This window comes from Gadus morhua, chromosome 15, assembly GCF_902167405.1.
Source record: "Gadus morhua chromosome 15, gadMor3.0, whole genome shotgun sequence".
Taxonomy (NCBI): Eukaryota; Metazoa; Chordata; class Actinopteri; order Gadiformes; family Gadidae; genus Gadus; species Gadus morhua.
The window spans coordinates 7348945-7421033 of NC_044062.1; the positions used below are offsets into that span (position 1 = coordinate 7348945).

Genomic DNA, 72089 nt, shown 5'->3' on the forward strand with positions numbered 1-72089 from the left:
TTTCCTTTATTTATTTATTTATTTATTTATTTATTTGGTGTCTTCCAGTCCATGGCCTTTGACCCTTGTGTAAATTGCTCATTACCTCAGCCTTTGCCAAAGGCCTCCTGCTGTGAAAGACATGGGTCTCTCTTTGGCCTCAGCCACACAGACCAGCCCCCTAGCCGCCCACACACAGCGAGGCCCGCTGCAGTGCACAGCCAGAGTTCCCATGGTTTATAGATTTCAATGGCATGAAAGCATCGCCAATGAGATCATGTAGGGGACATGGATGTTCAACTGCAATTGGATCAGAACTGAACATTTATATCACATTTATTGGCCTTTTCTCATCTATCGTGTTGATTCTTGTTGGTTGCGTCTGCGTTTGTTAATTTATTTTTCATTAAGAATAACTTCATAAACCAAAACTTCATGTCGGTAGGTCCATTTTGATTAGAAGGTAAACCTTATAAGGCAAAAACAGTGTTTATTAAGTCAAAGAAGATAAGCTGATTTATTTTGTGAAGGACGCGTTTCGCTGTTGCTTCGTCAGGTTCACTCTTCAAATCCACATGACACCGACAGGTGATTTAGATGATTTACAGGGTCACATGACCTCACCAATTAGTGCAAGACACCACCAAATCAACACTCAAAGCTCACATATAATGCTGTCCAGGGCTCACACATCACAAATAGCAATGTACACATGTAATACATCCAAGGTTCACATATCAATAACAATGTTCAAATGAAAGCACATATATTTTTAAGCTTTCACAGGGTTACATTTGCACATTGTTATTTATGATGTGTGAGCCTGATATTTAAGCGTAGCCTATCCCTGTGAAAGCTTAAAAGTATATATGCTTTAATATGAACATTGTTATTGATATGTGAACCTTAGATGCATTATATGTGTACATTGCTATTTGTGATGTGCAGCATTATAAGTATATATACTGTGAGTATTGATTTGGTGGTGTCTTGCTCTAATTGGGCAGGTCATGTGACCCTGTAAATCATCTAAATCACCTGTCGGTGTCATGTGGATTTGAAGAGTGAACCTGAGGAAGCAACAGCGAAACGCATCGTTCACAAAATAAATCAGCTTATCAGCGTATACCAGTGTGCGGCGATATTACACTTCTTTGACTTTATATACCATTGTTGACAGCATGTCGCCAGCACCTGAGGATCCCATGGCTGTGCACAGGGACGTCGTTCTTTTGAGTACACTATTATTTTAGATATTCGCTTTAGAAATTTCCAAAATCTCTCGATTCAAAAGACAAACCACCTTTTATGCAGTCTTATCTACAATTGGTCTGTAAACTTGGAATAACATCAAGGTGTTTATTGATGTGAATCCATCTCTCTGTCCCTGGAAACCACTACGAGGGCAGCAAGCATAACCTTTCTTTCAACCGGACAAATTGCTGTCATGATTGGAGTCGCGTTCACCTCTGAAAAACCAAGAGAGAATGTGAACAAAAAAAAATCTTTCTTTTTTCTTGGGGTTTTATTTGTTGGTTCATTAATGCTTTTATTCAATTATTATTCTGAAGTGTAGTTGCCGTTGATTTTATTATAGTGCAGTATTTATATCCAAGTATTTATCCTGTTCACTGTCGGCAGAATTTAACTTTTTTTTTGTGTGTGTTATCTAAAAGTCAGGATAATGTCTCTTTAACATCCAAAATATGGATAATCAATTTTCTTTAGAAAATAATGCATCTTTATCGATGACTGTAGTTGGAAACGTGTGTTCACTAAGACTGCCTTTCTAAAATAACCTCATTTCTTTCTTTGTCTCAACACTGACTTTCCCTTGAGCTGCTGGCATTACAATTTCCACAGGATTAATAAATGATTATCTGATGCTAATACATTTTTCTATTAAGTGACCTTTCAGTGCTCACATCGCCAAGAGTTTAGAATTAAACAAAATACTTCCCTTGATTAGGTGTTAAAGGTGTTAAGAAAGACCACTTTATTCTATAACAGAATCTATTCTAATACTGGAAGTCAGTTTCCCTGCTCCTTCACCAGGTGTTCTTCAGTCACATAGCAACAACAGTCACGGCAACAGTGCAGATCAACACCGGTGGTCCTGGGTGTCGGGCTGATGCTAGCGGTGCTAGTTGGAGCCATGGCCTTGGACCTTTCTGTTATCGGTGTAGAAAGAGTTTTACACCAATAACAATATGTTTTTGTGTCACTCTGTTTATATATATTCACCTCATCCATTCTTTACACACGCAGGCATGGGCCCTGAAGTCTATGTCCAGTCGATGGAGACATCACACGCTGAATAGTGGTTTAACATTTAGCCTTTAGCTGCGGCTGAACCTAACAGCCCAGAGAGATAAAGTGATTGTGCACTTTAATGTAAAACAAATGGGAGTAAATGCTCTTCTACCGGATATGTGTTTCTTTTCATTACCGACATAAGGTCTGGATTTAAGAGATGATTGTTTAGCTATAGGACAAATCAGTGAGCAGTCACTGCACAGTTATAGCAAAAAACAGAATGTGCTGGAAATGGGAGTGCAGGGAGTGTGAATGGGGACATTTTTCTGGCAGGTAATTTGTGTTCAAATTTAAATGGCCTCTTTTGTCATGGTACCAATGAGTAATGACAGAGGGCCACGCGTTTTATTGACCGGTTGACATTTTAAACCATAAGAGGATTCCTTGCCTTATCTCCCCCCCCACCCCCCCCACCCCCCCACCCCCACCACCACCACCAAACAAATGCTGCCATGTCAGTCCAGCCACAACCCCGCCCACATCGCTTCCTCACTGAGAATAATTGACGCTCTGCCAGTCAGTGTAGCGCAGAGACTAGAATACTACCACCAGGGCCATATCCAGGGTTGGAAAGGTATTGAGGGGTGGACGGAGGGGTTAGGGGTTGGGGTAGTGGCTTCAGTTGTTGGGGTTCAGTCTTGATGAGGGGGGGGGGGGGGGGGGGGGGGCATGACTGCCACCCGAATGCCGCAGAGGTCTACTGTAGTGTTGATCATCAGGGAGACCTCCAAACACTAAAGGACATTTTCACCTTGTTGGATCGTTACTACACTCACATTATTTAAGAGAAGAAGTGACAATAGCAAGAAATCATAGAAAAAAAGTCGGTTCATTAGTCATTTTTGACCCACAGTGTCATACGCACAGACGCCTCCTTCTGAAATTGATCTTTTCACGTCATTTTCAAAGGGCGTGACTCTTTTGAGTTCTTAAATAGATTTCCCGAGACCTTGATGTCTGCCTTGTGTATGGAAGCCACCTTATTCCCACATGATGTGGAAATAAAAACATTATCCATGCTTCTGCGGTCTCACTGCTCTAACCTGACCCTGAACCCTCTGAGGGACACACACACACGGCCACCATTCATATGCTGTGTCTGTCGCTATTTCCCATTTCACAGCAGCCTGCTCAGAAAACAGGGGTCAGATGAATAAATAGACCGTGTACAAGGCAAATCTGTTACAGAATCCAAGATGCATTTAGAGAAGGACTAAAAAAAAAAACGAATTAAACAGACAAGACCAAAAGGTACGGAGCACAGGACAGCACAAGGTTTAAAAGGACGGTCACAATAACCAGCATTACTGCTGAACAAACAAGGCCCATGAAATGCTCACTGCAGGAAGCCGTCCAGACCACTGTGCGGAGATATATGTGTGGGCAGATATTACGGAGGTGAAACATGTGTTGATGCTATCTTACATCAGCGCTGCGGTGTCAAAAAGCCCCGTCTCGGCCACCAGGATATTTATGATAATCCCGCTCGCTTCAGTTGTTCTTCATCAGACGCTTCGCAGCCAAGCCTGAGCGACTCCGTCTCCGGAGCTTGCACAGCAAAGGTTGACAGGCGCCATGAAATACCCTGTGGCCCCGGCCGTATACAATACGACCCCTCCGTCTAAATATTGTCCCGGTGTGCAGTAGCTCTTCGTGGAATTGTGATGTGGCCTCCACTCTGCAAAAGTTATGGGGGATTCAACGCTTTGGGGGCTGGGTGCCGCAGAAAGATGGCGCTTTAAAACGCTTGACTCAAATATATCACGGTATTTTATTTAGTAGTTTTAGTGATGTGTTAGTGTGTGTTTGTGTGTGTGTGTGTGTGTGTGTGTGTGTGTGTCAGCATTTTTCTGCTACTTGATTGAACTAGCCTAGATCAGTCCTTCAAACCCCAAATTAAGAATTTATTTCCCAGACTTATGAAATGTTTGGTGGACTGATGATTGAGTAATGTAATTTGACTCACCAGTTGGTGAATATTAAGAATTGGGGATATAAATATGACAGATGGTGTCCGGGAAATGGATAAGTATGGTGGTAATATTAATAGACATATGCTGTTTAAGGTGGTGTTCAAAATGAATACGCAAAACTGCTTGTTTATAAAAATATATATAATTTTATAACATGCATTTTTACCCAAGTGATACATTGTGTATATGATTATACCACGCTCAAAGCTAAATAGGACATAGAGTATTAGACACTGAACACCACATATTTAAATAAGTAGAAAGATAAATTGAAAACAAATATCTGAGGAATTCCTGACAGTATAATCTCCATAATACTAGAAACAGAATAGCAATGAGTGGGCTGCATGCACCTTGTAAATCTGTACAGGACAGGCTTCAAACTTTCAGCCTGCCTGTAATGCATTGTGTGGATTATGCAGGGGGGATTTGGACCTTCAATCCTGGATGTATTAAACATCAACATCAGACAATTACTCATAGTGCCATTTCAAAGGACCATGTATTACAAGCCCTCTCTTGTTTGCCTCGGGGTATTTTATTTTCTGCTCGAATAATTGCGGGATTTATATTTCCGACTGGTCTAATGGGCCCCATTGTCATTATAAGCAGGTTACATTTGCATTATCATAAACATCTCATGAACTCATGTGGCAGTCTCTTGTCGATCTAGTATGGATCCCGAGGTCGCTTCGAATGCATTGTGTAAAAAGGGCAGCATGTTTGGGGAAGCTGAATTGATGGCAATGGAGAGACAGAACAGAACATCTTGCCCGAAGAAAAGTCATTGTGGCTAGGAATTTTTTTAATTATTTAATTCAGCAACGTTTACGTTTTATTTATTTATTTATTTTAACTTAAATGTATTATTTCTTATATCTATCTATCTTGTACAAAAATTATTGGCATTCAGTCTGGAAACAAAGGAAGAATTTCATTGTACAACTGAGAACATCTCTTTTGTGCATATGAGAATAAACACTTTGAATCTTTGAATCTTGAACAGCTCTCGTTGAACTGCCTCACCTTCAGACAGGAGAATGAGATGGGAATTTTTTTCTATTTTGCAAGACCCATGTACAGTATATACTAGCTGCACCCTGTATTTAGTGCAGCAAAGTACAGTTACGCTTTTGAAAGGGGTTTGAAAGATAGTCTCTCAAAGGCCAACTTGGCATTCAAATAATATGTCCATTCAATCCACTAAGTCGGGCTGTTGGGCAAAAATAACAACATTTCTGTATGGTCATTGTGACTGCTTTGTATTCCTTGTTCCGCCGCTGAGGAGCTTTCAAAATACTTGTGAAAGTTGGCAAGCATTCAGAGGAAATATGTACTGCATTGAATCAAGCTCCTACTTAGTTCTCTTCCTAATCTCTTATCTTTATTTTTAGTGGACTAGGAGCACAGGTGTTGTTTCGGTCCTTAGAGGGAAGTCCGTACAGGCGAAATCCACATATAGAATTGCAATCTACAGGCTCCTCTGTCTTCTAACATTACCAGACTGAGCCTATCATTTAGCCCTCATCGTTATACAGACTATTTTTTATATTGTTGAGGGGAGAAAAACGGCCAGCTTCTAAAGCTATAAATGGAGCATATCGAATCATAGTTTGCCTGTCTTTGTTGCTAAGGTAACAGCTCTTAACTGTTTTAATGAGAATGGACTTCTTAAAGAATTGAGAGGGCAACAAGCAGATACCATGTAAATATCCAAGTTGTATTTGGTAAAACAGTAAACGCAAACTATCTATTATTTATAAATCTTTATATCTAAAAATATAGCAAAGCAGGCGTTTTACCTTAATGTGTACCAAACCCGAACCCATACGAAGTGATCTTTTAGATAGTGACACGTATGCTGTTTCCCGCTTTGGAATCTGCATTTATAGTCTTTCTCTCTTTAATCGCTCCCATCATAAAGTACATTGTTTGTGCTTAGAGCAGACTTCTGCCTCACCCTTATGCAACACAGGCATAAGGATCCAAGATAATCTGTAAACCAAAAGCTGTTGAAGAAAGCTTGGCTCTATATTTCAGCAGAGTTCGAGCCAAAAGTGAACCACTCTGAACTGGAACAACCCTTATGTGCACGTAATGTGTCGTCAGGGAAGTAAAAGATAAGTGACATTTTGATCAGTTTATACTGTGTCTTGTGTTTTTGCTCCCCCTTGGATAAAAACACACAGCATAGAGACTTTCTTAACATGGATTTATAACCAACCATTACCTTTCGCTTGTCCCTGACATCACAGACATTTTACATTACATGTAATTACACTCGTACACTCGTACTATTAAAATAAGATCAAATTATCTCACACTAGTTCGTCTAATGGGATCATCCTCACTGTCAATGTTATTAGTACAGCATTTTAGAGACCCAGCAACTACAAGGATCCTACTTATCCAGAACGCCGACCAGGGATGCAAATAGCAGAATTCGCTGCCCAGATTTGTCTCCTGCCAGGACTGACCAATTAAACCCTTTGAGTAAAAAAAATGCATTTTCTCACAAAGTATATTGCATTACATTTATTTAGCTGATGCTTTGTCCAAAGCGACCTACAGTGAGTGCATTCAACATTGAAGATTTGTTCCAAGAAGTGGCAGAATTATGCAAACGCATAAAAAAATCAGAAAGTAAGTCAAGCGACTGCTTTTAAGTGCTACAATGTAGAGTTAAGAGATGGCGAACAATTTATAATTAATATATATAATGTATCGTTAATATATCATATATTAAAAATTTTGCAAAGTCAACGCAAACAGCTGGACAACAGCATGTACATGTTCTTTTTCAATATTTTATGATTTCTTTGGTATCGGTGAGCCTCTTACAAAATCGAATAAATTGACCACTGAGCTGTCATCCTATTGGTATTATATATGTATATATTTATATATATATATACACAGTAAATGATTTTGTCAGCAAAAGAGGTATCAATGAGGCGTCTGGCCTGCAGTGTGTTGGCAGCAGGTGTGAGTGTGGATCTGGATGGAGATTGTGTCGCAGGGCCCCGGTCCTGGTTGTTAAATGATTCATTGTCACCCAGATGCCAAGCGGCCCTAGCCCTTCAATGGTGATGGGAGGGAATGATATTGCCATTGATTTGCCACAGGTTTGTCACCGCCGGTGGAGAGGAGATGACCAAACAGAGTCTCGTTCTCCTCCAGAATGAATGGCTGCTAAGGCGCTGGCACGTGCGTCACAGTCGTTGTTTGGATGGTGCTCTGCTTCAAACTGTTAACACGCTGATTGTACAACGAGTGAAATTGCAACAAACGGATCAATTTACCTTTTACATGCAAACATTAAATAAAAAGGCTTGATTTAATTCGCATTATATTCATTTGGTTTTTTGTTTTTCAATGATAGAACGTTTAAGGGCATCATAACAAAGTATCCCTGTTGTTCATCAAATTGAGTTATCACGTTGATCATTCCAAGCCGTATCGTAATGATTATGTTGTAATACCCAATAAATATAATAGGTATATTTATCTCTCTATTCATCTATATGGAACTCGCTGCAAGAGGACTAGAAACGGAAGGGTTTTATTTCTCATGGACAGTTCAGTTTCAATTGTACTTAAAACTGGAAGGACCTACGTTTTAAGTGTTTAAAAACATAAACCGTTGACGTGGGTGCCAGACTTAACCATGGTGGGTTTGTCTGATAACCAATCTGCTCGTAAAAACCCTTTAGTTATTGGTTCTCTGTGATGGAACGCATGCAGGGGATGTTTTCCAACTCCTAATGATGACATATGAAAGCAGATTTGAACCTACCAAACCAAGGTATTCTTTCCTAAATCTTTGGTACCCTACCGATGACTTGCAGGATTTGGTACGGAGAAGGTTGTGAGCAGCGTCCCACTTTGCTGCTCACAAACAATTTCCTTTTAGCTGTTACTTTTGACATTAAGTGCAACGATATTTTGGGCAATTGATTTCACTTCAAAGCATACCCTTTTCGTTATTAACTTGCTTCAGCACGATTCTGATAAAACTGAGTCTACTAGATGTCTTTGTTACCCTGAATCCCACTTGCTACTTTGTGGATTTTATCTGGTTAGTTAGAACAGTTCACAACACTTTCCCCTCCCTTATCTTTAGACATGCATTTTGGTGGCTGGGTGTCTGAGTAGTCCTCCCGAGTCCCCTCCTTACACACAATGTTCAATTTATTTCCTCACTGTTCCCTTCCCACTACATCTTCATTCACAGAGCACGCTGTGAGCATGGCATGGGGGCTTGTGGATACGCAGGGATACACAACAAACTGAACATATTTTTCAATGTTCTACAATGTTCCATTGTAGTTTCAGTGTCACGACCGAAAACAAGGATATCATCACAGAAAGTGCCAGTATTGGTACACAGAGTTTGGCATAAAGTCAACAAAGTTTGGAGACGGGCCATGCCAATGCAAAAATAGCTCACTCACTTATATAATGTCTGATTTGCTGCGACACAATTGTCCAAAAAAGGAGAAGATAAATATAATCAAGGACATATTTTAACGATCCAATGCTGTCAATTTCGATGGGGAAAGATTCCTTCAAATGCTTTGGTATTGTGTACTGATTGATATGTTGCACAATAACCATGCCACTTAAACTATTCCTCAGGGTCTGTCTGGATGAAAGAGGCCTACAGGAGTTTAACGGCAAGAGAAGATGATCTCATAATATGGATTCAATCAGATTCTGCAAGAAAAGGAAACGGATTCCCAGGTACATATTTGTTTTTGGATTAGTTTTACATCACAATGAAATGTTGCGTCAAGTAATGCTTTGTGTTTAAAGTGATATTTGATAGATTATGTTTAGATAGCTGAAATTAAATGCCTGAGGGTTTTGGGGTTGTTTAAATATGTATAGCCTTTGTGATTAACATTTTATTGCAGGCTTTAGGGCTGAATCTCTGAACCTGTAGTAAATTCGGGAACTGTTCATTTTGTTTTACAGAGTTGCCAGTGAGGATGTCTGTTTCTGCTGGGAGCCTACAGGGGATGAACACAGTAATACATCATGAAGGCTCAAGTGAGTTTGTGGGAGCTTGTCCTGTTTGCTCATGGTGGTTACCCAGATGAAACCTATCCTTAAAGCTCCTACTTTAAGGCTGAGACACACAGATCACGCGTCTTTTCATCCTGGTCTTTGAACAGCCAGGGCAGTAGAAGGCATGGAAAGTCAAGTCAAACGTAGTTCTAAAGCACATTTAGAAACCACTCACATTGACCAAAGTGCTGGACAGCTCAGAGCTGCAGGCGTGTGAAATCAAATTGAGATTAAAAACAAAAACATCCAAGTAAGCATCAGCACATACCCAGGGCATAGCCCAACACATCATAGGCCCAGGCACCAATCAAACCTCAACAAACCGGCAGGCGGAGGAAGGGGTGAGAGGTCCATGATAAAAGAGCTGGCCTGTCCATTCAGGGCTTTAAAAATAAAAAGTGGAATCGATTTCGAACCACACTGGGAAAAAGCTGAAAGGATCTGTAGAAGGTTTTTGATTGGTTTACTGGTGTTTTGGCCACTTTAGGAATGAATGCCACAAAGAGAGAGAGAGAGAGAGAGAGAGAGAGAGAGAGAGAGAGCGCGAGCGAGAGCGAAATGTGGGGTCGTGTACGCAAAGGAACATGATTGAATTTCCTCTGGATCGCACAAAATTATGTTTCGAGTGTTCACTTATTCTTACTCCTCAATGTCACCAAGATGTCAGGTATTTTAGAATTGGCCTCCATCCTTCCTGAACCCACATTCTCAGGTGTTGAAAGAGACTGGAGGGCTCTAAACTATCCTCTAAAGCATCTCTTGCTCTGAGTCTGTCTGAACACTAACAATGGCTTCGGTCACATAAGATGTACTCTGTTTAACTCGACTATTACTTGCGGAACGTTTAATGTAGTCCTTTATTTTTTCAATCTAAGTACGTATGATTATATATGCAATCATCATTGATCAAATGGCTTATGGCTAAAAATGAAGGTAATTATATGCTTTTAAACCTGGAGCTCGATGCTAGTACATCTCAAAACAATAATAAACCTCAATGGTGGCAGTTATGCAAAACTTAATTTATCTTATGCATTTATCTTTACTTAAGAGAGATTTTCAGTCATTGTGGCTGACGGTTGCATCTGGAAAGGAAATGACTCCGTCAGGTATAAGATTTGATCCTCTCCAAAAACTGCACCATTGGCACTATTGGAATATTAACTTGCATATCAATATATCAGCAATAAAGTTTGATTATAATTTATAGTATAAGATTCATCATCTGCTGGTATTTTGAGGCTGTTCTGCAGATTTATACGCAGGGTGTTTATCAAAACTTTACCAAGAAAGAGTCTAGTCGAGGTTCTCTAGTTCTGTTCTGTAGTAAGATGGATCAAGGGAATAACATGTCATTCTCTCACCCGTGTGTCATTGCTGTTTGGCAATAAGTTGGAAGTCAATTAAGCGGCTGGTTCAGCAGCAATGTGGCCCAGTACGTCCCAACACGTTACCTCGCCTGCCCTGGTTCACATGGTCTCTCTACCCTACTCCCAATTGCCTCTGCTGGCCTGATTTTGTTGGGCGAGTCGATTCCCTGGCGCTCTCTGGGGGTGGCGTGGCCCCTGATGTTAGCACGCTGTGTGTTTTATTAATGACCAGACACGCCGCGGCCCCTTTAGGACAGAACCGACAGGAAAACTCGCTCTAGATTGGACACACCATCCAGAAATCGACCTGACACTGGAAAGGGACGTTATTGAGGCTTTACCACCGCCCACATCCGTCTTACGCTCTTATTGTATGTCCTTGCAATTAATAATAGAACGCATTGTGCAGCATCTTATCCTAGCTTTCTTTGTTTTGTGGGTTAACCTAGCGATTGTTAGTGCTTAGCACTTGCTTCTATGAGCATCCTTACTGTACCGACAGCGATATATTGTTGTTTATCTTTCATCTGAAAAGTGTACTTAATGTAAGTCGCTTTGGATAAAAGCGTCTGGTAATTTATATGTTTATACAGTAAACTATGTATTAGAATTGATAGCATTATCAGGTACGTGAAGCCATTTTGATACTAACTATTATTTTCCGATGCTTAGTAACCTACACTGTGACTCTCATGTCAGGAAGTGTAACTTACAACTTATAAGCCTAGAAGTGGTTTGAGGGGGAACATTTATAGAAGATCACTCTGAAATGTGTGAAACAAAAAGATAGAAAATTGAATTATGCTTAATTAATTATGCATTACAAGTGCTACGCTGAGTAACTCTTTCATGTCCATCAGCCCAAGACAATTATCTGCTCTGTTTGGTGCACCAGTGAAATGTTTGAATCAGATATGCACTATAGGCCTTATCACATCTACAGTTTCTGCAAATCTTATTGTATCAATTGTGATTCAATTTATATTTTAAGAAATGTTATCATTAAACCAGCTTCAGCCCAAGCATCCAAATCAAGGTATTTCTTTTAAGAGATATTATAAGATTCATCATGGTTTTAATCGTGCTTTAATATCAGACAGGTTTTCCAACTAGGCTATTTGAATCGTAAGCCCCTCTGCAGACTTTTCTAAGCGAGCAGACGTTTATTCCGTCTCATCCCCAAGCAATTGGGACAGGCGACTGAAATACTTTCTGTGTCCTCATCCAGTGAATGCACTCAGTGCAATAGGCTGTAAGATGGAGGTTTACCTAGAATGGCCTCACAAACACAAACAGACCAACGGAAGGACTAAATACACACTTTTCCTGGATGTGACTATAGTAGTGAAGAATGGGAATCTAGACAAAGGAGTTATGGTTTCCAATGGCAGGTAATTAAAATGAAAACCCTGATGATCATAAACGACATTTTGTGCTCTTGTGTATCCATCATCTCAACATCTCTGCCACGAATGGAAAACCCAGCCAGCACCAAAACATTTACCATCTAAAATACAGTGTACAACACAGTGAAAAAACAGAAACCGTGTTATTTCTTAAAACTATAATATCACCCAGGAGGACACACTCTGTACCAAAAACACTAAGAGCATTTGGCTCTGCGGTTGCCTTAACAGAACAGAACCAGAAAACCATTTGACTGGGGGCGAGAATAGACCATCACCTGGGGTTTTGACCTCATGCTGCCTGCCTCGCATTATGTATTTAATTATTGAGGAATTCATGTGCTGCTAGGAGCCAAAGTGAAAAGTATGGAATTGGTGAGCAGCAGGACTAAAAAAGGGTTATTAGGACCATGACGGCAGAGAGTGCGTTCCTCTGTCTAATCTCGTCTAGTTACAAGATGATGAGCTCCAATTAGGCACTGCTTTTCCATTAAGGGTTGCGGATTCGTTTGAGTTTCTCGTGCACAGGTTTGGTTTAGCGGTCATTGGATGTTTTGCTTTCAGTCAAAAGGCATTGGGTTTCATTGGCAATGGCAGTAGTATTCATCCAAACATGCCTAACCACTACCTGCTCCTTACAGATCTGTATCTGCAGTCACTGTAAGACTTTTGGGTAGCACAATACCATTAACATGGATGCTGTACGAGGATAATATCAACTAAATTTATATATATATATATATATATATATATATATATATATATATATATATATATATATACATATATATATATAGAATATATAGAATTAAATTATGTATTTATCCAACAGGGAGATAATGAGTGTGACAGACCTACATAGCATGTACATAAATGGTAATCAAATAAATGGAAAAAAATAATGGTAGAAGCAGAGTTCAAGACAGAAATGGTGGAGTTAACAAATCTGTTAACCACAGAATATGCAAACATTAAGGTCAGCGTTTGGATTGTTCATATTCACGAAATACCGTTTCAAAAACAGTTCTCAGTGGAGGAAAACATACATAGACTCCCAGAAAGATTGCATTATGCATGGTTTGTTTTGGTTGTGGTTGTTTTGCTTTCTTTCTAGATAGTATGTCGTCCATCACAATTATATCCTTATTTCTCTCTTATTATTCTCTCTCTCTCTCTCTCTCTCTCTCTCTCTCTCTCTCTCTCTCTCTCTCTCTCTCTCTCTCTCTCTCTCTCATCCCTCTGCCCTGTGTCCAAACGATGGCAAAAAGGCTTCATTCACTAGACCTCAGAAGCCCTACACAATCGATTGTGCGACTCTTAACCGATTTCAGCCACATCTCTCCCACAACCTAGAGCCATTAATTGAATCAGAAAGGCTGCATGATTCTGTTACAGAGTGAAATGTCAAGCGCTATTCGCCTTGAGATATGCAGGGGCTTACGGTGTGTGCCCCAGCCCTCATGCTTCGAGCAGGGTCATAAATAACTGATCTTTCCGAATAAAAAGAATGTGTTGCTGTTCCTGAATATTTTCATCAGTGAATTTCCACTCTGACCTTCAAGCGATATCACGCCTCTATTCTCAATCATTAGAGAGATAGATCTCACATACTCTGGTAGGAGCTATGCACATTGTTTCAACAAATAGTTGTTATTCAGCCCACTACGTGTATTTTTACTAGATGTCTTGATCGGATTAGAACCAGATTTGCTTTTTCGTGGGACAGCTTCATTTCAGAAGGAGGAAAATGTAACATTAACCGGTTTCTACAGATATTGATTTCGGTTGAGACCTAATCAGAGCATGAAAGGACTCCTATTCATTTGGATAATGGACTTGACACGTGCAGATATATTAAATGATATATATTATGTAAATATATATATAGTGTGTTTGCATGAGTAAGGGACTAGGCTCCCTGAGGTTTGATGGACAGAAACTGAATAAGACCACAGAGAGAAGGAGAGGCTGACACGTATACAACAGCTGATTTATGACTGTATGCTCTGAGCACCATTCAAAGTAATTGCTTGGCAGTTACATTTGCTTGACATGCAAATAATACAGAGAAAGACAGACATGTTCTATCTAGGCCATGTATGCAGAATGCATTAAGGAGGACTATCTTAAGAGATATATATTATGTGGACTGAGCAATTACCTTCTCATAGTATTCACCTGTTCCAACAATGTATAACAATGTTCTAATTACAATTTTCTAATTAATTAAGTACAGATTTAGCTTATTAGTTATTTTATATCCATGTCTGAACAACGTTACTTAACTTCAATAGCATCTGCTAAGATTGACATTTCCCTTCATTCCCTCACTCGCTTGCTCTCTCGCTCATTTAATAATTCCTTCATTCACTCACTCGCTCATTCATTCATCCCTTCATTCACACACTCACTGGGTCTCTTGCTCATTCATTCATCCCTTCATTCAGTCGCTCGCTCTCTCGCTCATTCAATCACCCCATCATTCACTCGCTCCCTCGCTCTCTCACTCATTCATTCATTCACTCGCTCACTCAAAAAAACCAGCTCGTGGCCCGCGAGCCCTCTCTCAAGGATACAGGGCTGACACTCCAAGTGTCTGTACAGTAAATTGACTTTGAGCGATGGCGGGCCATTGTGACTCAGCTGGCTTCCCAAATAGACATCATCATGTCATACATCCCAACAGGTCGAAGTCACCTGGCAACGCGCTGATGGATGACAGCGGGGCCCGGCCTCCGTTGCGGTGAGGGGGGAGATTTATCCATCATTGGAATTTGGATTTGATAAGATGCTTTATGGGAGGCGAACAGCATTACAACAGCCAGGGGAGATGGGGTGGCCAGCTGCCGGGAAATGCCCAAATGGGAGAAAATGAGAAATCCATAAAGAGACGAGGGATTACTGAGAATAATATTGATGAGTATCCTCTGGCGAAGCGGGCGTGACACACTGTGCTGTTGACCAGCCCCTGGGCCCCGTCCCTCTCTGGGAGGAAGATGTGTTCCGGAGCCCTCTTGGTGGGAACATGTGTGTGTAGTCTCTGAATTACACTCACTATCTTTACTGCATGTGGATAGTGCTCACGGCGCAGAAATGTGCCTCAGCTCCTCTGCCAGTACTTCTGTTCTGTGGTGGCTGGTGACAAGTTAAATGGAAGATATAAAACCTGACACAACTAATCCATCACACATGGCAGGCTGTCGAGAGAGCAAAAAAAAAAACAAGACTATTTTTAAAGCGTGGTTTATTGTAGCGTGGTTTGTCACAGCGGCACAATAAGCCTGGCTGTGGCCTCGCCTCGCGTGGGTCTGATGAAATGTGACTTTTTCTATGAAAGTGGAAATTCTTCGGATCTTCTGACTAATCGCATTCCGTTTTGACAATTCGTTTTTACCCGAAACTATAGAAAGCAAAGCTAATTAATGTGCAGAGTAACGTTGTTTTTGTTTTCAATGTTTAGTTACAAAACAAACTCTTGATTGCTGTTTATCTGCCCGTTATTTAAGGAACTGCTGAGAAACAAACGAGGCAGAATAATGGCGATGATGATTGGGAATGGCGCTGGAGAAGAATTTCCTCTCTACAAACAAATCCCAAACTAGGTCAGAGTAGCCTGAAAATGCAGGACGAAAAAACCAAGTGTCCCTGATTGTCCTAATGGTAGGAACTAGGACAAACGATTGTGGGGCAGCTGTAATAGCAGGCTTGATTTGTTATTCGAGTGTCTGCAGAGGAGGGGAAGGAAGGTCTCCCGCACGGTCTATTAAAATGTACTGCTCGTCCCTTTTGATTACGCAGAGCATCAATTAAACCGTGATCTTCGCCCTCGTCTTCATTAAAATCCAAACGATCGCATCCACACACGGGTCCTAGTGAACACCCACATGGTGCGGGATTGCGGCTGAAGAACACGAACGCACATTTCATATTACGCTTATTTAATTGAACAATTTAAATAGCGAGCCATTTAGCAGAAGCCTTTATCCAAGGCAAAGCACCGTGAATTCAGATGCATATCATGGAGACGCAGCTCAATATTGCTCCAGGACGCACACAGCAGGGCAGGACACATTGGGGATTTAACCCAGAACCCTTTTAACGGGTAGTTGAACACCCCAGCCGGTCACTGCACACCGCAGCGTGTCCTCACGTTTAAATTGGATCGTTTACCTTGAAGCAGGTATCTCTTAATTTGCTTTATTCTTTCGTAAAGATCATGTGAAGCTGCAAACGTAGCCCACTACAACCCGGCAATTTCAGTTCAGTTCATAACTGGGGCTTCTGTAGGGAACGTTTCAATCAGCGCCTGTTGCTACAGGTGAGCCAGAATAGTTGAGGATGAGAGTTACTATTTGCGTCCCCGAACGTCAAAAGGCTCCCCGAAGAAATCACTGTCGCTTCATGCAACGCGGCTGTCAGCAGAAGGCAGCGCCTCTCCAGTTTTCGCACTGTGACGGTGTGACGCCCACCACCACCACTGTGTCAAACACATTGCCAAACCTTATCACAGGTCCCGTTACCACCGGAACGCTGGTGATTCCACTCGGTTCTCACACACCGGAGGGGCCTTGCTGTTGGGTGCTGAATTGATTAACATTTCAGATGCCCCATTTTGTCTTATTTTTAAATGTGGTCGAGTTCAGACTTCCAAAAAGTGAGCAATTACGCTCTAGTGGGTCAGACTTTTTTGTGTGGCCTTTGTGTTTATAATATACCTGCACTGTATGTAATAATTCCAAAATGCAGCCGTCCCCTTTGTTCAATATGATATCACTGTTGAGAGAATATTACCCATAATCTATGGACCAATCAACCCATTTCCGACACGATAAACTGTTTCTCTTTCTTCTGACAAACGTACTTAAGACTTGTAAGTCGCTTTGGATAAAAGCGTCTGCTAAATGCCCTAAATGTAAATGTAAATGGATTTATTCTCTAACTCAATTTGGTCCATGGCTTCTCATTTCTCCATCTGAAACTTAGTATGGGTGTTACTATAGCGCAGTTAAGTAGTTGAGGCTTTGGATGGGTTTTTGTTTATAATCTTTTTTTTTTACATTTTGAACCAAACAAGATGGCTGAAGTGAAAGGGATGCATGTGTATCGTTACTTTATGTAGGCTGGTATTCTTTGATTAGCTTTGATGCCACATCCACCCATTAATCCCTGCTGTAGCGAAGACGCCGAAGAAGGAAGGGATGAGGGCTAGGTATGAAACCCATCTAGCACCAGGGTGACATTGTTATTTCCCTTAGCTAGCTTTTGCTAACGCTAGGCTTTTATTCAGAGGGAAACTTGTTTAATGAGTCACATCTGTCAAAATGGCAGTACAGAGAAATTGTTGTGGGTTTGAATAGAATATTCTTAAGGGCTGCGTCCATTTTTTAAGCAAGCGGAGGGTGACAGTGCTTGATGAATCTGTCTACGTCACAGCAGGCAGCGTCTAAAAGAAGACTCTGCTCCGAGTCCTCCTTCGGTCTCCACGCACCCTGCTGCCTCCCCAGATAACTGCTTTATTTTGTCTTCAAGCTTATTTTTTCTCCACATCTCCCACTCCCTCTCTCTCTCCCTCTCTCTCTCCCTCTCCCTCTCCCTCTCTCTCTCCCTCTCCCTCTCTCTCTCTCTCTCTCTCTCTCTCTCTCTCTCTCTCTCCCTCCTCTGCCCCGTTTCTCAAGAATGAAGGCATTATTATTCTCTCTCTCCATATTTCATGCTGCCTCCCTCTTTAAGCCTCCCAATGTCAGGTCATCACAGCGAAGCACGTAGACTGCAGTCGCCCTGTCAGGGGCACTTGACAATAGGAGCGTAGCTCCTTTTCAGTCCACGGTTTCTTAGCAAAGTTCAACTAATGATTGAAATCGTTCAGATTGAATTTAATTTCGAGGTTGAGGTTTTGTCTTGATATGATTAGTTATGGCTGCCCTGGGTTTTTGTTTCTGAATGTCAACATATAAAGACTTCAATTAAGTACATAACAATTGTTTCTGCGTTGCATTGATGAGTGTTTTATGGTGTTTGTGTTTTATTGTGCAATATAAATAAAGTCAAGAGTGGAATGCTCACTCAGGCAGGTCTATTGTTGGTCTCCACACAGAAGGGAGTGATTGTGATGTACCCAACCAGTAGTGCTCTAGAAGTGTTCGTTTTTGGCCCATAGCATGTCTTATAATAGAAATGAACACATTCAAATGTATACATTCTTCTGAAAAACAATTTCACTCGTGTTTTAGTATTTTCAGACAAACCTGTCCAGTTGTCGATCCAGGATTCGGTCCACCCTGAGCCACAACTCTATGTGAATGATTGTCTATGTAACAGTCAATGCATACAACAGTTCAGAGAAGGTTATTACAGGAGAAGATAGAAGACCTCTGCAATGAGAAAAGGGGCTAACCTGTATCATTTGTCCAATAAGAAATAAGTGTTTCCACTCTCCACCCGATTCTGTTGAAGTTGGGAAAATTATCTGATTTGCTTCTGTTTCTCGGAAAAGGCAAGGCAAGGCAACTTTATTTATCTAGCACTTTTCATACACAAGGCAGACTCAAAGTGCTTCACATATAAACATTGTCATACAATAAAATAAAATAATAGATAAGTAAAAGAAAACATATGCAAAGAAATGAGTAAAATAGAAAGTGCAATGTACTTAACATCAGATCAACAGTCTCTGTGGTACCCACGTCAGGACTCCAACCCGACCTAAAGGAATTTGGTACCCACGTCGGCTCTAGACTCTAACCCAGATTCTAGGACTCTAACCCAGGCACACGTCGGAACTCTAACCACAAACCAAAGGCCTTATTCTGGGACTCCAACCCAGACAGACGTCGGGACTCTAACCCAGACAGAACTCAGGTCTTTCTCTGGGACTCCAACCCGACCTAAGGAACTTGGTCCTTTCTCTGGGACTCCAACCCAGATTCTAGGACTCTAACCCAGACAGAACTTGGGTCTTTCTCTGGGACTCCAACCCGACCTAAAGGCTTGCGTCTGAAAGATGACGGATCAGTCCAGCCCTGGATGTATTAGAGATGTAGGACAAATCTCTTGAGTTATCTGATAACGTTTTGAAGTCGTCTTGTCCTCAGTACAATCCAGGCAATATCCGATTCTGTTGTGCTGCACAGAGCGCAAGTTAATAAATGTTTGGGAAAATACAACAGCAGTATCTTACAGGAACCGATCACACAGATACACAACAGACCAAGTATGGTTTTCTATGAAATGACCCATCAAAGAAAATAAAAAAGAATCAAAAAAATGATTGAATTTGGCCCATACTCTGACTTGATCTCTGGTACTTGGCAAGGAACCAACACAGAAACGTATCCATGAGAGGCTATTGATGAGAAGATTAGAACATCTTCTCTCAGTCGTGAAATCAGTTATTTATATGAACTGCAGCCTTAAGTCAAAGAGGCGATTGAGAGAAAAGCTAATGTGTTCTTCATCTCCTCCTCTGTGCCGCAGAGGAGATGGAGAAGGGCTAATGTTTTCTTCATCTCCACCTCCCTGATCACCAGGGGAGAGATGCCTTGGCCATGGGCATCCCACACCTCAAACCTCCTCCCCTGGACCGGCTCATTTCTAACCACGGTTAAGAGGGGTTGATAATCCAGAATACAGGTAACTCATGAGTTCTCTCCTCCCCCTTGATATCCAGAGGAGATGCCTTTGCCGTGGGCATCGCACACCTAAAACCATCTCCCCTTATCCGGCCCACTTCTTACCTCAGTTGTGGAGGGTTGGAAATCCTTCCCCCCCATCACAGCAGCATCGCTGCCCTTCCCATTCCCCTGGTCGGTGGCTGTAGTGCTTTCCCCCGGGAGCTCAGAGCCAAGCGGAGACATAGGGGCTGGGAGGAGGATTCCCAGCGCGCATGGCCTTTCATGTCAGGACGCGCCAGAGCAGGCTGGCAGGAAGCAAGCGCTGGCTTGGAGGAGGTGTTGGTGCAGAGAGACGGAGAGTCAGCCCAAAAGCCAGCCAAGCTAAATCTCCGTCCTGCTTTGTATGCATGCCTGCGCTCTCTGAAGTGGCTTGGTGCAGGGGGGGGGGGTTGGGTTTGGGAAAAGAAAGGAGGAGTCACAGAGCCCTGGGAAAGATTATTCAGAATTAGTCCGACACATTTGATGCATATTTTTGTTTAAACTGTGCATCCGGACGACGTTTGCGTCCCGCGATTATAAATGCACACGTGGACGTGTTTGGCTCGATTAGATGGAGTGGGACTGCTACTTTTAGGAGGGTAACAAGATGTTGCAATCTGTAAGAGCATAAGCTGATGTCTCGTGGTCTCGGGTGTTGCGCTGGCTGCTCGGTGAATGTTTTATGCATGAGAGCGTCTGAAAGGGGCACTTATGAAATTGATGCTAATAAAGTGCAAATGTTTGCAAAATAGAAGATAATCCCGAAGTCAAAAGATCACGTTTTACATCCAGGCCTTGCAATGACGGGAAAGGCATTTCTGTTTCTGAACACCGAAGGCTGAACTCACTGCATAGACAGAAGTTATCAACATGAGTAAATAATCCAATACTTTCTGAAACATATTCCTGTTATGTGGGCCATTTTCCCCGATGGCTATGTCAACATTGCGGTGAGGCTGCAGCAGTTGTGCCTATTTGTGATGGGTTCCTGGATAGGCCTATCTGCCAGGAGAAGCATATCTGCTAGGCCTTTCCTTCTCTTTGAAGGCCTGGGTTAGGAGATGGGCTTTCCATGGATCAATCACCATGGAAGACAGGTTGAGTTCCAGTCAGTGGTCATCCTCCATTATTTATGGGTCAATAACATTGTTTGATGAAGACATTTGGAACGGCCCAAAAAATCCCATCCCACGCAGTCCAGCTCACTGGACGAGGAGCTGATGATTGGCTGACGGGCAGGACGTCCTTGGGAGGGCATCAGAGCGGTAGAGGGGGTTGTATTTTAGTTAAAGAATAATGGGACGGTGGGGATTCACCACCATTAGTTATTTGTATTTACCTGTGGCGATAATTTAATCTCGGGTGTTGTTGTGCTCGAAAGTAATTTCGGCAACACAATTCTCATAACCTCGTTTTGTTTTTCCAGCCCATCCATCTTCCATAGCTGTTTATTCCGCGCGTCTGTCCGATGCGAGTCTCGGCTCCACGGACTGAATAGGCCACCTGAACAGCCGCCCTCGCAAGGTCGCACACACAAATACACACACACACACGCGCACTCACACACAATTGAAATTCAACAATTAGCTTAACCAGCGTGTCTTTGGAGGTCGCTGTAGTACCCCGAAAACGATAAGGGGAGGCGGCATTGAAATACTGCTGTGTTGCTATACTGCAGCAGTACTACGGTACGATTGACTGGTGCTATATGTGGTAAGTGCCCCGTCTGGATCTGGCTGGTGACAGGTTTATTCACTCCACTGACATGTCTTCTGCGCGTTTATTTATGAAAGCTAATAAAAAAATGAAAGGTCATTCCCTTAGCCTGTGGGCAAACATTATTAATCAATAGAACAGGCTAAGACCCCATTAATAGTGAGGCCCCATTCTGGAACTGCATGTGCCGTAAACAGACGGATTCGGTCCGACCGTGCTTTGAGACTATCGTTTGCTGCGTTTCTGCACGACACAAAACAAACAAACACACTCAATGCAGCCGCCTTAACCACAAAGCCTCTGCTGTAATCACAAAACAATGGCTGACAAACACCCGGCTATACACCGGGAACCATGGCACCTCGTGTGCTTGTCGACTTAAGGTCAGACCGCTGAAAATCCTCCAGAAGCGAGGGGTCGTACAGATGGTTATCAGAGCTGAGCCCACGTCCAGCCTTCCGCCTGCTGTCACGCCCACCGCCGCCACACCGAAGCACTCGTGTTTAAATGTTAAACGCCCACCGCAGTAGGCAGTAAACATAAAGCGAGGTAGCCCGGAAATGTAAAGTAGCACGGAGGAGCTAATGTCGGGGCATTAGTCTCTGTCAGGGGCCGGGGGTGTGAGGTGGCTCGGGGGGGGGTGAGGGCTGCGCTGTCTGGAGGGGATCCAGCGACCGTGTCAGCATGGTGAGAGAGCAGGCTCATTTACCTCACTCTGTCACTGTCCTGCATCACCTCGGCTCACTCCTATGTCTGCAGGGGAGGGGGGGGGGGGGGAGTGGGTTTTTGTGTGACGCGTTTGGAGGGAGAGAGTGTGTGTTGTGTGTAGACTAAACTTCTGTCCTTGTCTGGCAACAGAGCATATGGCTCCGATATATCCAAATATATTTAGGTCATTTTTCAAGTTAACTTTTTTGTGGTGGGAAAGAAACCAAAAATGACCCATTCTGTTAGATATTAGATTCACTTATATATTCAGGGCTGGTATTTTATTCATAAGATATGACTGTCACTTGTCAGCCAGACTTCCCTTTCACTGATTTGTGTGGAGAGCTGGCTGACTGCTCCGAGTAGATACTGCAACCAGAGGTATACGTATATGGACTGACAACTTGAGACCAGATCAGCAGACCTCCATTTTCGTATCATATGGATGGTAGACTAGCCAAGCTTCATTATACATGCATACATGTCTGAGCATGAGTTGCTCCAGTGGGAATGGAACCCCATGCTCTGTCTCCATGAGGATGATAAATGATCATAATGAAGTGTGTGTGTGTGTGTGTGTGTGTGTGTGTGTGTGTGTGTGTGTGTGTGTGTGTGTGTGTGTGTGTGTGTGTGTGTGTGTGTGTGTGTGTGTGTGTGTGTGCGCGTGCGTGCGATATTGCTTTTGGAATGTACTATGTCCACTTGGACGATCATAGACGATCCTGGGATTGGCTCCTGTATTTTCAGCTCTGTAGTAAACCAATCAACTACCAGCTGTCGATCATTTGTGTAAATTAGAGTCACCGGATTGCTGTTGTTCTTCACCAACCTAGCACGCAGACTTTCTAGCTTCCTCTCCAAAAGTTCCAGCTGGCAGTTTAAGTTTCTAGTTATTTTATTGAGCTGCTCAAGGTTCGCAACACTACAGAGTTACTTTGTTTGTTCCTTAGACCGCTCAATGTAAAAATGCAGCCTTCTGCGAAATTTTTTCTTTTTCTTCCCCGTTTTTTAACCGATATTCCCCTGGCCCGGATTTGTTGTACTTTGTGCTCTGTAAGCTAATTTAACAAACGATGACGCTGTTTGCTTGGCAAGTCCGGCTGACTTTTGTGCATCTGTATATTTCTATCCAATGTGGCAATCCATGCCTCAAAACACCCCATATGTTCACAACCGAGCATTTGATGGGAGTTTAGCAATGCGTTTAATTTCATCGCCTCACTTCGTTGAAATAATTTTAGAACTCAGCCCCAAAGAGCCATCATCTTGGCATCTGGTTTGCCAATCCGTCGCTGAACACTCTCCGTAAATCTAAATTTGAGGGCTAATTGGGATCGTGCCATAGGAGAGCGCTGACTGACGAGACAACAGATATGAACTGTGGTGTCACTTTGGCACAATCGGTTGAAAAGTGATTGTCTGCGTTTGTTGCTCAAGGTGTAGCCCTCACCGCCTGGTAGCTTTGCCAAAGCGTAAGAGGTTTTTACAGCTTGTTGGCAAAACCTGTGCTTACACCACCAAAAAAGCTTCAACGCAAACATCAACCTTCTTAGTTCTTGCGAGAGCTTTTTGCTTTGAAAACTACTCGACTATTTATACTAATGGCATCGTAAAATTTAAATTATGCAATTACTACATTTAAGCTGTTTTGGACGACATCTGATCGCTTATGAAGAAAGGAGAAGAAATTATATTTTGCCTGATTGATCTGCAGTTTGCCTTGCTTGTAGTGTCGTTTCTAGGCTTCACATTTATTGCCAGACACGGTCAGTATTCCCACTGGAAGCCCAACTCGAGTAACCTTCATTGGCAGTGTATTGCAGAGTTGTGGTGTGGATGAATCAAACAGAATTAATAGTATCTAGACTTCAACACTAGTGCTGTGCTAGGGCATCAGCAGTGAGCCTCCCTGCCTCACAGGTACTGCCATGATGTATATCGCACTTTTGGCCAAAGTTTAGCATGTGTACAGCCTGCAGTGTCTGGGTGTTAATGAGTGGTCCTGGATCGATTCCGTGCTGCTGTAGGGCGGTAGCTCTGCACCAGAGCATGTACAGTGTATATATCTTAATCCAGATCCGTGCGTTGAGACGCTCCGTGTATTTAACTGTAAACGACTCCATGACACCACACGATGCGTCCTCACACTACACAACCATGTCGCTCCCTGGAATTTGCAGCCTAAGGATTTCTTTACGTATGTTAGGTGAAATTTATTTCAGAGGTTAAGGCGAGATACCGCAATCAATTACTGGACTCGGTTTCCACCACGATGAACAGACGTACGAATAGTTCGAAGCAGTCCCCCTTAAACTATTCAACACGCCGGGAGTGAACAAGGCATTCATATGGCTGCATAAAGTAAATACACTGACTGTATATGAACATCTCAACTGCTCATTTGCTTTGCAAATTGGTCAGATAAAGCATGGCTTAAATGATTAATGTACAAAATACATCTCGCATGAGTAAACAGCATGAAGCCAGAGGCAGAGCGTAAGTGGCCACAAAAACAATTTGGGAGAGCGGCCGAGAGAATCTCAACATCTCTGCCAAGATGATTTGCAATACTGTGCGAGCGCCATATCAATCCCACCGGATAAATCCATAACGGGCCATTCATGAAAACAAGGAGCCCTCCATTAGAGCCGTTTGACAAAAGGTGGATGCCTGCATGTATTATTTATTTACAGACTCTGCCCGCGCACCTCTGAGCATGCTGAGGGAAGGAAGGCAAGGGAAATGACTGCAAAGGGAAACTGTACCTTGCCTCAGGCCACATTATTTAGGGCTATTAAGGTGTGCATTAAGCACCAACAAAGCATGAGGAATAAATTCTTGTGCAATCTCGATCAATTTAAGTTTATGTACGTCTATCCATCTCGCGAGGCGGATAAAACCGTTGGAGTTGGGAGTGTGGAGCTCGTTGCCAACCACAATCAGCTGGGTGAATTTTATTTTTATCTGCATTGCTGGTTGCCTAGGTAGAGGCTTCTCTTCCGGCCTGTTTGATGCTTAAGCTCAACGACTTGTAGAAAGATCAGATTCCTCTCAGATTAACTTGGGACAACGTTGGGGACTGGTTTTTCACTGTCTCGGTTTGCTACTTATCACAGGGCATTTTGATGATATTTTTTCATTACCAAACCCTAAATGTTCAAACTCATTTGATTGCGGGCCGAGGCAGGTACTTTTTCCTTTCCCAGCCAGCGACACGTTTTATCGCTTTCCATTCAAGTTCATTTTTCAACAGAGAACTCGGGGTACCACAACTGAATGTTTAAATCTTACGGTATTCATGTCACCAACAGGGGTGGGGGGGGGGGGGGAGAATTTATTTAGAATGAAAACACAAAGTTGTCCCTGGTCTTTGTTAAAACACCAAGTCCTGTTAATAACTGCAAGGGTGTCTTGAAACTTCGAACCAGACCGAATAACATATTAATAAGTCTAGAGAAGAGTTAAGAGTAGCCAAGAGTAGTAGCATCCAGCGGCGTGGTTCAAATTGATATAACTGCCACTTCTGTGTGTAACCCCTTCAGAGATAATAGCTTTTCATGTTGTTCTGTCCTCCTATGTATGACCCGTCAAATCTTTATGCATTCTCCAGAATGCGTCTCCTCCCCGAATGGCTGTGACCTCCCCGACAGAGCTGTGAATTAATCTGTAATCACTGAATCATGTTCGCTCACGCATATCTGGTTCGGCAAACGTGGCCTGACGAGCAGAGATAATAGCGAATTCACATTTTCAAAATGTATAATCCCTCGAACATGGTAAATAAAACCACATCAGGCCTACTCGCTTGTTTCCTTTCATTCAGAGAACCGTCGCAGGAAGGCGAGGCTGAGCGAGCCAGTTAAACACCCGATGTGATTCGGCCCTGCACGGAACATATTCTCCCCGTCCCTCGTTTGATGGATCTCAGATCCGTGCTCATCTTCTTAATAAATGAGAGCATAAGAAAAGGGAGACGGAGGGAATGATTATTTTTGGGGTGCGTTTATGGCCCTACCCTTTCTCCCCCCCCCCCCCCCCCCCCCCCCCCCCCTCTGTCTGCCTTGTGCTCACCGTGATTTGTGGCTAGATTGAAATGAGGCCCAGCCTGGGTCGTCCGGGGAGAGACCCCGCCTTTGATTTACACACGCCGTTAAATCACAGAGACAGCTGGCTGCCGGCACTGCCCAACCGCCAACCACCGGGGGTCCGGGAAGCCGACCCCTCACTGTGACAACGGTGCACTGTTCACGTGGCGCGGGTCCATATGAATCAGGGGGGCTACAACTGGCTTGCCATTTGAGGACCACGGCGCCACACCCGTACCTCGCCCCCCCCCCCCCCTGGCTCTGTTGTCGTGTCGAACAGCCTGGTTGCTAAGGGGCTGGAGTTGCCTTTAAACTGTTTTTCGACCAAGCCCCGCCCTGGAGGACATCGCAAGAAGCTCTTGGGGGGCGAGTAGGGGGGGAGAGGGGAAGATTTAAGGGAGGCAGCGATGGAAACAAGATAAAGTGGACTAAAGATGGAGGAAACTGCGTCTTGCCCTTGCCAGTGGGCCGAGTGGTCGGTATATTACGTCGGGCGCCGCCACAACCGAACAGAAATAAATTCTCGGAAAGCTTGTTCTTCTGGTGAAATTATTGCATTGCACATATTTCAATGATGCCAGTTATTATACACTTATGCTTGACAACCCCCACCACCCAGTCGGTTCACACTATTTCAACATCCAGGAGGCTAAGCAGCCATCACAAATCACAAAAAAACTTTCCAGTCGCCAAGCGTTTCATTAAATTGTTTTTTGGAGTTTTATGGAGCTTTATTATTGTTACTGGTTGTTTGGGTTCTTATCTCGCCGTGTGTCGGAGGGTGACCGAGCCTGGACTTCATTCACACCGGGAGGAATGGGGAGACTGCACTGAGGTGTGAGAGACGCCTTCCAGCCTGTCAGTGGTAATGACTTGACTACACTTTAATGAGCCACGGTGACAAGAATCATTAAACTACTGTCTGCTCTCCAGAAATCATTTGGCCACTAACGACTATGACAAACATCGAGATATGCCTTTATATATTATTTTTAGTGCCGTTCAATTTATTTATTGATTTATTTATTTTAACTCAAAATCTAAACATGGTTGTAACAAATGACTTGTATTTGTTTAGAATACATTTTAGGTAACGCATCCAGGGAATGGTGATTGGCCATGACGAGAAATCAACCACAATTGCACAATTACTTTCCTGCCACCGTGAGAGACATTATTGTAATGTAGAAACAGACATTTTCTTTAGAATGACATGCACGTTGGAGTCGAGTTTACTCTGCGTAATGAGTCGAAAATACTCTTCTTATTGAATCTGATGCTTCATTTTGTAATTCATTGAGACTAAACATAGCCATCTAATCCCCCCCATCCACCCCATCCCTTACAGTAAATAATTTTTAGTTTTACAAACTGCAAATCACACACAGAAAAAAATCAATAATGAAAAGCTGTGTGAGCTGCATTTTTCCATATGCCCCTTATACTGCAATGTGCTGCTTCCAATAAAAGCTAAATGATATGTATTTGAGAGTGTTGACTGTTGAAACAGTAATCTGAGGCCCTGTGTTGCCAGTGTGTCAGCAGGATAGCGGGCAACATCTGGTCTCTGGGCCCTTGGTGAATTCATTAGGACTGATCATGTGGTTTTGAACAGCAAACGTATGTTTAGCTGTGTCGGTGAACATGCAAAAAGCAGCCGGGCGTTTACGTTCATTATTTGTTCCTCAGCATTATTGTCATTAGTGAATTAACCGGTGGCAGACATTTATCATTAAAAGTGACATCTCACATACGGCCCACTTTTTATTGGGTTGTGTTACAGAAATGCAATGCTGTGTTTCCGATGCATTAAAACAAAAGATGCCACATTCAGCAGAAAAATATGACTCAGTGCAGCCAGAATACAGCCGCAGTACGGACATACTATTACATCCACAGTACAGTCTCAGTACAGCCAGAGTATAGTCTCAGTGCAGTCACAGTACAGACACGCTACATCCACAGAACAGGCACACTGCAGTCTCAGTACAGATACACTACAACCACACTACAGACACACTACAACCACAGCACAGACACACTACAACTGCAGCACAGACAAACTACAACCACACTACAGACACACTTCAACCACCATACAGACGCACTACAACCACTCTACAGTCACAATACCGACACACTTCAAGCACCGTACAGAAGTACTACAACCACGCTGCATCCACAGTACAGTCTCAGTTCAGCAAGAGTACAGACTCACTACAGCTACAGTAAAGACACACAACAACCACGTAACATCTACAGTGCAGTCTCAGTACAGACCTACACTACAACCATTCTACATCTACAGTACAGACACACTTCAACCACCGTACCGACGCACCACACCAATGCTACAGCCACAGTACAGTCTCAGTTCAGCCACAGTACAGACATGATCTAGCTCCTGCAGGCAGAGCGTCCACCTAGCAGGCGCTAGTCCGTGTGAAGATGAAGGGATTGGAGATATTGATTTGCTATTTATATTCCCTAAGCTTTTTGAATACGTGCAGGATTTTTCCACATCACACAAGCGGCTCTTTTGGGAATAATTAGAATCCAGAGCAATATTCACCGGGCTGCGCCAGAATTCAGGCCCTTAATCTATAATTGATTTTGTTGAAACTCAAAGTTCGAGATCACACACACTCCCACGCATGCAGGCACACGCACGTGCAAGCACACACGCACACAACACCGAGTGTTTCTGAGAAAAGTTGAACCCAGGAGCTTGGTGAGAATACAGAGGTATGTTTTCAACATTAAAGCACGTAAACCCATTCCAGCAGAACCTCCAAATGAAACGATTAACCAGATAATTAGCTAAATACGACTCCTTTAACCTTTTAACTAAGGATTTACTTTCAACTAAGGATTCTGTACTTTTACTCAAGTATGACTTTCAAGTACTTCCTACCCCACTGATTTTACAAATTCTGGAAAACTATAACGTGGGAGCATGAGCTGCATCTATACGGCGCACACACCTTGGAATAGGGGGCTCCATTTTGATTTAAATAACGTGTATCCTATCGTTTTGTGAATGAGGTGTAGGAATAAGCTCACCGTTTCGGAGCCGCTCGCCACGATATAATTTAATCCTGTACTGTATTTAGCGCCGTGGGCGTCTCCCTCTGCCAGCACACGGCATTAAAAGATTTACCCACGTTAAAAAAAGAAAACTATAAAAAAATGGAAAATCCACGTTATTTATGCCTCATCCTGCACAGGGATTGGTCAGGTCAACGACAGGGTTTCGGTATCGGAAATACACCAGCGAACACGACACTCGTAATACGGGTTTAGTGTCACAACATGTGGCGTAGGCCTGGAACAACGTCACCTGATGCTGGCACTGCGACTGATGCTGCTGCTACTGCTGGCACTTACGGTAATATACGCACTTCACCTAGACCAGGGTTCTCAAACTCAACTTACCTAGGGGCCGCTGGGCCACATCAAGTATTCGACAAAAAAATGTAGCACAACTGACCCAATCTAAGTTAATGATCGGGATATAATTAGATCACGTTGGCTATGTAATCACTGACAACAGGGGACATTTCATAGTGGTTGGTGGAAACCGGTATAGTTTGGCGTCCTTTGGCTTTTGTCGGGACTAACCCCAAAATTGGGGCTGTCCGGGCAAAACCGGGACATCTGGTCTTCCTATCACAAGTGATAAAAAAGCGGGGCAAGCGTCTCAGCAAAAATGTGCGTTTGACAACAACGTGCGGGCCGCACTAACATTAATCTTTGATGTCAAGTAGGGGGCCACAATATTTCATCCCGCGGGCCTCAATTGGCCCCCGGGCCGCGAGTTTGAGACCCCTGACCTAGACTCTACATAGTCTCCCAACCCCCCCCCCCCCTCCCCGCACCCCTCTTGCACACTTATTGTATATTGTACATACTGGCAATTAATGTACGCACTTATTTGATGTTGCATGTCCTCGCACTTAATGTATACACTTATTGTATGTTGAACGTCCTGGCAATAGTACTTATTGTAAGTCGCTTTGGATAAAAGCTTAATGTTAATTTACTGCTGAGGATTTGAGGTGGTTCATCTCATTACACCGTAAAGGGCAGCTGTTTAAGTTCAGCGTGTCTCTCCTAAATAACTCCCTGTTAATACACATTTTCTACTGGTTTGAATTACAGAGTCACAGGGCTGTGCTGTTATTATTAGTTGATTATGGTAAGCCTTGGTTCTGTTTGATTGACATGTGTGTGGTGTGTTGAGGGTTAATGAAGGGTGTTCTATGAATAAATAAATGACTGAAACAGGTTAAGTAAGACAGGTGTATGCATTATTAATGGTGCGCCCATGCCATCTAATGTATGAGAATAAGAGAGGCTTTGAATAAAATAAATTCTATCAAGGGCTGAAACACACAATTCCGAAAATTGCCCCTTGTTGCTAATAAAAATAAATCTTAAATAATCATACATCCAAATTTAATTTATTCATTCATCTATCATCCTCCACCGTCAACACCGTCAACCAGCCTCCCTCTTCCACCGGCTCCTTGAACGATTTCACATAGTCTTTCATATCGTCTCCTCGCTGGCGGAGTCCCTCTGGCTACTTCTTTGCTCCAGGTACTCTCCTGCCTGTAATTAGCTTCTAATACAGGAGCTTTCCAATCAGATGATGAAGTCCTCAAGGTCATGTGGGTGTCGACGCGAGTAGAAAAGGTGGCTATCGAACGCCCCCACCCCTACCGCAAAGACCCGGCTTGCCGCCCGCAACATCCAGTATATTCAGCTTTGTGGGAATTGCGGCCGCGACAGTATTATTACTGTTACTGTTATCAACAGTATTATTTCAGGGTTTGGAAGCTGGCAGCTTAATAAGTCCCGCTACTTACGGTTGGCCCCTGTATCAGACGTTCCAGCGTTAATTAGTTTATAAATAATCCCGCTAGCCTCCTGCTAAGACAACAAGGAGGAGAAAGAGAAGCCAGGGCAGCAGCACCGCCACCGATACCGACGCAGAAATCTGGAACCACAGGGGAACGTCCTCCTGGTCGCTCCCTATCTTGGCTAAACAGTTTCTCCCCAGCCGCTGTGCTGGAGGGTGGGGTAATGGTTGTTTGGGGAGCTCGTGACTCATCCCTCCTCTGTTCCCTGGGTCTCAGTGGCCACGGCTCAATGCCGCCATCTATAAAAGCTCTTCGATGTCCAAGCTGTCCTCCACAGACACAGGCACATGCAGGTGCATGCATATGCACGTGCGCGTACACACAGGCGCACGTATAGAGGGACTGTTATGCACAAACAGACACAAACACCAAGCCTTACACGCACGTATGTGCACACACACACACACACACACACACACACACACACACACACACACACACACACACACAAAGTCTTACACGCACGCATGTACACACGCACACACACACAAAGTCTCACGTGCACGTACGTACACACACGCACACACAAAGTCCCAAGTGCACGTACTTACACACGCACACACAAAGTCTCACGTGCATGTACGTACACAAGCAGGCACACACATGCAGGCACTCTTACGTACACACACACACTTGCAAAGTCTTATACACACATACATACACACAAACACACAAACACAGTCTCACTTGCATGTACGTACAAACACAGGTGCACACAGATAAACGCACACACCCAGGCACATATGTACGTACACACACACAAACACACACAGTCTAACATATACATATAGACACAGGCACACACAATGATGCGCACATTCACACACTCGCTCCAATAAGTTCACACGTACACACACACATACACACCACCCTTGATGGTTATTAACTGCTAAGAAACTCTGCCCCCTCCTCACCCACACACACACACACACACACACACAAACACACACACATACACACACACACACACTCACACACACATTCACACAGCAGAGAATTGGCTGCTGCGTTCTCAGGGTAGTTTATCCACACCCTCCTAGCTGTCTGGCGTTATACATCACAGTAATTTACAACCATCTGATGCACCTTTTGACCATTCCCCATCACATTAAAAAGTCACTCTAATGACCGGCACCCTCCCACCGTACTGCTGATGAGCAGCAATACGGTGGTATACCTACTTACAAGGTACACCAATCATTTGCTATGATGTACTTCAAAATAGTGCTTCTATCCTAGCTATCTTTGTTTTGTATTGGGAACGGGTTAACCTAACGATTGTTAGAGCTTGGCACTTGGTTCTACGAACATCCTTTCTGTACCGAAAGCGATATATTGTTTCTCTTTCTTCTGACAAATGTACTTATTGTAAGTCGCTTTGGATAGAAGCGTCTGCTAAATGCCCTAGATGTGATTTAAACATGTATACACGTTCAACATTTCTGCGTGTTGCTTTGTAGTCCTTCCAAAAAATAATTTGTCACACAACGTACAAACTGCTGTAACGCAACGAGGTCCCAGTAAACATTGTTTAAGGAGTAAATACCGTCATACCGCCATACAGAGCGTCGCGGTATGGTGGTATGATGCCCGATGTTGTTGGCTTTCCAGAGCCTACATCCCAGCAGACAATAGGTGTAAACAAAGATGCTAAACAAAGCACAGATGCGTGTGTGCATGGGTAACCCTGTCTCTCCCGGGAAGCCGCCGTGGATGACTCTAAATGTCATCACACCTCATGCCTGTGGGCCCTCTGTCGTTGACTTATCCAGCCAAGGCAACAATATCTGGCAGCAGCAACACAGAACCTCAAGCAAAGACCCTCCCTGATCCTCCTGGTGTAAGCTGGCTGTTTTCTGTGTGTGTTTGTGATGGGAAGGGAATACCAGAGCAGGTCGATACACAAGAAACCCCTCTGACGATTGTTGTGTTGTATATCGCTATGAGGCTTATCGCCTCATAGGATAATTGCCTTAGTCATATTTTAGCCAAATTGTGATATCTAACTTGAATCCACTCTCCTAATGCTGCTGATTCACTCTGCATCATTGGCTATGTCCTAAGCCAACCAGAGTGCCTTTCATATTCCATGATTCATCTATTTGACTTTGGCTTTTTTGACGTTAAATACAAGATGAACCTTAAAATATGACTAAGGCGATTATGCCATGAGGCTAACGACATGGGATTTGAACCCGCGAGCCTGCAGGTGGCTGGGCGAACCGCGGTGGTATACAACACGCTGTCGGCTGTAGGAACAAGGTCACGGCTTTATGGGGCATCAGTTCTCATTAAACAGGCGCGGTTTAATATTGAACCCCTGCCTTCTGAGAGCAAGTGAGCTACTAAGGCTAACTGGTTTATGTTGCTGGTGATGCGTGTGTTTTGAAATGCCTTTTTCATTTATTTATTTTCAATTAGGTAAACAATTATGGTCTGGTAGCGGTTATGTGCGTTTCCAAGGACAACGAGGGCCAAGCTAAGGTGAATTATTGATAATCAGCTAGCGCTGTTTGTTTGAAGAGGACCCAGAATACTCCCTTGTCTCAGGGGTTACTGTCTCGCCACCTGACACACTTGATGAATCCTTTCGTCTCTTTCAAGCACTGAGCGTATGGGGTACTAAGTTGTACCCCGCAATTAATGTAAATGAAATACTCGAGGTTGAATTCCCTCAAGTGCTATTCATCAGGAAAACAGTGTGAGATGATTTTAGCTTAATGCACATAAAAGTGTTGGTCCACACTTGGCGTGGCTCCACTGTTCACTGCTTTACAACGGTTAAAGTGCTCCCTTTTATGTCCTCAGCTTCTGCCTTTCCAACATTTTGGCAAAGAGTATATAAACAGGGGTTACAATGCTGCTGAAAAGCACCAGTCGCTGATCCAATCATTTTTTTACACTCTGTACACTATGATTGTTGTCATCGGTCATCCTCGGTCATCATCCATGCCAATTTAAAAGTCAAAAGCAGTGGTCTACATTGTTAAAAGGTTTCAAGCGAGGAGTACTACAAACCCAATGGCGACTGACTCCACGACATCTGTCATTATACAAGAAAAAACCAAATCCCATGATACAAAAACCTGCATCTTTATTGATCTATTTATCTATTAATATACTCTTGCCTTGTTCCTTTCGAATCAGCCATGCGTGGTAAGATCTGTCTGGTGGCGCCCGGTCTCAGTAGTGGCCCCTGTGGGAGTGTGCTGGAAGGTCAGACCCCGACTACACCGTGGCTCTGAGTCCTGGTCTCCCTACACCCCCCCCCCCCCCCCCCCCACACACACACTCCCTCGTTTATTAACATTCTAGAGTGCGAGGCGCGGGGAGAAAAAAGGAAAAGTGAGGCCTGGATGAATGCAACATTCATCCGGGAGAGGGTAGGTGGTGGTGGCTGCAGATTGGGTTGGCGTGCCGCCAGAGAGGCACACTTGTGGCTGCTGGAGGGGTGGGGGGGAGGAGGGTTGCCCCCCTCCGAGGATAAACAACCCTGGCACGTTTAAGTCTGCAGATGAGCCATTTGAGTGTTTATTATCATGAGGGATCAAGCTTTTGTTTACCGGATGTAAACTGAGATAATCAGCAGGTGAGAGACGTGCTGGGTAAATATTTGCAGTTATTTTTTCTGGTGTTTCTCGTTGTTGTTCGAGTTAAGAGAGACGTCGCCCAGTACCCCCGGTGTCCCACAAAATAGGGCAGGAAACCCCTGGATTGAAACCCGTCCCACACGCCGAATCTCATTCCATGACGGCTCGAGGGTTTGCTCGAAATGCAGCGCTGGGAAAGTGAGAGTACATCGGTTTATGCCGTTTTTTTTTATTGGCAATGCCTCTAAATTTAAATTTGGTAGAATAAGTTCAGGCAAACTGGAATGGGTTGCTGAGCAACAGTGCATGTCAATGCCAAATCCACATCAATGGCTTTGAAAGCCATCTTCAATCATACACTGTAAATCTTATTGATTTCGGATTGGGACAGAGATAAGCAATGATCAACATATTTCACCGTGGCAGGTCAAGAGGTCATGACCTCATATCTGACGGCATGTGACGTATCAGGTGTGACGTCGACAATTACCACTGATGTATTTTTAGGAAATGTAGAAACAATATGGGTTAAGGGAGAAGCAAGTTGTTGATTGAAGTGAATGTTGAACTGAATATGCAACATGCATGCAGTAAAACACTGAGACTTCTAACAGCAGTGTAACGAGTGTGCTGCGTGGGTGTGATTTTTCTAAATGCCGAAATAGCGCATTTTAATTGATTGAATTCACAGCCGTGTTCCAAGCAGGTCAAAAGAACGACACATCTTAACTGTCGGTTGTATATACACAGAGCACAAAGAAAGCAGTGTTCCTCATGGGGGTTTGAGCCCGGAAATGTATATCAAGGGGAAAACCTGCGATGAGTTTATTGGGAAATGTGTGAAATGTTGAAAGCTGCTGTCGGTGACGGTTGACGGTTGCAACAAGGCAGATCTGAAAGGGGTGGAAGAGAGCAGGATTTTGAAACTAAACAACCAAAAACAAGAGTCCCCTCCCCCCCGCTCCTCTCCCGAGCCACCCTCCCACCTCTCCCTACCCACTCCCTCCCCCCACCATTCAGAAGTGTTGCGTTCCCGCACCTGTGATTGACAGGTAAAATGGATGCACTGAACCGATCGGAAATAAGCCGGAAGCCATCGAAAACAAATGGTCTCGCACCGAGGCAGGCGCAGTCGTCTCCGAAGAGACAGCCTCAAAGAGCATTTCACTCATGGCTGACAGATGGTATGGCATTCCTCACAAATTATACTCCAATCGTAGCTCATAAATCATACCCACAGTGCCTATAAGAAGGCAGTCAGGGCAGATGAGTGACGCTGATTAGAAAAACAAATGATCGAATTCCAAATTCCAAAATATATACCAATCATAAACTTTGTTGTTGCCGTCATCAGAACCAATTAGGGCGAACGGTGGAGGATGAAGCAGCGTGCGTGGGCGGTGTTGACTCCAACACGACCTGCTTTCCACCATCACAGCTCCAGCACTCACACCGTCACGGTTTTCAGACCAGCCTTACTTCTGTCTGGAGATGAACATGTGAGCTTTCCGCGCCTGTCGCCTCAAACTTGTAAGTCCTGCGCCAGGGATCCTAGACTTTCTAGACTAGGTCCCGAGTGTGCAGTCGCGCCGTCAGTATTTCTGCAAGCCCCGCGATGTTCTCCAGTACAACCAGGAGGGGATTGAACCCACATCTTCCAAAGCATCCTCAGTCCACCCATCCATCTTCTGTACCCAGCAGTCAGAGTTGCAGAGGGAGTGAGGGGCGAGTGGAGAGGAGGGGGGGGTTTTCCCAGATGACTATAGGAGAATGCAGGGAGGCACATAGGACTTCAAGGTCACACACACGCACCTTTTGCAATTAGCATGGCATGCATATATTCAGCAGCGGGAGGAGGTAGATGAAGAGCACAACAGAGGAAGGCTATGCCGACATGTTAAATACATGCTAATTCAGCGCTGAAAGGCAAATGTGTTCAACTTTCAGCACTGCTCAACTTTTCGTGCACCGCCGGTATGTGTTGGAGATTTTCTTGCCCTGAAGCTATTCATACAGTGGTGACTGAATATAAATATATGGATTTAGAGCCCTATACAATATATAAGTGCCGCCTCAAATCAAAGACCTTGATATCCTTTGTCCGCAAAGAAAATGGTAAGGTTCTTCATATTACTTCATTTCCAACGATCAATTGAAGTCTCAGGCCAAAAAGATTTTCCTGTCTGTATCATCGGACCAATAATTGAAACCTCTTGCTTTGTGAAACACATAATTACTTGCATTTACCGGAGCCTATATACAGGTATGAAAGGAAGGACATCAGTTATTCCAACAGCGGTGAGTGTCACCGTTTGGTTCCTGATACAGTAAGGTGGCAATTTGTGGCTGCTGCACTTACAGCAAAGGAGAAGCTTCTACCAGTCTCTGCCTGAGATCTTCTTCTTTACATACACTAGGCTGAATCATTAGCTAACAACATGAACAGGTCCACTCCATTTGCATGTCAGTGACATGAGGTCAAGCTCTGTCATTATCACAATTATTTGGTGCCATAGTTACATGGTTTATAATTCACAATTTAGCCACAATTAACAACGCACAATTCACCAACCAAGCGATGGGGCTCAACAGATGGCCATGGTAAAGGATGCCAAGAGAGAGTCAGATTTGTCTGATACTGAGGAAGTGTCGATGTTCACATTGTGGCACTTCACTTTACTTATAGGCGGCATAAAACAAGGATAAACATCAAAGGCTAGTCGTTAGCTAGCAGTCCTTTAAATTAATGCTAGGGTTGTTTTCCCCCCTATGCAGGAATAATTTATTCATCTGCAGTGCACCCCCTTCCTCATAGCACCTCACGCTAGCCCATAGATTCACAGTCAGGCATATTTTCCCTTTGCAGTCGTTTCACCCGGCTCCCAATGTTTAACAGTGCTACCAAGTGAAGTAAACGTTTATCTTTGTTGTGTCACTTCAACTCCCATCGTCATTCATCGAGCTCCAAATAAGCAGTCTGGACAGAAGTTTGAGGCCACAGAAGAATAACGTCACGGATGCACCCCTCTGGCTATTCGATTAGCCTGCAATTATGGATTACAGCAGAGTAGAAAAGGCCTTGGCTATTTTTCTTTGTTATTGAAGTTAATGTTGAGACCTCGATGTCAATTTCATAAAAATAAAAAAACATTCTCATCGTCATTCTGTTGTTTAAACACCTATCTCTATGCAGGAGTTCCCAGTAAAACACAAAGAAAGCGTGCTTGTACACAATACTTTATCAAAGATTTACATATAAAATACATTTTTCCTTCACGAGAAATCTGAGCTCATTTTATATATTTTTTACTTGTTTGTCACTTTTACCTTGTCGTCATCGTTTTTTTTTGCTTCATATTTTAATACCGTAAAGCCTTCAACTACTTGAAGACAAAGTTTGAGCATAAAGAAAGCACAGTACATCAAACGCTTTTAGTTTAGGCTTACAATGCAATACACACAGTTGAAAAATAGACTCTAGCCTGGTGGCCTCTTTAGGTGTTTTTTTTGTTGTGTCGTTTCTTCCATAATTAGCAAAAATACACATCAACTCAACTAACTGGGGGGGGTAAATGTTTCAACAAAGTCACAAGTGATTCTGTAATCGGCACCATGACCACCGTTTCGGTACGTCCCTGCTCCTGGCTCTGCAATGTCACGACGAGTGTGTGTGTGCCACGGAGCCTGAACCGAGACCCCGGCTCTACTGTGTACCGGAGACGTCCGTCTCGCCCTTCTCCTCACCCCCGCCCTCAACCTCCAACCCTTGGGCCCTTCCCGTCCCCCTGGGGCTGCTGCCGCCGCGCGTCCAATCAGACGTCGCCTCGTCGCCCGGCGCCGCACCCCGCCGTCATGTGTGCTCACACGTGGTGGTCACCTCGGGCAGAGGCGTCTGGTCCTGCATCACCACCTGGGGCAGGGACGGGGACGGGTGGCGGGCGGCGTGGTGGTGGTGGGAGGCGGCCGCCGAGTTCTTCTGCAGCTCCACCCCGAAGGCCGGGGGCGCGCTGAGCATCTGCCGCCGGTACTGCACGAAGCTGCAGGTCTTCAGTATGATGGCCAGCACGTTCTTCCCGATCAGGATGCCCGAGACGCGGGCGTCCCGGTACAGCAGCATGTTCCCGCCGCGGATGAACAGCGTGATGACGTTGATGGTGACCAGGCTCAGGATGGGGTACAGCAGCATCTTGTGCGGCACGATGTTGATGCCCTGCATGCTGATCTCGCTCAGGGACACGCAGGGCAGCACCAGCAGCAGGATGTAGCAGTAGAAGAACATCAGGCCCTCGGCCCACAGCGGCAGGCCCTTCTTCTGGGGCTCCCACAGGTTGGCCTGGATGTCCAGGATGTCCAGCAGGTCCACCACCACCCAGAACAGGCGGTTGCGGATCTCCTCCCTCTTCTTGAAGTTGCGCACGTACTCCATGTGGTCGATGGCCACCAGCACCACGAACAGCACGGGGATGCAGATGGAGAGCAGAAGGGTCAGCGCCTTCCGGGCCAGCGCGTCCAGGCTCTTCCGGTCCGCCTTGTAGTTCTGGTACACAAAGTACACCTTGATCTCCAGCACGAAGATGTAGAGGAACCAGAGCACCATGGCGTAGCCGCGCTTGGCGGTGCGCACCTCGGCGCCCACCCACACGGCCACGTAGCGCAGCACGATCAGGAAGCAGATGTCCCCCACGATCACCATGATGCAGATGCCGATCTTGCGCGGCCCGTGGTTCTGCTCTACCAGGTAGGCGTCGATCAGGGCCATGCTGCTCATGATCAGGATGGTGGAGAGACACACGTGGGGCTTGTTGGTGGGGGGCGGCGGGACCATGCTTGCGTGGGGAAGCGAGGGGGGTTGGTGGGTGGGGGGCTGGGGAGGAGGGGCGTAGGGGAGGAGGAGGAGGGGGGAGGGGCGGGGAGGGAGCTTAGCTCGGTATTTTTTTTTGTCGACCAAGGTCAGAGTGTGTCGTTTGTCCGGCGGGGGGGCTGATCCGTTAGCGGCGTGTGACAGTGGTGGTCCTCCCCATTACTCCTGCCTTGGCTGGTTTTCAAGTCGCACTAATGGGATTCACACAGATCACTTCAATCAATCTCAGCGCGCGACGAAGCCACCTGCTGAGCAGACAGGAACTCTGATTTAGTCGGATAATTCAACAGTACAGTAGGCTACAACGTCCTATATCTAACAGAGATTTAATGATTTGCGACGTGTCACATGCCATCGCTGGATCAGTCACTTTACTCACAAATTCAACACTGCAGAGTATTTTACTCCCAAAGCCAATTATGTTTTCTGGTCTCTTTTTCTTAAAACCATTGTTTTCATTCTAGCTCGTGATTTGTAGATGAAAGGGACGAAATAAGGGGCTGGATACTCACTTGTGTCCCTCTTTGTACTTGATCCTAAAGACGGTGAGCGAGGAGAGATCATCCATGAGACTGCGGTGGGAAATCACAAAGCCCATCTGTAATCCATGGCACAGGAAGAGAGAGAAGCCGGCAGATCCTCTCCTCTCTGACACACGTAAATCCAGCCGGGGAAAAAAAAGAATTCCTTCATGCTAAAGTGGAATGCAAAAAAGAAATCGCCCCCAAAAATATAATCCACTTACTTCTCGGGGCTGATTCAGAGCAAGGGTATTAACGGATAGAGGTTACTGGGTGTTGTGCTTACGAAGCGGTCTTAAACCCCAACTCCGTGTCCGCCAAGTGCTAAAGTTATTTTAAGGAGGGCGAAGGAAATCTCTGCATTCGGTCCCGCAGAAAATCAGACCGAGGTATTCCTACGGAGAAGTTTTCCCCTCCGTCTTCAGATATCCATCAACAGGGAAATGCAGCATTTGCCGTTCCGTACTCTTCTTTCCGCTCTGTGTGGGTCTGTGGATTTAAACCTCTGTCGCTGTTTGTGTGTGTGCGGGGTGAAAGCTTGTGTCTGTCAGTGTTGAAGTTGTGTACTCTTATGTGCCATTAGAAAAAAAAAAAAAGCGAAACAATAACGAGCACGTGTGTGTGTGTTTATCGCATGCGCGACGCGAGTGTGTGCGTGCGTGCGTGCGTGTCTGTTTGCGTGTGTGTGCGCAAGTGCGTGTGAAGGTTTCAGCTGTCTCCTTGGATTGGTGTAAAAGGCTGCCCCCGTTGTGAAATCATCGCTGTAGCTATTCCCCCTCTCTCTCTCTCTCTCTCTCGCTCTCTCTCTCTCTCTCTCTCTCTCTCTCTCTCTCTCTCTCTCTCTCCTCCCTGGTACTCTCTTTTTCTCTCTCTCTCTCGCTCTCTCTCTCTCTCTCTCTCTCTCTCTCTCTCTCTCTCTCTCTCTCTCTCTCTCTCTCTCTCTCCTCCCTGGTACTCTCTCTCTCTCTCTCTCTCTCCCTCCTGGGTCTCCTCTCAGGAGCCCCTGCCAGCGTCGGTAGGGACAGCGCCGGCACTGGTCACTCCTGCGTCTCCTCCTAACATGGTGTGCCAGAACCCGGACCCCCCTCTCCTAGAGGCTCCGCTCTCTCCCCTCTCTCCCCTCACTCCGTCTCCGTCCCTCCCTTCACTGCTGCACCCGCAGCCAAGTCACAGGTCCTCCGCTCTTGGCGCTTCAGGCAGCAGACTCTCTCCGGATCGCGGCTGCTTCTGTCTTCTCCTCTCTTCCTGCTCTGGCTCTCTCCTCTCTCTCGGGCTCACTCCCTGCTCCCTGCTCCCCGTATCTCTGCTCCTCTCCCTCTTCCCTCTGCCGCTGAAGTAAAGGCACTCGCTGTTGGTGACGCTCAGTCGACCACAGCTGCAGAGGGAGAGAGAGAGAGAGAGGGAGAGGAGAGAGAGAGAGGGGGGAGTCAGAGAGAGGAGAGAGAGAGAGGAGAGGGGGGAGAGAGGAGAGAGAGAGAGAGGGGAGAGAGAGATGCGAGGGAGAGCGAGAGGGGGAGAGAGAGATGGGAGAGAGAGAGAGGGTAGAGAGAGGAGAGAAAGAGAGAGGAGGGGGGGGGTTAGAGAGGAACTTATCCAGAGGATGGGGGAGGAAGGGGAGAGGAGGGAGCCAGGAGGAAAAGCAGCCAACCTTTTACATCTTAGAAAGAAGCGCGACTTCTCTTCCCCACTTTCTCCTGTACTGCCTCCTGCATGCGTCTGTTTGTGGTCTTTGCTGCGTTCAGTGTTTGCCTGCTAATTCCCCTCTGTGAGTTGCAGGCTGTTTGCTCCCCACCACCGCGCCTCCTCCCCTCCTCGCCTCCTGCGGGGTGAAGCCTGTGAAACGTGCCCTCCGTCTCCTCCTTCTCCCCCTTCTCCTCCCAGTGGTGGAGATGTTTTGGCGTTTGGAGTTGAAAAATCAAGACGCATGAAATAATTAAACAGTCAATAATTAACCAGGGGGCGGGCGGATGGCAGTACCAAGGGAGGGGAAGGGGAGTAAAGCGTGTCTCCCAGCAGGCTGTCAGTCTCCCAGCAGGCTGTCTGTCTCCCAGCAGGCTGTCTGTCTCCCAGCAGGCTGTCTGCGGTTGAGCGGGAGTTTAGGGAGGGAGACGGCGCTACAAAAGCTGCCTCTGACAGGAGAGCCTTCTGGATCGATCCACAGAGGTGGTGGAGATCAGGGACCGAGGTGGGAGGGAGAGACGGGAGGGGGAAGGGGGGGAGAGCAGGGGGGGGGGGGGGGGGGGTGGCGACCAGGGACCCAGCAGGGAGGGATGCGGTGGGGGGGGGGGGGGTGGAGACCAGGGGGGTGAAGACCAGGGACCAAGCTGAGAGGGAGAGATGGGGAGGGGGGGGGGGGGGGGGGGCAGAGAAGTGGGGGGGGGTTGTTAAGAGTGAGACGGAGAGAAAGAGGGAGAGAGCAAAAGAGTAACATGAACGAATCAGCCCAGAAAACCCGCTGTTACGGGGTGGGAGGGGGGGAGAAGGGGGGTTGGAGGCTGTGTGTGTTCCTCTCCTGAGTGATGTGTTAATTCCTGAACGGGAGATGGAGGATTTATTCAGATGTTTGTATTGACGGAAAGAAAACTAACCGCCGACGGGAAGAGGGGGAGGGGATAAGGCACATTGTCTACTCCTCCGGGTGTGGGCTAATTACCCCTAATCCATTTCCCCTTCGCACCAAACAGGTCGTGGATCATCTCCATGGTGGGTTTTACCTTTTTTCCAACCACGGGTCATTTGAATACAAATATGTTATTTTTAATTGATTGGCGCTATTCTATTCAGTTAGTCGATTTGGCCTTTTCTGACACCTTCAACCGATTGGGTCGATCGCTGACAGCTGCCATCATGGATGCCTGTCTGACGCCTTCAGGTGACTGTCCTCTCAGAAGGAGGCACCATGTCTCGGTGCGGGGGAGAGGGACCTGTGTGTGCCTCTGCTTCTATGATATCGCCTCCTTATTGACGCTTTCCACAATATTTACGGGCCCCTAATTAAAAGAGAAATTATGATGCACAGTCTCAATGACGGCATCAGTAAAATTGTGATTCCCTACCAGAACATCCATATTTCACAGAGCTTGATTTGCGGCATTTTTATGATGTCGGAGACGGGTCTCCAGCGGAATGCAGTTTGCTCCGAAAGTCAGTTATAAACATTGTGAACCGTAGCCGGGTCCTATTTAAATATCAGCTGGGAGGGGAAGAGGAAAACGTGGGTTGGTGGTTTGCGAGGCGTGACTAAGGCATTGCCTATTGAATTCCTAGTCATGTATTCCCTTCAAAGGTTCCCCAAACGCTGCTCTCAACACACACAAGCTTATCTGCTCCTTGCATCAGTTTCTCATATACATATGGAAGTCCCGGGGAGCTTGGTACAACACAGACAAGGCACATTGGAAGGAGCAGTGGCAGGAAAACTCCTTCCTAATCACCCCCTGAAATCAGGAAGGGTGCATTAATACGGATCTATACGTCCTTCCATGCGCTCCAGACCCCATGAGGCATCTAGCGTATTTATTATTGATGACCTTGTTTACATGCCCTTCATGATGTACTATCTAGCTTAAGACAGGGGTAACATCACCAGAACTTCCACTTCCAGTTGAGTTTGGATCTGGAGCGAACCTAATTGTCTGTCCCATTTGATTTTAACGTTTTTTTTTATTTTTGGATTCAGTGAATGTTTTAAGATAACCATATAATGTTAGCATTAAAAACAAGGTTCATTGTTTTAAAACTGTTTTTAAACATTGTTCATTCGGTCTTCATTTCTTACATAGAAATCATACACAGGCATACACTCAACGACCGATGTACTAAAGCTAAAGCTGCTGTCCGTGTCATACAGGGTAAGGGCCACAGTTACAACATAAGTTTCCTCTGGAGTTGGTTGCCCTTGAATTTCATGATGAAATCATCGGGAGAGCTTACCGCCAGGCCAAATCACTGTGAAACCGCTTCTTATTACTTCAACCTCATCCTTCCCCCCCCCCCCCCCCTCTCTGCCTTCTCACTGTCCCCCACACCTTTGTCCTTGGCCCCCCAGGCGAGGGCCCGTGGCAGGCCGTGCTCGCACTGTTTTCAGCACTTGAACACCACATTCAACCATGTAGAGCCACTCCGCATCCTATTGTATTATGGAATGGGGAATTTAATATCCTCTGATGCAGGAGTCTGCACAAACAACCCAATTCAGGCTGTTATGAAACGTAGCATTAGGGAAAGCAGTGGTTTGTTTCGTAGAATTTGTCTTCCATGTTTATTTATTTTGGTTGCTTTTCAGATTTGTACAGAGCCACTATTGTGGAATGACCTTCAAAGCAACCCTCTCAATATGAAGCTAAAGGTTAAGGTAGGCAATAGAAGATGTATTAAAGAGTTTTCTTGAGAAATGGAAATAATGGGTCACATTTTGAATTGTGAAAAGATGTGAATTATTTGGTTCGAGGCTGCATGGTAAGCTCCGATCCTACATCACAAAACAGACAACCGTGCACAAAAAAAACGCTGAGACGCCGGAGTTGGATTTTCCTGCTTCCTATTGTAGGAGGACAAATAATGGGGAAAGAATAATTCCTGGCTTAGTTTAGTGGCACTGTTAATTCTAACAAACGTGAACTTTATTTGCTACTGTGTTGTTTAATTATTAGGTTGTATCGTCTGCAGGTTCTCTGTTCACTTTGTATGGAATTAACTAAGTGTTGTTTTTGTTTCAGTCTTTTTCAGAACTGTTTTGGATATTGTACTAGTTCTTGTTAGGGAAACTAAAAGATGGAAGAAACTGGGGATATTGTGCAGTTAATTTATGATTATTTCTATAAAAGGTCAGAGCAGGGCCATAATATCCCCAGGTAGTGAAAATAACTATCTCTGTGCCTGTGCGCGTGAAGAAGCTGATTAAATTATTTCAGGTCTCCGTCGCTGCTGACGGTCTAGAGTCAGAGCGTCTGCATCATTAATTTCTCGGTGTTGTTCCATAACCGAGATGACAAAGAAAAACCTACTAATTAGAATCGCCACCAGAGTCATCAACATATTTTACATTCAAACGGGCTGACATTTCAAGCATATGTCTCGACAGCCACCACAACGCAATTTACAGAAGACGACAACAACTCAAACAAAACGCAAACATAAACTAATGGCATCAGATGGGCACAGCAGCGGACAGTGTCAGCGGCTGGTGAATAGATGGGGGTATTTACATCACCCGAGACAATTTGTACATGAAGCATAACAGCGGAAATAGGACACATAAATCACATTAGCAGTAGCCCTGCGACTATCGATTACCCGCAGGGAAACAAATGGGGGCATTAAAGCTTCCCATCCTTAAATATTCCCATCAGGAGTGTAACTGATGGGGGGATGGGAAGAGGTCCCCATCTCCCCTGGGACCCAGGGGGGGGGGGGGGGGGGTGGGTTTGAGAACCAGTGTGTCTGTCTGTATTGGGGGGAGAGATGTGCAGGTAGGGGGGAGAGGAACGGAGGTGATGTATCATTGTAAAGTATACCTCATTCAAAACAGTACTGTCTGCTGTTGTCGATTGTATATGGTTCTAGAGGTTGCAAATGGAAAAAATATTAAAGTAAATCAAGGGCCAAATTTGTTGCCTATTTGAAAATTGAGATAGATGTTGATTTGATAGTACATTAAATCATTAGTGTAAGACTTATACACCAAAGTGTGTTAAAAATCGCAATAACAGGAGGGCAATACTTTCATACAATTGAAGAAAACATCTTCAAGGTAAATCCATTCAACTTCTGACAGTCAACATGGATGAGAACTCATGTACGCCTGGTACTCTCAGGTTGTTGCAGAGGAATAATGAGGTGAGGATGTTTTGAAGCAAGCCTCGGCAGGCTTAAAGGGGTTCCTCTGGGTTTTAATGTTGTTGAAAATATCGTCTTTAGCTCCCTGCGTGGGAAAATACTTTTTGACGAAGCACACGTGAACGATAATCCAAAGGGGTGTTCCACTGTGCACATCGCCTTCTGAGACTCACGGAGAACCATCCAAACGGACGACTCGTTTCACATCACTTTTGACCAAACATTTTTCAAAAGGTTCGTTGATAATTGAAAGGTAGAACTGAATGATAGTTAATGTAAAACATTCAAAGTTAAATTCTTTGTGAGGCATGTGCATTTCCTGACAAAAGTACACTTTATTTGTTGCTGTATTGAGTAATTATTAGGTTGTTGAATCTGCAGGTTTTCTGTGCACTTTGCATTGAATGAAATAAGTGTGGTTTCGTTTCGATCTCTTTTAGAACTGTTTGTGATATTTTAGGGTTCAAATGGACGACATCTGTTTAATTCATTAAACTAAAATTGTGTTAAAAGCTTAGAGAATAATTTAAAGGTAAATGTGTATGATGATTATTTTAAACAATTCAAAGTTAAACTCTGAGGGACTGTGCACGTCCTTGTTTCTTAAAACGGGGGTGCTATTTGCTATATGCTATTACTCTGATAGACTTGCTGCCCCCTATTCTGTAGCACATTAACAGGTACATAAACTAGTTTTCTTGCACTTTCTAAAACTTCCAGGAACCCTTCATTAGATGGTGAGGACTCCGGCAGAACATTGCGATCTCACCTTGTGTTCGCGATGACATAATAATTACACTGTACTCTGGCACTCATCGCCACCAGCTTGACACTGTATTTCTTCCGCTGATTAAAAAGAAAAAAAAAGCTATTTTTGACCACAAATTCTCTTGGAACCACAAATTCTCTTTCCCATTAATTATAATAATATGATAGAGCAGGCCTCATCAAGCAGCATGTATTACTGAAATGGCTTTTGCTAACAGCTCTGGACAGGGCTCAAACACTGACTGTTTTAACAGCCCGCGCAATCAAGCACCGCGCCAAATCATTTTGGACTGTTAATATAAAACATTACAATGGCTGTAAAACGCCGCCAGCTCCTCGGCCCGTCCGTCCGTCCGTCCGTCCGTCCGTCCGTCTGTCCGTCTGTCCGCCCGGTTCCGTGCGGCTGCTTTTGATTAAAAGCGATGTTTTTGTTCACCCTGGTGAATACCTATTTCTTTATAAATGTATTATTCATTCGTTCTTTATTTGCAAACCATCTAAGCGGAGGAAACCCTTGACAAGTCCTCTGTTTGCACATGTCCTCTTAGCCTTCGCCCGGTCCCTACGTGACGCTGATTAATTGAACACAGGGCCTAGATGGGGGTGTACGTGTGCTATTCTCCCCGGAGGACCCCAGAGTCCCTGATGGCTTTAATGCAGCCGTCCTGAATGCAGAGTAACAAAGGAAACGGCCACCTTTTGTTAATCAACAGCATCTTGAGGCTCTGAGTGGGGTGTAATGCAGTGAGTCAACAGGCAACAGGCAGCAGGACGTTCACATCTTTGTGCAGAACGTGGGGGTGTGGAAACGTTGACATTTTACTTCAGCCATGTTAATTCAGCCAGAAAATTCATGACAAATGTGTTATATGAATATAAATAAATGAATACGTATCCAGTAGTGGTGTGGGAAAACAATGACGCACAAACACACACAACACAGAGATGAATATATCCCTTCTACAGTCTTTATCTATTTACTTCTTAGTTTGTGACTATAGGAACCGGTTTTTCGAGATGATCATCTCGCTGGATTCAAATGGGTAAAATAGTCGTTTGTTTACCAATATTTTCAAGCTTTTTTAAAAGTCAGCACAAAATGTCAGCTCAAAATGTCAATGTAAGTAAGTGACACAGAGACTAAATCAATTATAAAGGGGAATAGCAACACCATTATAATACTGGAGGGTGGTTGGGTTTGGAATACATTCTCTCCACCAGTCACTAAACTACTATTAATAAGCCAGCGGCGTCCATTATGTAAGGCCGAATAATTCTGTCTGAAAATGTAGAACCGTATTTCATACATTTAGTCACATATATTGGATTCAAATCTACCATGTCGAGGGTTTATAAGTCTCTTCTACTATCCTAACAATGATCAAGGACATAAATATCTCTGGATCCTCTTCATTTAAGTGGAGCGGCGGCGCCGTATATAGCTCCATTATAAGTAATGACGCTTACAGGAAACCAAACATGGCTCTGTGCACATCTGTACATATTCCATGCTGTACCCGCTCAAGCAGTAACGTTTACCATCGGTTGGACTGCGGTTGGGCAGAGACTAGTGGCTCTAGTTGGTGTTCTCTGGGTGTACTGCTGAATTAGAGGTTGTTTGTGGGGAGGGCAGCAGGGACAAAGACAAAGAGGTTAAACTTGATGAGATAAGATAAACACAATTGATCCCGAAGGTAAAATGTGTCTTTGCCTTTACGGCGCCACAGAGTGGCAGACCCAGGATCCGATCCTCTGTGCTTTGGTTTTATTTGCTGCTACGCTCTCTAAAAGAGTGGTTTAGTGGCTTAAATGTCAGACAGTGTTTGGCCATCGTCCTTAGGGCCCTGATTCAATTTGTAAAATAAAATCCACTGATCCAGGGTCAGGTGGAAAACAAAATCCATTTGGAATTGTTTTAAGCCCTTTTTTTTCAATTGAAATATCGACCAAGCTTCTGAAATGGGTGAACTTATAACCCGAGCCTGAATGTATAGATAAAATGAATTGCCTTTATATCTCTACACAGAACGAAGGCTGAAGCCACTCAGGGCAGCAATGCTTTTTTTTCCCGTCCAATGTACCATGAATGGGCGTTAGAACTAATCGACCTCAGGCACCAAGCGCAGAAACCTTTTCATAAGGTGCCCAGATATAAGCCACTTTCAATATTAACGAATGTGTGTCCTCTGCTTCCGAAGTAGACCCTGAACACATAACTTTCCCATTCAAATATTCCCTTAGGCCCTTTTGTTTATGGTTATGGTTGATATGATATGGTTATAGGTTGATAATTATCAGCATTGAGGACACCAGGAAGTTGCCAATAGACGACACAACATTGAGGACGATTTACCTCAGAACACATTACAGCTTATAGTATACAGTCATGAGGAGCCCTGAGAGAAAAATGCATTTTAATAACCGCGGAGGTGTGAAAATATTAATCACAGGGGTCTGGTTACAGAGGGAAGCTGTTACTCATTCCTTATTCCTTACTCATTTCTCCTGCCCGACCTGCATCCTGCAACGGCAGAACCGAACTAAAATAACATCAACCGCGAACTGCACCCTAAGGTGTGCTTGTCTGCAAGATGAAGAGGACAGAGTTGGTGAGCACAAGGCTCACCTGCTGTCTATTACCCTGGTTCTCGTTCTATTGTACCCCCGCGAGCCACGCTCATAGGAACGAGAGTGCAGCGACACAGTCTGCCTCTCCCTGGAAGGGGGAACTCCCCTCAATGGCGTTGGGTCAGGGGGCTAGGCCTATCCTTCTGAGACGTTGAGCTGGACCATCTTCAGCATGCCCGCACTGCCCACAGAGACGTACATCACCTTAATGTGCGGTTGGTCCTGCGCCAGGGTGGACCACTGCCAATTCCTTATTTAAATGTTCCTGAGTCTGAGTCCCAATGCAGAGCAGGAAAAGCTAATGCAGTCTTGTTTGACCACTCCGCTACATTATACTACGCCCACTGTCTTGTGCCAGACTCCCCTGGGCCGAGGTTGCTACTGAGTTGAATGTGGAATTGGATTTGTTAGCCAACGTGGGTTTAACGTAGCTCAAATAGCAAATATTCGGTGTGTATGGTTGTTTATTTCTGCTTCATTCCCCATGTTTAGTCGGCCATATCACACCGGGGTGAATCGAGATGTTTTCCAATGTAATACCTTTTAGAGGATGGTAGACTAAGAGTCGGTTTTGATCCCATACATCCCATTGAAAAGTCAGCAGCAGGAACCTCCAAGAAGGGATCCACGATTGCTGTAATTACGGAGCTGAAGCTAAACCAGACGTCCCATTGATTACTCAAGTTTTTGATTAATTGCCCCCCTTTTTTTTTTTAAAGTTAGTTCATAGTTATATTAAACAGCTATCATTTAAAAAACACTTTTTGAGTTATTTCCACCCACCAGGGTTTGTAATGTTTGGCAAAAATCCCAATCATCTTAGAAACTGCCATGTTTATTCGATGCCATATTGTAGTATTTGTTTATACTTTTTAAAGGCAATTCACACAGAATGACCACCGGACTGGTCCAGTGGTCCAGATCCATCCAGTGGTGTGGATACAAGCCCACAGGACACGAGGTATGGGAATGCTACCTTCATAAACCATTTCATGTTTGAGACATTTTTTTCAGTCTGGGAAGCCTTATCAGATCTCCGTTTGAACACAGCGGTTGAAGTGGCAGTACAGGGCTACTGAAGGTAACCGTGGAGATGGAGATGGAGCCGGAGGTGGAGTTGGAGGTGGTGGAGGTGGAGGAGGTGGTGGTGGATGGGGGGTTGGCTTCTGCCCTACATTACGGCTGCGCTGTGATCCTCGTAGCTATGCTGTTTGGGACAACATCGCCCTGCAGGTAGCACACATCCTCCTTCGCTTTTTACCGCTCTCACCTCCCCCCACCATCTCCCCTCCGGCATCCAAAGAAAAACAATCTCACCTTCAACGCTCATTTGATGGAAGAAATTGAATGAAGAAAAAAATGTTGAGCTCTTTTGTTGTGCTGTGGTTTCTCCCCCTCTTCCCAGAGAAAAATTAATGAGTAAGCGGGAGACAGATGTCTTTTGTGTGTGCGCCTTCTCTCCCCCACTTTCACACACTGTTTGCAATGAGTCACTTGATAAAGGGGACGATGGAAAGGTCCGGGCACGGTGCTATCATCTTTTACCCAGCGGGCATGGCAGACACCCTTAGCAGCCAGGCTAGAACCAGAGCTGGATGGATATTGTGTGAACCTCTCTCTCGTCGTTATAAGGTCTGCAGAGCGCCATCATTTTATTGTTTAAATGTTGTACATTACAACGGCAACTGCAATGTCACGATAAAAACATTATCCGAGCCCTGCGTCGATTATCTGTTTTTCATTCTGAAACAAAAGTATTAACGGTGCAGTTAAGTGTAGCTCTGGTCTCAGGAGTCGAGTGAGGGACGATTGATTTGTTAGAAAAGTGAGGGTATAAATGGTAGTTACCCGTGTAGCTGCTGATGAATTGGCTCACGATCGCGGGTGTCAATATGCATCGCAAAAACGTAATGGCGGCTTTTAGTACGACGATGTTCATGTTTTCAGAATAAGGGAATCTATGCCGTTAGAACCCCTGGATGTGCAGGAAGAAAATATGCTTTTTATTGCCCACTGTAACACTATAGTTGGAGCCGCTGGGCACATAGGCAGTCTTTACCTTCCAAACGCTTTAATAAAAGCGTTGGAGGGGAAAACCTCAATTCCTCCTGCAACAGGGCGTGTAAGTGTTGCTCCTTGCCCTGCGGGGGTGACCTGGAGAGGCTGAGAGATAGATGGAGAGAGAGGCGGAGGGAGACAGAGAGCGAGATGGAAAGCGAGAGGGAGGGAGGGAGACAGAGAGAGAGAGAGAAAGAGGGAGACAGAGAGAGAGGGAGACAGAGTGAGAGAGTGTTAAGATGTAGTTAAGAGATGGCTAGCCGCAGGTTGTTGGGCTGTGAGACACGGCTTCTGTCTCTCCCTTTTCTTTCTAGATAGATTTCTATATATTTGTTTTTAGCTGTCGATCCAGTGGTGAGGTCATCCTTTCACAAGCTCAGACATCGATGAGTCTAAATGAAAACACCAAAGGCAGCACCGAATACATCTCTCTCACACAAGTCAAGCTTGGTACAGGCCCGCTGATGGGAGGTAACTGAATCCTGCAGGCACTGAGACGACAGTGTTTGTCTCCCCAAAACACACTGTCTCCTTCCTTTAGCTGTCACACACACACACACACATACACACAAACTAGGATTTTAAGCACTTGGCCCTATGCTTTAACACTAGCCAATACTTTGTAAATATAAGATCACATATTGACTTTCAATTAAATTAAATTTCATTTCATAAAGATTTTATTGAATTTAAGTCTTTCTGCTGCATCACAGATTCCAATTTTACAGATGATTTATTAGTTCCTGATGAATAATTCAGAAAATCTTAGAGACAGAGCTGAGATCTTTAATTTAAGCAAACTGGACATGGTTCTTTCTCAGAATCCCGGGTGCGGGGGGAGTTTGGTGTTGTTATGGATGAATATGTCTTTCAGAGTCATATTCAAATGAATCACAATAGGTATCTAACGACTCACAACAGGTATCTCACGAATCACAATTGGTATCTCATGATTCACAATAGCTTCGACCCTAGCGGAGTGAGGGACCTGACAAAGTGATCACGGTCTTTAGCGTCACGTCGCTGCCTGTCAGACCTGAAAACAAAGAGGTTGTGCGCAAATTGACTCCATTCACTGACATTCATTACAAAGCCAGCAAAGTAATTTGCTTGGGTGCAGAGTGCAGTTCGACATGACTTGTTGGCTATGCTAAACGCACACACGCGTCTTGTTAGCCCTTATGATACAACACAACACAATCAACCAAACATGGAGTTTTGGATTTGTTTATGTTAACACCGCACATACTATGTTTCGATTTAAAACATTGTGGACCGACTACACCCAAGAGCCATTGAAATCATTATAAAGAATGAAAATTTGAGCAATTTGAAGAATCCCCATAGCACAACATCAATGGTTCTGGCCCAAAACCTCCAATTAATTAAGGGTGTCCCTTAAGATCAACATAGCCAGATTGCTATATTGATTATTCTAATTTCAAGGTGGCATCTTGAGAAATCACCTGAACGGGGAACCACCATCTCAGTGACAGGATATAGCCAAACGGGGGTGAGGGATGACAGAGCACTCTGTTTATAATTCACACTGACGTTTAGCATCTCCTGAATGGGACATTGGGACTCTAGGGTTTGTGTTGTGCTCATGTATTTTGTTACATGTTTATGGAATAGTTATACACTGTGGAATCGTTTTTTCTTATTTTATAGTCTATCTACATTTTATAAAAATGGTTAGTCGTGTTAGTTAATGTATTGGCATGCGTTGTGGGTTAGTCTCAATAAACTCACTGCAAACAACAACTACAGTTAACATATTTATTTGATTTTTTATTAGTTTTTAAATGTAGATTTTAAACTAATATCTTTTAATGTTTCAGATAAAGTAGAGCTTAAATCATCACTGTCAGGTATGGACCAATTTTTAAAAACAACTCTCTATTCTCTTCCTGCGGGAAACTGATTTGCTGAAACAAATTTGCAAAAAAATTCCCAACATCCGTTTGTATTCCTTTGAGCTCCCGTTCAAAGGTCCAGGGAGATGAAAGGAGATGATAAGGCAGTTCCACGATGAACATCCATGGCTTCACAGAATGACGAGAGTGACATTTTCAACAACTTTAACAGGAAACACAACTGGACTTTTATCTTATCTTTCTTTTTAGCTTTGGAAGAAGGCTCATTGATGTTGTTTATCTATAGGTGAGGTTTGGAAGTCGATTCACTGTTGATTCGTCCCCTGAACGATGAAAAGCCATTAAAGTACATTTCCTGTTGGATATTTCCTAACAAAGTACTTCAGCTTCTTCGAGCCAAGAGATGTAAAGTGCTATTAATCCTGAAAATGCCAAGCGAACCTATGTCCGTAATCCCGCCCGTTATACGGTCCTGATATTGCCTGTAAATAGCGTTAACAGAATGTTCTCCTTGATTGGCTATTTTTATTTAAAGATGGGTAAAAATAGTAAAAAGATCGATAACGAACCACCAGTGTGCAGGGGCGCCGAAAAGGGGGGGTAAAGGAGACGGATTCTAGGGGCCCATGATGGAGGGGGGCCCAGAGAGGCCCCTAATGATGATGAAATTATAATACAGAAATAATTATACTATTCTTTTCATGGGGCCCAAAATCCCTAGCGGCGCCCCTGCCAGTGTGTGCCACACGTAGCTCTCATTGCTACAATTTGTCCCTCGGTTACGTTCCAATGAAGGTTCATGCTGGTTCTGAAGAGGTTGTCTGCAATTCATGTTCCCCCTTTAGCTAAAGACCGAGGCGGCCCGCTGATGGTTGGCCAGACCAGCTCTCCAGAAGGCCATACACGCACGCACACACACAGACAAGGGCATATACACACAGACACTGTCACATCCGCACACAGACACACACACACACACACACACACAAATACGCACACACTCCCTGCAGAAGGCCACACACACACACACACACACTCTCTTCAGAAGGCCACACACAGACACACACACACACACACACACACACACACTAAATCTCTTCAGAAGGACACACACACACACACACACACCACACACACGAGTGTTGTGTGTGTGTGTGTGTGTGTGTGTGTGTGTGTGTGTGTGTGTGTGTGTGTGTGTGTGCGCGTGCGCGAGAGAGACCCTCTTATGGTCAGAGGCCAACCACGTTCGCGGCAGATGTGTCGGGAACGTTACCAAAAGCGATTATTCCCACTTTCTCCTTCAAAACATTCCCGTCATTTCCTGTCCCGAGTCCGAGCCATTTTTACGACAGCCTGAGCAATCAGCGCTTCTGTCACTTGCGAGATTGTTTGGGAACCCGCGCCAGCAACGCGGTCGGCGTGGCGACACACCGTCGGTCCAGCCGCTTCGCAACTGATGTCTGTGCTCCGCGGTGCGCATAACTGATTATAGCCATTACAAGCAGCTCAGGAGGAGGAGTACCTTGCGGCACACGGGGGGCGAACGCACACTCGGGATCCACGCCTCCCTCTCCTTCACAGCTGCAGTCTTACAGGAACGCAATGACTTCCTAATGCGCACACTGGAGCCTGACGCCAGGCTTTATTGTATCGTAACACGACGCCGGCTTGAAGGCCGCTCTAGTGTTCAGCGTTATACGAGAGCGCTCTGCTTGGCTCCCCTTTTAGTGCTTTAGATATGCATTGCGTGCCGCGGTGCAATACTGCCACGACCCGTTTTGCCTCCAAAACGGTAATGGGTTTTTATATTTCTGTGTTGGGTGTCCTTTACTGTCACAGATCACCTTATTTTTCAACTTGTTTCTCTCTCTCTCTCTCTCTCTCTCTCTCTCTCTCTCTCTCTCTCTCTCTCTCTCTCTCTCTCTCTCTCTCTCTCTCTCTCTCTCTCTCTCGGTCATTCTCTCTATGTGCTCTAGCTCTCTCCATCTCTTTCTCTCCCTCTCTCTCCGTCTCTCTCCGTCTCTCTTTCCCTCTCAATCCTCTCTTGCTCTAGCTCTTGCTCTCTCTCTCTCTCTCTCTCTCTCTCTCTCTCTCTCTCTCTCTCTCTCTCTCTCTCTCTCTCTCTCTCTCTCTCTCTCTCTCTCTCTCTCTCTCTCTCTCTCTCTCTCTCTCTCTCTCTCTCTCTCTCTCTCTCTCTCTCTCTCTCTCTCTCTCTCTCTCTCTCTCTCTCTCTCTCTCTCTCTCTCTCTCCCCCCCCTCTCTCTATCATCATACCAGGAGCAGGTCTGCTGTCGCTGCCTTTGATAAACCGCCTCCTCTCAGCTCTGGGTCGTTTCCCTGTGAGTTGTGATTGTTTGTGTGATGCATTGCCTAACGCTTTGTTTAACCGTTGTTTTTTTCGCCAATGCAGAATCATGATCTGCTGCTATAATCACTGTTGGTAATTGGTAGCCATGTGGTCTGTCTATGGGGCTTTATGGCATAACAGGATTATGGTACAATTCATTTCTTATGGGCCACATATTTTCTTAGATGGAGTGATGCAGGTAGATGAACTACTATGAACGACGCAACATGCAGATTTTTACTCAGCATTTGTAGAATAATATCAGTATGCCACTGGCTGGCTCCAGTGTGATTGGCAGGCATGGGATTTGCTTTGGTTAATAACAAAGAGTGCTCTCGTCCTTCTCCCGGTCCAGTCAAGCTGGCGCCGCGCCGGGCTCAAAAGAACACGACTTCGGCGGGGATGGTGACAAGAACACGCCCGGGAATCTGAAGAGAAAGTGAAAGCGAAAGTATTGGGCGGGGTTGGGCAGAGCCAGCGTTCCCACGAAAGGGAGATTCGATTTGTAGGAGTGCCCTGCCTGTTATCGTGGTTAGGGAGGCCATGAGCACGACATGTTATCTACACTGTTAAAACGGGGGCATTTAAAAGATGATTAGAATCCATAACCTAATTATTACATATCTAAATAAATATGTGGCTTTGTTTTGCTAGTTAGAGCAATGAAATAGGAGGAAGAGCTTGTTTAAGATACAATGACAGTCGCATAGAGCAGCTAGCCTACAACAAGACGGCCATCATACACACATGTTAACATACAGCTCAATGCAGTGGCATGGAAATCTAGCTTGGGAACCTGAAAAATCTTCAAACTCTGGCGTGTACGATTGGCCCGCTTAGACAAATTTCCAGCCGACCTGGCCTGGGTCGGGCCTATCACAACAGTTTATCTAATACGGGGCGGGTTTTACTTTGGTTTGCACCTGTCGCGAAAGCCCCCAAAAATTAAAGAAAGGTTCCAGACTAAAACACTGTGTAGTACATTCCTTAACACATATAACAAGCTAGTGGAAGGTTGATTGTTCACAAAACATTTAAATCGTTTGTGTTTTGGTGTTGAACTCACACTGGGAGCCAGGAGCACTACTGAGCTGCTTTAGAAACTTTCGATGTGTTCTGCAGTAAAACTTCTAATGATTGTTGCCGCAAAACGTTAGCCTCTAACCTTCGCCTCTAATTGCAGGCTCCGTGATCAGCCCAACAGCTGCTACCTCGAGTTGGGCCAATCCATTCTACTTTTTATATACTCCCTGTGCCCTCAGATGGATCAATGAGCAGGAACAGCGTGGGCAGCCTTCTGTGTGTCGGATAATACCTGATCCCACAACATCGGCAGATTTTCCGGATCTCCGGTGAATTCGTAAATGAATTTGCTATGTCGGCTTCGATTCCCTCGATCACTTTCCTCCACCCGGGCGACACATTAAACGACTCTATAGAGACGTTTAATGCTACATTGAGTTAAACAACTCCTGCCTGATTTGGGTGCAGAGCAGGGGAGATTCTGGTTTCCTTGATCTGTATGCTGGTGCTGCGGCAACCAGCAACAAGTGATTTCTATAGAAGTCGGAAAAACGGGCAAAGCTTAGACATCAGAGCATCTGCCAAGCGCTCAGTTGGAAATGTTCATGACTCATTTCATTGGATGGATAAAGAGAGGTCAGAATTAATCAGAGCAAGAAACACAGAACACGAGACTAGAATTAAACTCGAATGCAGACAGCTCTCTGGATTGATTCGCTGGGAATGACTTTTACAGGTCAGTGTCAGCTTAAGGCCTTTTCTCCCAAATGAATCCCAGCTTCAATCAAGCTATAAGTTCATCAAGCACCCTTTGATTTTGGTGTTTTTTTGTAAAGAATCATTTTCGTTTCAGCCGTAACTTATGAAGTTAGGTTTAACAGCGCTGGCCTGCTACACCCCGCCAGCTACACCCCGCTCGCTCTGCCAGGTTTGACTTGTTTGATTCTCCTTCTCCTTGCCGGCTCCGTCTTACCACCAACACTGAAATCCTCCTACGGGCCGCTGCCGAAAACACAAGGTGGTGGAACAACAAACGCCTGGCGTTATCTAATCCTCCGCAGACACCAAACGTCTCCAGCAGTTTGCTGAGTGACTCACACTACACTGAAGGTTGCCGACCGAGCGCACAGCGGTCCTCTGAGTGGTCTCGGACCTGCAGCATCGCACGTTTCGCCTCTTTATATTTCTGTGTCGGTGTCCTTTTCTGTCACAGATCACCTTATGTTTCGATGGATATTTCAACACTGAGGTTTGCCGACGAAGGGTCCAGCTCGGCCGTCCTCTGAGGGGTCCCAGGCCTGCACAGCAGTGTCGCTGGATGGTCTTCGCCTGCCATCCTTCTTCTCCCTTGGTCTCCATCCCAAGGTCTCCACGGTGACCAGCTCATTTCCAGGGGATCCCCTGCCAAGAGGCGGACCTCGACGACAGCGTTATTACGCTTCCAGCGTAACAGGCCAACTCTGCTCGCTATTTCATTTTTCTTTAAGTGTTTAGATAATTTACTTACATAACAGTGTTGCGTTCTCTACATCAGCAGCTGCTGTACATTTATAATGGGTATAATATCGATAATGGCCACTTAGCTGACTTAATAACTCTTTCTCCCCCCCCCGGTGGGTTTGTTGTTTATCGGTACTACCTAGCTATGTGTTTCAGCGGGCATGCATGGCTCGGTTTTAGGTGGGTGTCTACGTAGATGCATAGGCTTCCTAGAAGTGGGGTTTATTTCAGGAAGATGCACTTGCTTGGAACCCCCCACAACCCTCAGCCCCTTTAATAACCTCCCTAATGACACCACCCTCATCAGACTACATACGGCAGAGGGGAGGATGTGCAGTTCCAGGATGTCTCCCACACACACCTCTCAAAGCCGGAAATAATAGTATTACAACCGCAGTCAGATCTCCTCTCTGGAAATTGTATGCCCTTCCCCCATAGATGAAGTGTTTCTATTTGTTTGGTTGGATTTATTTTTTCGAGTGTCGGAGTTAGTTATTTTCCCTCTCATGGCTATACGTGAGAAAATAACATTTTCCTCAACACTTTTAATTAGCATGCGTCCATGTCTACAACACATAAAAAAAGTATCGACCTTTTGATACGTTAAACAGTTTGCCACGGATGTTGTTGCAGCTGCGGAATAAACCGTTTGTATTTATTTAACAATTTAAAAGTGCTTACAGAGGCGATCTCAAACAAACACAGGCCTCTGCATTGAAACTATTTATTATTTCCCGCTGTGAGGTTGAGGAAAAACCGTATTGATGGGGGAAGGGATGCACACACTAGTTATTAATGAAAGACCTTAAAAGCTTGTTTTGCTGTTGTTTAAAGCGATTCATGTTAAATTGGCCCTGAGCCAATTAAGCACTAAAGAGGTTCAGCTGTGCCTGGTAAATGTCCAATAATGCCGTGCTGCGTATCAGGTCTACAGAATCCCAGAGCCACCTATGACCCTCACAAACTTACCCCCGGAGACGAGGTAAGGAGAACACATACACTAGGAAGTGAATGTGGTCTTCAACAGTGTATTGAACTTCCTGTGGTAGTATATTTCACTTCCTGTTTAATGTTATATGATATCATAAATACAATATTTTCATTTTCCAACTCACAATGTAGCCCAAAGTTTGGAGATGCCTCGGTTTTTACAATTAAGATATGTTAACGTCAGGGGCAACTGAATGTAATGTCGATAAAAAAATATTTTTTGTAGTCGGTCAATAGTTGGTTATATATTAAGCTTGCCCAGATGAAGCTTACGTTGTTCACCTTGTCCATGGTTGCATCACACTGGCACCAAATAAAAAACTCCATGTACACAAAGGGAAACTGTTTTTCTTGTATCCTGCCTTATACCCTGCTCTTTTTTCTTTCTTCCGTCGATAATTTTAAAGACATTCAATTCGAAAAAACACACAGAAGCTAAATCAAATTCTGCTAATGTCTTTCACTGCAAAGAAAAGAATCAGCCGTACAATCTTGCTTCTTCTATGAACCAGCTACATCATGTAGACGTGGAGCCAGGCGAGGCTGCAGAGGTGGGATGGTGAACATGCTGGGAATCCAGAATGTTCCATCGGACGGCCTTCCTTTGGTTTGCTGTGGACTCCACAAACAAGCGCTGATCGTCTAGATGCACTTCACTGCAGAAGCCCTGAAGGTTTGTCTTGTGAGTGAGAGAAAACACATTGCTTTTCAGTGTTGTTTTGTCGTTTCTCATCCAAAGTAAGGCCGATATGGATAGAGTGCCTATAGAGTAAATCACACAAGGCTACACCCTACTATGTAAAGTATATATATATATATATATAAAAAGTTTAATTTTAAGGGTTTAAAAGTTCCCTATATTATTATTATTGTTTAAACCCGCACAATGAAACTTTTTCACTGGAGCTGTTCACTTTTGTTCAAAATGATTTTGAAATTATGCATGATCATAGTAAAACCCTCAGTCTCACAAAACTCTTCATAATTAACGTTGTGAAATTGTGACGCAGGGAAATCGATAAATTAATGGATAATGTGTTCGTATATTTAACTTTCAAGTATGAATAGATCAGATGTTTCCAAAAGGACCTACTGAGACCCATAGACCTAGCAGTGAATTTGAAATTATGATGAGGTAAATATCATGCATGCAAAATGTGTTTCTACTGGAAAACCATCCATGAATAGGAAGACTAGCAAAACCTTTTTCCTCCTAACCTCAAATTGACATGGTTGGAGAACGCAAATGGCCTAACCCTGTTATTGATGTTTCTTGTTTTTGGTGATTTCTGAGGGTTTCCACAATATAACTCACAACTATTCAGCGGACTGAAAAACACTCATCACCAGAGAGCACACGGTGGAGTCCCTGGTAATTCAACCATGGTGGCTTCGCTGAGAGAGCCAAGGCTTTTGTTTTTCAATCAAAATATTTTTCCCTTTCTGCCGCCTGTGTTGTTGGAAATGTTCCACTACTCCGAAGAGTTAGAGATTCAATAGCATGTGGTTGGAATTGGTCATAAGAAAGAAAATACTTCAGTGAGACCAGCCGATCTCACGGTTCGCTCTGTTTGTCTCTTCACATTGGTTGGCCTCCATCTCGTTGAAAGGCTTTACCAAACGTTTTAAAATGAAAGGAGGGCTCAGCACTCGAAGCGGGGGGTTCGGTTAATGACAAAGGCCGCCACACTCTGCCACGGAAATAAAAAATTGCAGCGCCCGAGGAAAGTGTAGCGATCAAAACATTTGATATCCAAAATAGACTGAAAGACATAAATGAACCCAAGTCTGAAAGGAAGGCTATTCTGAGTGAATATGTTTTTGCTTTACTTCGCACCAGTTTTGTCAAGAGAAACGAAAGCATGCGCGTCACTCTTGGTTGATTGGCCGGAGATTTTTGAACAATGTAAGGCCGCGCCCATCTACAGAAATCAACGACTGCACAGCCATGGCCAGTCCTGGCAAAATGCGTCCCTGAATTGGAATTGGTGCTCAACTGTTGGGAACAAATCCAATAGATTACAGTGAAGAGGGATCTGAACGTACGATTCATTCATGCATCAACATTGTTAGTAGGTACAGGAATTGGATATGTGGGATTGAATAATTGGATGTATCTAATGGTGATTGGCTCCCAGGATGTAATTCCTCTCCCTCCTCCTCCTTCCTGTCTGAAGCTCTGTGTAACACTCATCATTCAGCCCGTTTGAAATCGCCTGCTTGATTGGTTTCCCTCCGTATTGATTCCCAATCAAATCAGCAGCGCTGCGTTTCCTTGCCTTTTGGGTGCCGCGCAGAGATTATTCCTTCCTCCACTTAGTGCAGAAATATGACATGGCTGGTGTGGCCGCTCAGACAGAGCCTTCTCTATCAAAATAATAGCGTGCCATTCCCCGTCTGACAGTTGGGACCGCTGGAGCGCAGAAGGAATCTCCTTCAAGAGGAAGGAACGGGCGGGGAGACACAACAGATGTACGTGTTATGGACGCAATGCTCCGCTCCATTTTGTAACAATTTCTCGATCTCTATTTGAATAATTTGTCTGTCTTCTCCTAAGAGTTCAACACGCCTCAGTCTGTTATTTTTCTGACGGCCCCTGAAACGTCATTTGAATCTGACAGAGGGAGATAATCCAATCTCCCCTCAGCACGCTGAGAGCAGCCAGGCAACTTGTGTTACGCTGGCATGATATCCCCACCCCGGTCACGTGTGGGAAATGGCACCCAGGCGAATGAGCGTTTGATTATTGCTTGTTTAAAATTTGATTTCTTTCTGCTTTCCTTATCAGAGTGGAGGATGACCTTCAGAGCTGTGTGCAGGGGAGAGCCATCAGAATAAATTAGGCTGGCAGAAGAAGTGAAAAGCTTGTGGCTCACATTGGACAGGGGGCTGGTGAGGAGGAGATGCAGGGGGTGATGCACAAGCACCCGATGAAGTATGCAGGCCTCTGGGGGGGCCGGAGAACCACTGAGACCCCTTGATTGACAATGAGACTCCTTGATTGACACTTGAGACCCCCTGACAGCCGCAATAGCAAAATGTCACTGGGGGTCCTAATGTCCAATATTCATTTTTCAAATTGCAAAACATGGATTCACAAACATAAATAGGCTCCAGAAAAACATTATTGTGGTGCTCGATCTGAATCATTCATTGAATCCCAGAAAGGCCTTCTTCCAGTTGCAAATGCTCCGCAATCCAAATGTTGTGCGATTTAGAAAACCTGAACAGATAAACAGCAGCACAGCAGCATTCTGGAAGCAGACTACCGACAGCAAGTAGATTGTGTGGAGAGGATGACCCAGTCTTTAGAAGTTCCATCTGAACGCTGTCTCCTCCTACCTTTGTACCCCCCCCCCAACCCACCACTGACCCCCTCAGGCAGAACGCTTTGATCGAGTGACCGGGGGAGTCCAGCCCACCGCGTTGTCCTGCACATCGTCTGGCCCGCCAATCATTCTGTCAAAGGAGATTAGCACCTCCCCTCCCATCACCCCACACACCCACACACTCGTCTTGAATGGAATGACGACTGTGCTGTTGCAACAAAGTGCAGCGCTCACAGCCATCCGGCCCCAAACCCTTACGCTTCCAACTGCTTCTGATAAACGCTCACTGTGCCGGCTGCTCTATTTGGTCGACGGCGTTCCACTGCTCCGGGCAAACAGGCTACTAATGTTTTTTCCAACTTCCCTGATGGAATACCGCCGGGAAACGACCGAGACCAACCGCTTGGGGGGGGGGGGACCTGGGGTTATTCTGGACGGCTGGCGTAGAATCCATGGGCCGGAGAGCACTTTAAACAAGGCCAGCAGGAGTCAGATTGCAGGAGACTCCCACAGCCACTAGTGACACAGTAACAGTCGTTTAATGAATGTCACTGCTTCGTCCGAAGCGGGCAGCCGCCGTTATCCATTATTGCCCCCCTCGGTTAGAGTCACACCCACAGGGGATCAATCCGCCGTTGTCACCATAACGTGGATATACCCTGAGCTCAATGTAAGCTAGCCCAGGTAAAGATAGATGTCCCACAGGGCGACTCTGGGCCCGGCCCGCTAGTGTGCTCAGTGGGCCGGTTGCCCAGGTCTGAAGGAAGCCACCGGGGTCCTTAGCCACACATCATTCCCTTTCTCTTTCAACACGCACCGCTGGCTGACTTCACTAGCCGGACCATGGCACAAAACCACATTAAAAAAAGAGAAGGATGTGAAAGTTGTGGATCTTCACGGAAGGACCACCAGATCAACAAGGCTCTACTGGGAGCTGATGTGATGTATTGTTGGACCGATAATATTATCGGAATATTATACAGTCTGTCTTTCACAGAGCACTCCATTCATTCCTAAGAGTGTATTATTTCACCTCCTACCCATTCATTTTCTCGGCACTGAATAGCAGCATATTCTATAGCAGCCTATTCTGTGCCGGGGTGCCACGTGGAAAAACACAATTATGCGAGACATTACAATTCTTCATACTCACCCTTTCATCAAATTAGCAGGTAAATCAAATGAAGTCGCTTAATCACCATGTGGGACACGTTCCTCCTAATGGCCGTGATTGAAGAAGGAATGATTTCTCCGCTCCCCTGCTGGGCTCCTTACAACATCTCAGGCTTGTTATGGGCCATGTGGAATTTATATCCAACGGCTGGCTGTCTATTTCAGGAGTGACCCAAATCCACCCAACTACTGTCATGGTATTGCCCTATTGCTGCACAACTGCAGCCCTCTTCCATGTCGAGAACGCACAACAATTAACCCTCTGTTTTAAGATGCATCTAAGCTTCATCTCTGATTGGTTCACACAGGACTCACCTGAGAAAGACTGAGAAACATCACTAGATTCTGGACGTGTTGCCCAAACACATCCAACGCTGCGAGACGTTGTTGTGGTTTTTCTGCACTACAAAATCATAATCGGCTAAAGTGCATCGTTAACCACCATTACAAGAGCCATGTGGAGACGTTTTAATTGAGAATCATTGGCCTCGAAGAGATTGCAGTGGTTAGAGGTCTTATTCTAGATTAGATCTTCTGTTGGGTTTGTGCGGATATAAGACTCGCTCCAATTAGTGAGGCACCGTCCATCTTAGGTCTGCATCCCTCTTCCAGTCTCAGTCCGCATGTGATTAGGTTTCACCCTCTTTAGTATCAGAGACTGTTTTGGGTTTGGGTTTTCATCAGCTATACATAACACTGATTCAGTTAAACTTAGGCCTCATATGTATACAAATATATGCTAATTAGTGTAGTTCAGAGTGAGAGAATATAGGTCTACTGTTATATATTATGCATAGGCTTTAGAATAATAAATTTTCAGAAAATATCTCTTTTCCCACGAATATCCGACCCCTTTCCTCGTAACACTTATTATGGGTCTTCTACTTTGGAAAAACTGGGTTCCTGGAACAATGTTGGATCCTGAACACCATGGTGTCATCTTAAATAGTTTAGTCTACTACACTTGCCCTTGCGCAGACCCAAAGTGTTGTGAGTGACACCTGGGTGCATCCTTTGATACTATTCAGTACCATTCAACCCTGGTATTAAAAATGAAACATTGGGCACTTGAGTTCAGAGAGAACAGAGAGCAATCTGATCAGTTTGAAGAGGAAACGCCGAAAGTCTCCTTGCCAATATCGGAACCCTGCGATTTCTGAACACTTATTTAACATGGAATCTCTTCACATCTGTCTATCTGCAGTGAAACCCACGGTTCCGGTATGGGATTAATAATTAGCATTTGTGCCCGACAACATACCGCCCAGGTGCATTTTGGCACCGCCTCCTCTCGCTCGACGCGATAAATAATCAGAAAGATCCTTTTGATGTCCAAAATGGAGATTTTAGCAGGTATATGTTCCTCGAGTTCATCTCTATACCTCAACTTATTTTCAAATCTGAGTGGGATATCTAAATATGAGATGAGAAGTATTCAAAGGTCGATGCTACTTCATCCAACAGCGTTCGACGGGAAGAAAAAGTCACTCCCCAAATTGTTAAATTTAAACAACGTATTCAGCCATCTTACGATTCCTCTTGATGCAACCATGCACATCTAGCTCATCCTTCTGAATCTGGCATGATGTCCAGTCAGAATAATCTTTTACATCGCCTTATCCCATGCCTCTGCAGGTAGATTATCAGGTTTTTCTGAGCCTGACTGGTGTCTGGATCCCTGCAGCTCGCTGGCTCTTGGATCAGGTAAGGCAACCTGGACCCATTCCAAGAAACATTGACTTATAACGTTTTTTTAGGAGTAAACGTATCTGCTATAGGTGGTTCATCTCCCAGGCATCGTGTTTGTTTTCAGCATGGATATTTCTGGATTTTACAGAAATGTCTATGGAACGATCAGACCTCTATGTAAACCCAGCCCCCTCTCCTCTCCTCCCCTCCCCTCTCCTCTCCACTCTTCTCCTCCCCTCTCCCCTCCCCTCCTCCCCTCTCCCCTCCCCTCCCCTCCCCCTCTCCTCTCCTCTCCTCTCCTCTCCTCTCCTCTCCCCTCCCCTCCCCTCTCCCCTCCTCTCCAGGAGCCACTGCAGGTAGATGATGCAGTCATGTTTACATTCTGTAAACATCTTTATAATACTCACATTCGTATTCTCAATGCATATCGTTGACTGTTTCTGAAGGCTCTTTTGCTTACCCGTGTGTTATTTTGTCACTGCACAGTATCCAAACATAAACACTATCACTATTTCAGTCCCCAATGTGAAACACAATAAATGGGAAGTCTGCAGGCGTGAACTAGGGCTTTGACTTTTGGCCAAAAATCATATTCGAAGTTCGTTTGTTTATTAATATTAGTATTCGAACATATTCGAATATCTATTAATAATATTTTGACCATTAAATGCCTTCAGTAATACCTGGGCTGAATCCGAATACTTAGTACATACTATTTATGTTCAGTGTAGAACGCCTAGAACGGTCTACAGCTATGCGTAGAACGCCTCTGAACTCTTCCGAACACCGCCGTAACTCCACCGGATGTTTGGAGATGACGTGTCTCCCCTCAGATGCCGGCAAAATTACCTTGATAAGTTACCTGTTTTCCGTCTTGTCATCGTTGCTATTAAATTAAAAATGTCTCTTTTTACTTAATTACTTACTTTACTTTTTTACTCTTTATAATGTCTCTTTTTTTCGCCGCTTTCTATGACGTCTTTCTAAGCCGCTGTTGGTAGTGTCGGGTCAGCCATCTCTTCTTCGTTCGTTACCACACCCGTAGTCTGGTAACGTAGTGACCTACCGTTGTATACTGTGGCGGTAGTACGCATTCGGAAACGTTTTCCGTACTACACAATGCACACTGAGCATTCGGACGCGCTATATTTGTGGCGTACTACAAAATGCATACTATAAGTATGAGTATTCGGATTCAGCCCTGGATTGGGCTTTACGAGGTTTGTTTACAGGCGTTGCTGTGGTTACCGGTCTTGCGTGTTCCAACGGTTTATTATGTTTCTAATAAATCGCTGTCTAATCAATACTTCATTCACTGCCTCTTCCGTGGTCATTACAATATTATGAATAGAGTGCATGGGTTCTCCGACGTCTCTCCCTCTTGGCCTGCCCATAACAGGTTCGAATATTAAGGGCTGCCTAATATTCGTTCGAATTTTGTTTTGTTTTTTTGATATTCGAATTATATTCGAATCACGAAGTTCGAAGTCAAAGCCCTAGCGTGAACGTAGGTTAAGTTGGAGCTGAACATACACAGAAAGCATTCTCCCCTCTCCCGGTACTCAGGGTTCCACTCCACTTCAAACCCTCGCGTTCGAGGGCCAAATGTTTAAGACAAGAGGCTCCTTTAAACAGAGGCTGCAGAGGCAAAGCGAGGAGAGGGAGTGTTAAATACTTCCCCTCACTCTACTGAACATCTTTCACTGCCGCCGTTCACGTTGACGGATAACTACGCTCACGACAGTCGCTTCAAAACGATCGCCCTTCATTGTTCATCATCATTGCCCTTCAACACTATATAAATGCTGACATTCGAGGTTCGCTTTTGAGTTATTTAAAAGAAGCCGCCCCCGATATCGATGGCTCTAGTGGGGCTGTCAGGGCGGACTGTGAGGCCTGTCCGTCATGCTGCTTTATTAACCTTCACCCGACAGACCAAGACCCAAGAGAGCAGAGACAGGCCGGTGGATACAGAGACGTAAGGCGATAAAAGAATGCTATTAATATTAATCTTTACAAGATCGTCTGATTAATGATTTGGTTATTTTACGTGGGTGAGTCAAAGACGTTAGATCACGTTGGATCACGCTATTGATCCATGTTAATGATTGATAGAACATGCCGATACAGACCAATTAGCGAGCCGGTTCGCCCCGGTCGCAGCTACCTATTATTCCAGCTGATGAGGCCGGCGGCTAGCATAGGAGAGGTCATTATGGGATGTTGAATTGAGATTCACTGCAGTTGCAGGCTGTAGGGTTCATATTACGAGACGCACAGCGGGAGTCCCCAGCTGTAACAAGCGCGGTACACACACACACACACATGCACACGCATACACACATACACTTACACATACACATACATACACACAAGCTGGAATGAGAGAATCTAGGGCTGCCGTTTTTATTTAGATGCAACAAAATGTTCTCTAATAATGTTTTATGAAGATTCTGGTTTCCGCTGTGTCTGAAGGCCGCCCCTCCTCGAGTGTCCTCAGTAATAAGGAGCTAGTGAAGAAATACGATGCGGAAGAAAGAGTTCACAAAAGCACTCTGTATTAATAGGTTTTCCCAACTCCACCAAACAAAATGAAAACTTGCAGCTCCTGTGTAGCATGAGCCCCTAAAGCGTGGAAAGTCAAATTGAACAAATTGCAGCAAGATGTTGAAATCTGCCCAATTGCACACCGATTTGGATAGCCAATTTCATTCAATTTTTACAGGGGAATTGCCAATAACAGTTTTTTCTTGCACAATGTATGTTTTTTTGGTTCTAAAACATGTTGCTGTAGATTTCACAAAAACTTGGGACAAACCTTGTTTAAGTAGTCTTCCATCATTTTGTGTAGAGTATCTGATAACAAAATATATGTGTTATGTTAAGGATCTTACTGTTTCTAATTAGAAACAGTCAAGGCAGCTGCTAGCCATTAATGGGCTGTAGGCATGATTGCTAATTGGTGCCCACCCCCCCAAAAAAACAACAACAACAACAAATATTTGTATTTATAAAAAAAGAAAAGTATTTCAAAGCGGCATTTTATTCAATATGAAAGTGTATTCTTATTCAATAAATAAAACAAATAAATATACTTAAATGATCAATGTTGATGTTACTGTTCATATTAAATAATATATTAATATTTTAAATACAAATAAGAAAAAACTGAGCTGTTTAATGAGTCAGACACACATCGCTGAAGGTTCGTGAGGTTGTTGAACTGAACTCCTGGTAGATGGTTGAGGTCACCGTCTTCTTCTTGGTAATTTCTTCCCCAAACCTGCATAAGTTTGAGCATTGACCCTGAATTAATTTAGAATAATAACACAGGATATGAATTAGCATATACATGAACCGTGTTCAAGAAACTCAAACTAGTAACATTGAGAAAGATGGTTTGAAAGTTTAAAAACTATGGAACAAATATTACTATAAATACATCAGTCACATAATTATATAAGCTATAGTTTGACCAAATATATATAGGAATATCAGGAATATCTGGTATAGAACATACAAATCAGGGAGCTCTTCAGGTTTGCGTTTCACTACGTGTGTTAAAGAGAAGATCCCGGTCGACTTTCTATCCTCAACGGCCTAAATCGATGAACTTTTCCTCTTGCCTTCCAGCTCCAGATCTGCATGAGGGCCGCGGTGAGCCTATATTAATGTAGCTTTGATTTATAGTCAGGGGAGACCAGAGGCAACCTCTTCAGCTTGTGCTGATAGAGCTCCCGCTGGTTTATGGCTGTGCATCAATAACGCTGTAGTGTAGGCTTCCCTATCTGCCGCCCTCTTTCCTCCCCTGTCGTTCACTCATCAGATAACGTCTCTCGTGGTCTCGTCATCACAGGAGTCGCGGTGGGCTGCCTCTACCGACGCCCAGAAATGAAGTTTCAAGTTGGTGGCTCCAGGTTGAGTTGAGTTTACGATGGGTGTATCCCCAGATTCGTGGCATCAATCAATGCCATGAAGAGTAGAAGCTGATTTTGTTTTAACTTTTATTGATCAAGTCTTTGATTTACTCGATTGGTTGTGCTAGTTTCTTTTACGAATGCGTTCCTGTGGCAGATAATACCTATTTAGGCCTATATGTCTCGCTCCGACCAAGGGCAAAGAACAGCTGAAGGAGTTGCTGTGTGCATGAAGAAAGCCCAGAATCCCAGAGGTAAAATGCGGGATAATTTGGGATAATAATAGATAATGTACAAAGCCACACAGTCCTCTGCCCTCAGGCAAGAGGAAGTCTTGGTGGAAAAGGTCCTGGAAAGTGGCAGTATAAAAAATTGGGATTATGAATAAGTAACTATTTAAAAAAAAAAAGGCATGAGTTGCTCATTTAATAGGCCTACGTTAGTAATGAAACCTTAGTAAATTGAAGCCAAACATCGGAATGAGAACTGTAATTATGTTTTTTTAAACTTAAGCTTTTACTTGAAAATAGGTTTTGTAGAGGCATCTATGCATGTTTCTCCAGCATTAGTTAATATTTAAAAATGTGTGTGTGTGTGTGTTTGTGTTCACGTGTGTGCTTCAAGCAGTGTATTCGACAGTGTACACCGGTTCACGAGAGTGCATCAGAAAGGAGTTTATTTATAGCAGCGTGTGCCTAGGAATATCAGCATGACGCACGGACGGGCTTGTTTACATCTTTTTTTGTTTACCAAAACATCTAAGGAAAAAACTGCCATTAAGTTGGATGGCTTATGCACAAAACAAGTGCAGATAACCAATTATACATGTGGTCTGAACATCAAAGAGCCATCAGCTCTTATTGCCTGTGGGTTTATTTCCTATACAAGATCAATAATGAGGGGTCACGTCGACACCCAACCCACATCCCCCACCCCCCCCCACATGTGTCGCGAGGAGAGCGGAGATGGTGGCGGTCTGGTGAGGTTCACCAAAGCTATCTCTGATGAACAGAGAAACCTCTTGCTGAACCCAACACCTTTCTGTGTCGCGCTCACGCACAGAGATAGGAGATGAGATACGGAGATAGCAGGTGTACACATGCTTTGAAAAGGGGCTATGATTCATTTAGCCGTGGCATAACTGAATTATTACAAAAACAACTTATGGGTTCAAGGTTGTAGCATGTGCTGAACTACAGCAGCTCCTCAACAGAAGCAACCTTGAACGTGATCATTTCCTGTCGGGTGAGGAATATAGTCCCCCCGCATTTCTCCCAACTTTTTTATCTTACACTTCAAGGTTCAGGGTTTGGCGATTCAAAGAAAGACGGAGCGGCCCCTGAATTATGTATCCACGGGGGGCAGAGTTCTGCGTGGTGTAGCCCCCCCCCCCCCCGCCGCCCCCTCCAACGGCCCCCCCAGTCCAGGCCCCCTGTCCTGTTTGTCGCCAGTCCCAGATATCGCTTCAAAGGGACCATCTTGGGCGAAGGAGTCACCGACGAACCCCCGACAGCTCGCGGAGTACCGGGAAGGGGGCGAAACTCCCCGAGATATACAGTCCATGTGTAGGGATCCATATGGCGGCGATGCCGACTAATGACTTCGTAATTACCTCTCATCATGTTCACACTCTGCACCATTTGCTTTGCCACCTGCCACAGCACAGGAAGCTGCCCTATATCACAGGCTAACACCCCCCCCCCCACCCCCCCCCCCCCCCCGGTAACCACGGAGTCCCCCAAGCCAATAAAGAAGGCGGAGCCTGCGCCGCTCTGCCCCCCACGCGCATTCCGCTGAACACCGTGTCAATACGACGGTAATAGGATGATGCTCACTGGCTTCAGATGCCAACGAGTGGCTTCTTAGTAAAACAAATAAACAGGAGGTGTACTCCTCACCACCACCCAAAACCCTCCCCCCTCCCCCACCGCCCTGCTCCCATCTCACCCCCCAACCCACCGCAGAGAGCAAGCTCTGAATCCTGAGTCCCTCTTTTTAGTTTTTGGTGTGCTGCCTGCTTTTACGGCAAACATACACCCACACTCACAAGCATGGGAAAACACACGCACGCACGCACGCACGCACGCCCGCCTGCCCGCCCGCCCGCCCGCCCGCCCGCACGCACGCACGCACACACACACAGAAGCAATCAGAAGCAAACAGAAAGAAAATGTGACATGCCTCTTGGCTGACTGAGTATATGTGTTTTGCCTGACTGTGATGGAACCACCACAGAGAAACAAATAGTCCTTGGTTCACGTCGGATAACATATCTCACCTTCAAGGATCCCCCTTAAGCAGTAGCATCCCTCAAATTATGTTCTGGTAGCCTTCTTGTCCTATATTTAACATGTTTATCATGGATTTGGTGGAATGTATAGAAAGATAATTGCGAGACGATGTTTTTTGTGCCGCAGTCCAAAGCGGGAACTAATGAGGTGGCATAATCACGTTTGATAAAGGCTAGTTAACATGCAGCCGCTGCTATCATCAAGACGGCCGGGATTGAGGTGGATGATGTAGCTATGGAAATGCTACTGCGACTATAGTACAGTGCACAATTAACAGTCTGGCTTGGCTCTCAAATCAGATGACAATCACATCACTTATCTCACGGTACGTGCTATTATCAGGGAGTGCCCTCGGTTCAAATTCCTGATGAAGAAATGCACACTAATCCAACCCCTCTCATGTCAAAAACAAGTATCTGGAGTTGGCCAACAGTTTGACTGCAGAATTTCCTAATGTGCCAGGCTTATTCCACCCAAGGGACTCTCTGGGCT

At 44.7% G+C, this 72089-nt stretch overlaps 1 protein-coding gene across 1 annotated transcript; it reads right to left on the bottom strand.

Annotated features, from left to right (window-relative positions):
• Positions 1-38017: 38017 nt before the first annotated feature.
• LOC115559520 (transmembrane protein 121) lies at positions 38018-39633 on the bottom strand. Its single transcript, XM_030378318.1, has one exon. The coding sequence runs from the start codon at positions 39610-39612 to the stop codon at positions 38638-38640; it is 975 nt and encodes a 324-aa protein (XP_030234178.1). The 5' UTR covers positions 39613-39633; the 3' UTR covers positions 38018-38637.
• Positions 39634-72089: the final 32456 nt, after the last annotated feature.

What these genes read in the sequence shown, in the direction of transcription:
- LOC115559520 (XM_030378318.1), bottom strand. Translation starts at nt 39,612, where the DNA reads ATGGTCCCGCCGCCCCCCACCAACAAGCCCCACGTGTGTCTCTCCACC.